Source organism: Corvus kubaryi, unplaced genomic scaffold (assembly GCF_017639235.1).
Source record: "Corvus kubaryi isolate FWS band 111438036 unplaced genomic scaffold, C.kubaryi_AGA036_p1.0 37391, whole genome shotgun sequence".
Lineage (NCBI taxonomy): Eukaryota > Metazoa > Chordata > Aves > Passeriformes > Corvidae > Corvus > Corvus kubaryi.
The window spans coordinates 9,315,003-9,387,091 of record NW_024581130.1 but is presented as its reverse complement, the minus strand read 5'-3'; the positions used below and the strand labels follow the sequence as shown (position 1 = coordinate 9,387,091).

Below are 72,089 nucleotides of genomic sequence, written 5' to 3'. Positions count from 1 at the left end.
AGATCTCACAGTGCTTGATTGGTTTCTCTGTTCTGTCCATGAGCTCCACACACACTTTTCTGATAATAGGATTGGTTTTAATGCAGTGCAGCACAGTCCCTTTTATCTGTTCCTTGCTGCCTTGGTATTTAGTTTTTCAGCCTCTCCTTTCCCAATTCTTTCCCAGTTCAGCACAGTTTACCTTTCAGTCCTTGATGAATTCCTGAGGGCTCTAACAGGTGGGGCTCCTGATGCAGGCAAGCAGCATCGAGATGATGGCAGCAACAAAACCCATCCAGTGCTCAGCAGCCAACTTAGTCCAGGAAATCCAAACAACAAAGGCCAGGGAGCAGAAATAAACCTGTCCCACCTCTCCCCCTGAACCTTCAGACTGGAGCTGAAACCCCTCTTGGGGCTGATGTGCTGCAGCTGAAGGTGGAAAGGCCAAGTGAAGCCAGTGAGGGTAATTCCAGCCTGGTCCCACTCTGAGGGCTCTGGTAAAAATACCCAAAAATGGTTTGTGTGGGGCACACTATCAAGGTTCAAATACTTTTCAACAGATTATATTCACTATTCAGCACACTTATAATACTGTGTTAAATAAATGGTAGAGAGAAAAATAATTCAATGGTCCAGTGACCTAAAACTGAAGTTCATACCCTTCTATGTTTGCAGACTTCATCTCTCCTTTGTAAAACACTACTTTGTCTATCCATGCTGCTATCTCTTCTCTAGATAACAGGGAACAACACTCCCTTTCCCACCTCAGGTATGTTGTAATGATAAAATTTTTTATAGCATGTGGTGTTGATTGTGATAGGAATTGATGAGTACAGGAGATCGATAGTTTATATGGAGATGGTGAGACAATGAGAAATGCAAAGAAAAAAAATAACATAGAAAAGGACACTTTAAGTTTGTTGAGTGAAAAATATGTTTGCCATTGGCTTAACCCAATACTAAAAGAGTCTTTTTTGGTGGAAAGAGTGGGACAAACTCTTTTTACCAGTTAAAGCAAACAACCAGATTATATCCCATTTGCTCCAGTACTTCCCATGAAAGTCCTAGTACTTCAGAGACTTCTTTCTCCAAATCAGAGATCCCTGCCAATAACAAGTATGAGAAAATATCTTTTGAGTGCATGATTACAGCCTCCTTCCCAGTATGACAAGATAAAAGGATATTCTCAGATATTATGATACATCTGAGGTGACAAATGTTTAATTCTGGGGAATTCCATCTTCTGTGAAGAATCATATGTGAAGAACTCTGGAAAATCTACTATGATAGATAGGGAAGATAGGGAAGGTCCTGCCAACATTAAATATTCCTTAGAGGCTAGTAAGGGACAGGAAGCCCAGAGTCCATGCAGACAAAATAATGCTTTGCAAGAGTCTCTGGCTATGTGACCCTATCCCTGGGAAAGCTGTAAAAAATGAGCCTCCTAATATACTTAGGCTATTGTTTTCAGACAGCTTTAAATGAATAATTGCCTCGTGACACAAACCTACTTAGCAAATTGTGCGGCATCCTGCGTATCTGTTCAGCGTGGGCCCCCTTGTGTGCTCAGCCTCATCAAGGACTCGCTCACCTTTCACCACAGTTGCTTTGGGATAATGAAAGAACATCATCAACACGGCTTCCTGGAGGCAGAGATAAGGATGCTGGAAAAGTGCTAACATGATGGATACAGAGTACATGAGATCCTGCTGGCGATTGTTTTGTTCAGAGGACAAAATACCACTCAGCAGCCAGACACCGGCTGAACTCTGACCTTAACATCTGACATTAGGGGGCTGGCAAGGCACACAGTGGGGCTGAAAGCATGAACATCAATGAACTCTATTTGCATTGTGGTTGAAAACTTGCAAAGTGGTCAAATGACGCAAAATCTGTGCCACGAGGATAAAAAAATATTTCCCTCAGGATGAGAAGAAAAAAGCTCAGAGGACAGTATTTGTGTTACAGGTTTTGCACTGGAGGTGCTGTTTTGTCAAGAACACAAGATACCAAAAATCAAAGTGTGTGATTATAAGACACCCTACACCCCACACCAAAGGTACTATAGAACAAACTCAGATGTAAACCACTAGGAAGTTTTACACATTTTGGCCACACACCTCATTTGTGAAATTTAGCACCAGCAAATGCAGGACTTGAGAGCAAACTCCACTGCTGGGCAGCATGAAATGGAAAAGCTGGATTTTTGGGGAATATTTGTTTTGAAAGATGAATTTTATCTCAGTATATAATACTTGATAAATTGCCTAAAAGAGAGAAGACTGGAAAGAAAAAAAGGCAGGCATTAACAGTGTTAATAAATTTTTCAAAATGAAATGCTACAGACCAAGATGTTCTAATCCAAGCCGAAATTTGGATTGAATAAGATGTATAACAGTTGTCCAGTAACGAAAATGAACAATATTTTCTACTTAGCTGGACAAGGAGTCGCCATGGTTTTGTCCACAAGCTGTAGATTTCCACCTTGTGGCATCCAGAGTAGGATGCCAGCCTGCAGAACGGGCATGGCACAGATCAAGACTCAGCTGTAATAAAAGTCAAGATATCTATTTTTCATTAGTGATGCCCTAGGTTATAATATGAAAAGGTAAAAACTGAAAATCTGCATGTTGTAGCCATGTGAAGTCCAGAATAACTCAGATACTTTGTTTCTTTTTCACCAATTTGCTGCCTTCTTTACAGTAATGACTTTGACACGCTCCACGCACAGTGAAAGAGCACCCTTGAAATCTGATGATGAATGTGCTATCTGTGTCTGGGATGAGAATTCCACTGGGCTGAGTGCATACCAAATTTCTGTGGAATGGTAACCCTGCTCCTTAAATTGCTGGTACACTCTGCTTCATACTCTGCCCCCACCCATCTTGTGTATTTAAACAGATTTAAATTGCTCCTTTATCTTCTCAGCCTACAGACAAAATAAATCTCATGTCTTGAGCATGATACCTTTGCATTCTACAGAGCTACAAACTGGGGGGAGTTACTTTTTTAGTACAACAGAAGGTTTTAGGAACTACTTTAGAGCTGCTGTCTGGGACTATAATTCTTCCCTTGACATCCTTTTGCCTCAGTAACCTTGTCTCTCTTAATCTCTGCATTCTTTAACTTGATATTCTCCTATTTATTTGTTTTCCAATTGACTCACTTTGTCTAGCAGAATAATCTCTAGCCCCACATAGTCTACAGAATTTAAGAGCCCGGGCAAAACGAATTGGAAAGATAATATAAACACTGCTCAGGAGGGGAGACATGACACATAAATTACCAGATGCCTGCGAGCTTGTGCCGCTCTCAGTCACTGCTTCTTTTTCCTCTCTGTAATCGCTACTGGGGAATGGATGTAAAGCTGGCAAGACAGAGGTAGTTTACAAATAACTGTGCATAAACATGGAAATCCTCTGATAGGAAAGACCACATGGTTTGTTGTTTAAATATTTTTCTGACAGTAATATTCCTGAACTTTTTTTTGTAAATACTGAAACCTTAAGCAGTTAGGGAATAAGCAACGATTCAGCTGAGAAGTTCTGTGTGAAGTGCTTTCCTGGTAGTGTCAGATGCCTTTCTATTAAAAGAAAAATCTTCATGGTTTTATTTGACAAAGGGGATTAAAACCATGTAAGATGGGCAGCCAGTATCCAGTGTAGCAAACTTAGCAAACATAATTTAATGCACCTTTGGCTTAGACTCTTTGCTAATAAAGGCTTTATAAGGGATTAAGAAATTATTAAAAACTGCTACAGACATGATGAACTTTGACTTGACTCTCAATATGATAACTTTTTTGCCCAATTGTCTGATAAATTATTAATAGAATCTTCAGTAAGAAATCAGGACTTATCCTGAGCAACAAAAATGGACTACATTTTTTAGCTACAAATATGAAAACTTGGGCAACTGGCTCATATTACTGTGAATTTTTTGTGGGCTTAAAGTGGATCTCACCCTCAAGTTGTCAATCTAATGAAAGAATTTAGTGGGCTCAGAAATTCTGTGGCGGAAAAGGGAAGCGTTAATTCATAAAGATCAGCAATTGCAAGTTCTTAGTTTGATCAGAGAGGGAGAATTAATTGTGAGTGAAAAGTCACCTCAGGTGCAGGGGAGGAAATTGCAGCTTGATTGGCTGTTTGGTCTTTATTTCTTGAAGGAAAGGTAAAATGGTAGAGAGGTGCTTTCTTCCCAAGAACCTTGAAAAATTGTTTCATTTTGGTCTCTACAGAGTAAGTGTCACTTTTTTACACCTTTGAAAGAATTCTTTCTTTAAAAAATATGTTGGTAGGAGGTTCCCTTTCCTGTTAAAAGAACAGAACTGCTATTCTGGGCAGATATTTTCATTTATTTGAATGAGATATGGCTTGGTCTGGTTCTGAATTCATGGAGCAGAAGGGTAACTTGAACAGGAGGTCCACGGGGAAAATGACTCCTTGCACTCTTGTAGTATTGAGGTAATGGGAAAAGGGAAAAATAGCCCCTGGTGTCTCACTGAAAAGCCAAGAGAAGCAAAGGAGGATGCAACAACTGTGTTTATTTGGCTGTCATGTTACTCAGGTTTTACTACTGATTCCTTAGATACTGCTAAAAATATCTAAGTTCAGACTACTTGTTACCTGTTAGTTGACTGCTAGAAGTGCTGTCACCAGTCAGAAACAGTGGTTATTTCATTATCTTGTGTTAAATTACTGCATTTGCAGCTAATAATGAAGTCTTATTGTCAACTGCAACTTGATTTATACGGTGTTAAACAAACCAGGCTAAGCCATCTGTAAACTGTTGGTTTTGCTAGGGTTTTTTTTTTGTGGTTTTGGACTTTTAAAAATTTTATTTATTTCATTGTTTTTCTCCCCTCTCTGTGCCTTCTATTGACACCATGAAAAGTCAGTGGGTATTCAGTGGTTTAGAGTATATCTGAAGTGGTGTCACCATGATGAAGTGGTGTCATCAGGCCAGGCTTCAGTTCTTTGTTTTGACAAACACTGTGAGATACTTCACTGAAAATAAGCAGTGAGCTGACATTTGCAAGTGGAAAACTACTTTCATTAAACCTTTTCTCTCCACTTTGAGACTCCCTCACTAATAAATGAAGGTGGCAGGAAATATCTCTGTATATTAGAGCACTATGAGGTGCAATTTGAAAGTGGCACAGATGAAAAATTGTTCCTGTAATAAACTATTGATTTTGTTCACGGTCAGGACCGAAAGAACAGGATATGTAAGAATAAGTGTCTCTGATTCTGAGCAACAGTAAACACAGGGTTTAGTGCTTCAGTAATTATATACATTAGAGAAGACGCAGAGAAGGTGATGGGTGAGGTAGGAAAAAATACAGATGGCTTTTGGAAGGCAAAAAAAATTGGAAGAATATCTTCCAGTCCTTGAAATATATTCACTCCTAGATTAGTAAACAGAGCTGAACATCTGCTACAAGCAAACCACCTCTGGAGCAATGAGGTGTTACTGTGACAAAAGCGCGTTTTCAAGGCGTTAGAATTAACCTGACTGAAGTAAATGGACCAACCGGTTTTAAATACTAGACAGTTTGTCGCAAAACATGTGAGATCTTGCTCATACAGCAATATTTTAAAACTGTATGGGCAGCAGTTCTTCAGCAAATAATGTGTTTTAGAAAAACATTGCTCAGACCCTCCATCAGGCCCTGTTTTGCTGAAATGTAAATAAATTCTCAATGGATACCTATTTATAAAGTTATTTTATCTGTGTTCCTAGAGGTTCTTAGAGCAAAACATTAAGAGGATTATCTCTTTTCCTTTAAATGAGCTTGCTATCTTAAGAGGGAAAATCAATAATTAGTTTACATGTTGTTCAGAGTCCCCACTCTTAAGCTTCCAATATCTGCTGAAATTCGAAATGTAACTTTTAAAGAGTGCTTTGACAAAAAGGCTTGTAACTTGAAAGTGCAAGACAGTTATTTGGAGTTTGGGGTTAATTTTCGCTTTTGTGTGTATCTGTGACCTTTACTGAATGGTATATGTTCAACATGTACACTTTAGGTTGTCCCCATGTCCCTTAACCTGAGTTCACCCTATCTCCACTCTCAAAAACTCGTCCCAAAGCACAGAAAAATTTAAATAAATTTAAAGTGGAGGAAAGTCACATACTCTCTACAGTCAGCTGTTTTTCTCCCACTACTGCCATTTATTTAAAATGAAAAGCTCAAAATCAGCAGCCTGTATCTTTCAGCTCATTCAGGTGCTACGTTGTATGTGGAAGCATAAAGTAAAAGACTGGGCAGGACAGAAGGGCAGAAAATTCTGGAGCAATGGCATTTTGGGTTGCACGTCTACCTTTGGAGCAAGGGAGTTGTGGTTGTCCCTGCCATAAAGGACTGACCATAAGTTAGACCTCTGCTTAGGGAGGTTTAACTTTTCATGACAGATCTGGTAGTGCTCCTAACACTGCATTTTCACCTTGATTTAACATTTGAGAAATGAAGTATTATGGAGAATGACTCTTTAAGTCAGAATAAAGAATAGGAACTCCTTTTAAATATTGAAGGAGCCAGGAATATAAATGGAGAGCTGAGGATTACTCCTTTCCATGAGGGACAACAGAATCCATCAGGAGCTAAAGTTGGGTGGTAACAAACCATTCAAAACCTGGGTTTCCCTGAGGAAGAGGAAGCGAGAACTGCTTAATAACTAAATAATGAAAATGTGCAGAAGTATAAAGCTTCACATCTGCTGAACTGTGCATCCCCTAGACTGATCCCACCTACAACTTCTTTATCCTCCTAGGACAAGGAAGGCAGATCCCTGACTCATTACAGGATCTCAGCTGAAGTTGTGTTTATACATGTGTTTTTGGAAGGAAGTGCCTAATGTATTCTAAGTGACAAAAATGTGGCCTGCACTTTGTTTTGTTTCACTTTTTCAGGGTTTCACTTTTTTTTAATACTTCTTTTTATTATCCTCCAGTTATGTGGTGTCTTGTGATACTTAAAACAATGCATCCCATGATTGTGAACAAGTGGAGGCTGAAAGTTTGGAAAAGTGTTCTAATCATCCAAAGAGTGAGTGAAAGCATGGATGTGTTTTCCAGGTGGGCAGTGGTGATGGGAAACAAAAGGTATTTAAGATAGCAGTTGATAGCCTGTAAGAGTAGTTTGTACAATAAATTAGGAGAGGTTTCAGAGACAAAGCTTGTCTTTGTCCAAAGGGCTGATATAGTTAAGGGGATCTGTTTCCTGGTGTTATAACTATATTCTGTTGATCCCCATGATTTATGTAAACAGAGAGTTTGTGTCATCCCTCCCTGCCCCTTGATGCATATTTTATCATTTCTTGTGTGTGTGATGCCTTGAGAGGCCGCCTAAAAGCAGAGACTAGACAGGGGCAAGGGAGTAAGGTAGGTATTTATTTGAAGGGCCTTCAAAGGTACCCCTGGGGAGCCAGAGGCCACTGCCCAGATGGACCCCAAGGTGGACGGCAGGGCACGAGTTCTTCACACTTTCATAGGTTTGGTTCATTTGCATAGCAGGGTTAACTCTCCAATTAAAACTTCAGTTTAATGATGTAATTCCCCTCAGCTTACCCCCCCTTTAGAGGCTTTTGGTTTATACTTTTTGGGCCTAGGAAGGTCTGAGTGTCCTTGAAGGACAAGCCTGGAGAGGCTTTGTTATGTCTGCCTGGCATGAGAGAGCAGCAGTGAACAGGCTACAAGAAACTTCAGCGTTACACACTAAGCAGTACAGGATTGGAAAAATATAAAAGTTAAAACCTAAGGCATCATTTCCCCCCTTCAGAGGCTTGACAAGGCCTGTACCTTGTCGAGACTCTAGTCTAAATATTCTAAATATCTACTAATAATGTGTGTCTAACAGCAGTATACATCTAGCAATAGTATATATATAAACAATAATTATAATTACAACAACTATGAACAATTCTTTAATCCAGGGTCAGTTTGGTAACTATGAATTTAGGGTGTGGAAGATATAATCAGAATTCAGTGTGTTATCTTTGAATGTTATCTAATGTAAGATCTGAGTTGGTTCTCAAATCGTTAAAAAATTTTGCTGATCTTTCCACTTGAGTTCACAAGACAACTGTTAGTTTTGTACCCAAATGAATGTCTTTGGATACACTTTGAGCTAGAATCATATGCAAATTTTGGTTCCAAACCTGAGTCAGGGTTACCAACTGTGTAGATAATAAGCACAGGAAAAGAATCCTTTAAACTACATCATCTTCATTTGTATCAGGCTCTGTTTTTTCAGCTGTTTCAGGAGCAGAAGCCTTCTTAACTCTGGAGTAGTGAATCCAGGGTGACTTTGACTGCGGTGAGGGTGGTCAGCAAAATCTGGAATGGTCCTCTCCACTTGGCCTGTAGAGGGTCACTGTCCCACCACTTAACATAGACCCAGTCTCCAGGCTGGAAGGGATGTGCAGGAATGTCCAGTCCTCTGGGTCTGGATAACATGATGTAATTCTGGAGCTTCTGCAAAGTGGAACCTAAAGCCATTAGATATCTCTGTGAACCAAGATTCCTCCTCATAGGAATTTCACCTGAAACATGTGGAATTTGATACGGCCTGCCATACAATATTTCATAGGGACTGATGTTATCCCTCACCTCGGTTATATGTGGATCCTCAGCAAAGCTATAGGCAAGGCCTGAACCCATGTCATGGATGTCTCTTGACAAATGTTGCTGATTTGTGCCTTAAGGGTCCCATTCATGTGTTCCACCTTACTGCTTGCTTGGGGTCTGTAAGGTGTGTGCAGATCCCAAGCAATTCCCAAAATCCAGCTAACTTCTTGAATCACATTTGCAACAAAATGGGGTCCCGTGTCTGAGGACATACCCAAAGGAACCCCAAACCTTGGTATTATATGATTAAGCAAAACTTTCACCACCTCCTTGGCTGTGTTAGTGTGACAGGGGTAAGCTTCAGGCCATCCACTGAAGGTGTCAACCAATACCAGTATGTACCTGTATCCTTCTTTGCATGGGAACTCAGCAAAGTCTATTTGTCAGTAATCTCCATGAAGATGCCCTGCCTTTGTTGCTCCCAACACAACTCTTCTCCTTGTATCAGGATTATTTTTACAGCGGATTTCACACTTGCTCAAAAAAAAGTTAAAACCTAAGGCATCATTTGTGGCTGTCACTTCTCTATGAATCTCTGGAAAAAGGCTGCACCTTAAGCAAAGCTGTTGTGGTATTAAGAGTGAAATTAAGTTCTCCTAGCTTTGATTTGTATAACATTGACATCCTGAAGATTACAAATTGACAACCAAGCATCAAGAGTGAACAGCCAAAAACCACCAGAAAACACATGGAAAAAACTTAAATGAACACCTATGAATGAGGATCTCCGTGGTATTAGCTCCAAAAACTGTGGCATATTGAGGATACTTCACATCTGCCTTGGACATGACAGTTCATGCTAAAGAAGAGGAGAAGAGGGCCCTTCATTCATGGTGTCCAGAAATTTGGGGGAAAAAAAACAAACCAGGGTTTGCTTATTTTGAGTTCAGCACTGGAAGTACAAAAGATTGAGCTGGATAGTCAGAGTAGCTCTTAATGCTGGAATTTAACATTTTGCTCAGTTTTTCTTTTCTTCGCCTTTCTTCCTTCAAAAGCCAGAGGCTTCAGGTCTCAGGTCACAGAAACAAAATCTAGATCAGAATTTGGGAGCCTGAATTTGACAGATGTAGATACACCTGCAGGCTTGTAAGGTTTTTCAATAAGCTCTTCTGTCACAAAATAGTTTCAGTTTACCAAAATGCACATTGCCAAAGTCTTCTGGTTTGCTGGGGATTTTGTTTGCTTAATGGACTTTCCTGTAATTCAGTCTTTCCCTTCTGTAAGGAACGGATCACTGCCCTTTTAGCACAATTTGAAAAGAAATAGAAATTGTGTATGAGACAACCTTTGCTTTGTCTTCAAGTGACTCAAAAGAGTGCAAGCTTTAATTCTAATATATATTTTGAGAACTGAATAAATGCGGATTCCAGATCCCTTGGAGAATGTGCTGTGAGTTTGTCAAAGCCTGCAATGCTGGAGATAGTGTTAATAGAGAACATTTGGAACAGGGAGGGAAAAAAGGAAGCATAGGGCTGGGGTGATAATAGCAGATGTCAAAATGGGCTAAGAAGGGAGGAGTAGCTATTTTATGAGGGATGGTCTACATAATCATGATTTGGGAGCTTTAACAGGGTATCAGGAATATGTTAGGAAGGAAATGTAACTTGAATTAGGCTACCCGGAAGAAGTATGTCTCATATTTAGGAATTAAACTGCCAAAGGTAATTAGGTGACTTAGTTTCCACCGAGTAGGTCCTGTTAAAAATGTGAAACAAGCTGACTCTTGACTTTCTTGGGGATAGATGTTGTTTAGTAGCTTATGGCTAGACCAGAGAAATATTTATGGCACAATGGAGTAATAAACTCTGTTTGACTAGAATACCTGTTTACCTAAATAAATAAACAAATAAATAAATATAAAAGTACTCTGGAAATTACTTGAGACTGTGTTTCATGATGAGCACGTCCAGGACTAGTTTCTCTGACAAGTGTGAAAGAAGTTGTTTGTGAGCTTGTTTGCCAGGTAGTTCTGCCAGTAAGATGGGAAATGAACCAAGCTTGGCTTCTACAACTTGCAATTGTACGGGGCGGGACAGGTGGGTGGATGTTTTTTATTTTAATTCAATTATGGTTTACTGATGTCTGTTCTCAAAAAAACAAAACCAAACCCATCATGAAGGTTTTGCATTGTTAATGCAAAACAAAATGCAGCATTAATGAATAACAACTGCCTGAACCAATCCCGTTCTTTGTAAATACTTATCCAGCTTCTCAGTTCATCTCTTTGCCAAAGTCACATGTAAAACCATTTTTAAAAAGGTTTTGGTAGGAATTGCTGTTTTCAACTTTATATATTCCATATAGTTCAGGAAAAAAAAATGAAAGGAATATGGCAAAGAGAACTGTTTGCATAATTTCAATTTAATTTTCAGTGTAGTTTTTGAATTTGCACTGCCTACTGCAAGTAATAACCGTAAAGAAATTGGAGTGATCAACGGATGATCAAGGGAAGGGAGTCAAATAATTATGGCTGATGACTTACTTGATGGGTGTTGAGCCACTTTGCCTTGGCAGCCCTGTTTGTACTTCAGTAGCCAGCTTTGATATCTACTTACTGTAAATAAATCCTCTCACTTATTCCATTCCAAGTGAAAAGGGGATCTGTACATATCTGCAAAGTTTGAAAGAATGACTAGAAATGAATTAATTAGTATATACCTAGCCAGAAATCCAGGTTTCATGGTGAAGGATCTCTTGAAAAAGAATCAGGGCAGAATGAATGTCTAATCTTGTAAGCAATTGCCAAAGGGTACTGGATTTTCTGCTCATAGTCTTTCATGGTAGAAATGGTCCATCTAACATAAGGCTGCGACTTGTTAAGGAAAAGTCTGAAGAAGTGCTCCTGCTGGGGTCTATCTTGCATTGATTTCTGACCCTCTCAGAGATAAATAACAACATTCCAGCACTTATTCAAGCACCTCCATGAAAACAGCTTGTTTTGCCTATCACTTGGTTCTTTCAAACTTGATTCCCTTACTGTCTACAGCAAGTCCTGTACTGCTGCAATAACATTTCAAATGGATGTCTTTGCTTTCTAGGTAACTCTTAGCAGTGGTAATCCATATTTCAGAACGCTGCCATTTTTGCTCAAAGAAATCTTTTACGTACGTACCTGTCTCTGTAAGGGATCAAGTAATTTCACAGAATCATAGAATGGGTTGGGTTGGAAGGTACTTTAAAGATCATTTCATTCCAACCCCTCTGCCACGGGCAGGGAACCTCCCACTAGACCAGGTTACCCATCTGGCCAGGTCTTTCAGGGATGCAGAGTCCACAATATCTCAGGGAAACTTGTTCCAGTGCCTCACCATCCATAGAGTAAAGAATTTCCTCCTAATTTCTAATGTAAACATGTCATCCTTCAGCTTAAGGCCATTCCCCTTTGTCCAGTCACTCCACGCCCCTGTGAAAAGTCTCTGTCCAGCTCTCTCGCAGCCCCCTTTAGGCACTGGAATGTTGCTATAAGGTGTCCCCAGAGCCTTTTCTTCTTGGACTGAACAACTCTCTCAGCCTGTCTTCATAGGTGTTTCAGCCCTGTGATCAATTTAGTGACTCTCCTCTGGATTCATTCCACCAGATGATTGTTCTCTTTCAGGTGATTGCTTTGTTTAATCTATCTGGTTGTTACCAGATGTTGATGGTAGAAACGAACAAAAGTTCTGCTCTTTGGAAATATTAATTTCTAACACAAAGAAATGCCCACAGTTAAGAAATAGTATAAAAGCTGCTTTAAAATCTCATTGGTTTGGCCTTTGCTATTGATTTTTTTCCCCCAAATCTCTTCACTGTGTTCCAATTTGGGGTACTTTGCATGATAGGGAGGGAAAGTTTATATGACTGATTTTTGAGGGTAAGATTTAGCCCTACCCTGTTTGGAAAAGAATTGCATCCCACGTATATTTTTTGCTTTGATTTGATGTCAATATAAATTTTCTTCTGATTTGAAAACTTTGAAATTACTGCTTATTGTTTCTACTGTTACCTCCACCATTTAACAGACTTATTTGCTTATCTCTTCTTATTGCATCGTTTTAGTGCCAATTGCACAAAATACGATCCATATGTGGATTGGGGTTCACATTTGTGAACTATGTAAACACTGTCAAGCCTTATGAGTTTAAACAGCAGAGTTTACTTCTGCTAAGAAGTATTCTTAAGTCCATTATAAACAACACAGATGTAGAATGATAGTGATTTGTGCAGACAAAATTTAAAAAAAAAACCTTAAAGATATTATTTCAAAGTGCAATTGATAGAACGTACAGAAATAGAAACACAGTTTTTTGGCTTTGGGATGTGAAGTAAATTTTGAAAAAGAACAACACTTAAGCCTATAAGGAGGCTTTAAATCTGCAGAAGATGTTGAGTGGAATTATGTCGATTCAAGTCGTGCAGTTTCACATTGAGCACAGCTATTTCCTTAGAAGTGTGCTGCGCAGCATGTCAGGACCTGGAAATATGTTGCCTGTGTAATGTCAGGACCTGACTCAATCAGCAGTTTATCTCTTGGCCAAGAACAGTAGGATCAAAACATCAGGGTAGTGTGCCCTGGCACCTTTAGGAGGTTTCAAAGCAAGCTGCTATTGAATAAGTTAAATCTCCTGTGCCCTTCTTTCTCCTGGCCACAGACCACAGCCTGACATGGCAGTTCCATGGGATCTGGATGCATCCACCTCCGCCTATCTCTTTAATACCATGGGAGGATGTAGTGGGAGAATCAGCACAATTTGTCCCCACCTTGTATTAAGCTGTCAGTGGATATCTAAATCACTTCCTTTTCTGTCACTTCATCCCTTGACTACATCCTTCGAGACACAACACCATTCAGCAAGAATCACCAGAAATACCCTCTAAAATGATATGCAAATCCGGCAATTCATCATGCTCTGTGTAGTACAGGTTTAATTCTTCCTGCTAGGCCTCAATCTGCTGAAACATTACTCTGATATACAGTACAAAAGCAGTAACAAAGATGTTCATATCAGCCTATTGTGAGCTGATGGCAGGGAGAGAAATCAATGAAGCCATGGGGACAATGGCTGGGTTTTAAACAGGCTGCAGAAATTTGCTAAGGCGCGGACAAAAGCCCAGGCGCTGAAAAGAGGGCTGCCCAGGAATTCCTCAGGCTCCATTATACCGCCAAACAATCCTCACTCAGAGAGTGGATTTGCATCTCTAATAGGGTTCAGGGTCTGTTTGTGAAGGGCTTTCGCTGGGGCTGACCCCATCTCTCAAGATCGCATTGATACCCGGCGCCTCGCCCTGCCCCGGCCCGCTCCGGGCAGGGCAGTATCATGGGAAAATGCACCCGCTTAAAAGGAAGCGGAGGAAGGCAAAAAAAATTAAAGGCTTGAGGCAGTTTTGGTGGTACTTAGCAGGGAAAATTACTTTGGCAAATAATAGAACCTACTGCTGGTAATTACTGCTAACAAGCTTCCCCCAACCCAAATGTGACACTTGGACTGATGTGAGAAAAGCTGATATAGGCCAAGCTTATTAAGCCTGAAAGAAAGGAGGCTCTTCCCTATGAAAATACAGCACTTGGAACCTGCAAATCCTGTAATCTAGTGTTACCAATTATCCATTAAAATAGAAAATAGAGCTGTAATATTTTAGGTCCTTTCTAGTGTATGTAGTGCCAGATGCTCTAATCTGAAGTGATTTTAAATGGAAAAATATTTTGCATCATTCGTGTGCTCTGTTTAAACCCAGCCTGGCTTTACTTACTCCGTCTTCTTCTGGAGATAAGTGACAATCTGCCTTTTAATACTGCTATGGTAATTTTATTGTTCCAAGTTTTCTGAAAACACAACTGTCTTTACTCTTTGAAAAAATACTTTGAGTCAGTTGAAACCCTCTTCAAACCTTCCTGGGTGTAGGTTCCATATGTGGATCTCCCTGTTCTCGTCAAGTGCATTTATTTGTTTACGTAAAATAATTTCTCTTGCAAAACTAAAATTAAAAAAAACTAGGACCACACAAATATCCTCTGCAATTTATCTAGAGTATTTAAAATAATTTTCCCAAATTCAAGGGAAATGTTTCCAGGCTGGCTATGTATTTAAAGCAGACTATCTAGAAATAGGACTTAATTTCCACTTAACCTCAGTATCCCTCATTTCTTAACAGCAATGGGTTATGAGTACTTTTCCCCCTGCTCTAGGCACAAGCATCTTTGCACTAAGGTCAGCTCATCTGCATTATGTCTGTTTTTTCTAGAGGTCCCCTTCCACTGTGGTGCTTACACTGAGTGAGGTTCAGTTAATTTCAGCAACAGTTTAAAAAAATACTGTAGTAAAGGAGGTGATGTATGAGGTGCAAGGCAAGACTACAAGGAACAAGTTACAGACTGCCACAAGGGAAACTCCAGCTGAAAAAAGGGAGAAAATTCTTTGCTATGAGCAAGGTGAAGCCCTGAAACAAGCTCAAAGAAGCTGAAGAATCTCCATCCTTGTAGAATTCAATAGCTTGGTTACATCGGACACTGATCTTCCCAACCTAAGTTTGAAGTTGGTTCTGCTTGAGCAGGAGGTGGGAGGTACGAGTCCTCCAGAGGTCCTTTCCAACCTAATGTTTCTGTATGCCTGTGAGGTTTATCTTTTTAATTTGCTCATTATTCCCAGCTTCTCTCCTGTTGTGACAATCTCCGATCAGGGAGGAAACATCTTTGAATATCTGTTACATCTTCGGGTAGCACAAAACAGAATCTATAACCGAGAACTCACAGTGTGAAAATTCACAGCTAAAAATTGCTGAAAACAACCTTTAGTGTGCACTGAATAAGGTATCTTGTTGCTACCAAAAAAATACCAATTGGTTTCAGAATGGGTGTGTTTGTTTCCTTGTTTGTTTTTTAAGAAGATTGTTTGTAGTCTTGAATTTCAGAAACTTTGAGACTCCAGCATCATAGGGTTGTACTTATAGACTCTTTCTGGACTAAAGTGAGCAAGTGGAATCTTTAGGAATTTTTTTGTTTTGCTGAAAAACCATATGGAAACTTTCAGTCCATGTAGTCTTTGTGAATTTGTGAAGCTACACTCATTTCATCAGCAAGCAGCTTGGATGAATTCAGGCACACTGGTGCATCTTTATGAAGTTTGACATTGATTAAGGAAAGAAAATTGTAGATTGCAGGGTCTTCACTTACATAAAAAGGCAAATTATCCTCTGTTAGAGGATTGCAACAAAATAATTGGTGTCTGAATTATTAGCATGCAGAATAAATAGAATATTTGTATTTATATAGCATTTGGTTAGGTTTCTAAATCTTATGGTACATATAGCAACATTAACTGTTATTTTGTAGAATGTTTTCTTTTAAGGATTAGATTTGCAGATCTGCTCTTTGCCTTTGTGTTTGGGGAAGCTATTATATCTACAAGATGGAATCTAATTACTGTGTATAATTGTAATTATGTAAATCAGGTTATTTCTGCCTGTCTTATGTTTAAAAAGCCACAGGAAACTGTCGATGATATAGTTAGTGTGATACATTCAAAGTGAGTGCGAATACAGCTGCTGAACTTTTCCATAACATTTCTAAAAACCTCCCTTTTCTAAAAGTGTGACTAAAGCTCATCCTGACCAGCTGCTATTTTTGAATTTATTCACCTCCAACTTTAGGAGAAGAGGAATCGGTTTTGTCATCTAATTAAATTTAAATTTAAAGTCTGTAAATTTAGTTGCTTCTGTGAGGAAATTTCATTCCAGCTGAGTTGTGTCACCTGGGTACAGACGTTAAATTGGTTTCCAATAATGCCTTGATCTCCCAGTACTTTGTGGAGTCGGCATTGTTGTTTGCTTATGCAGATGAGGAGCCAGATGCACAGAGAGGAGAATTCACTTCTCAAGGTCATTTGAATGAAGCTGTGGTTGGGTTTGGGTATAAACTCTTATCTTCTAACTCTTAATTCAATATCTATCTCTCCATTCATATTGCTATTTTATTTGTGTCCCTGCCCAAGAAGTTAACAAGGTTCTTGTACTTTCTCCTGTGGCCCTACAACCACAAAACTGTTTTCCTTAGCATTTCACATGGAAAAAAAAGTAAATCAAGTTTTCTTGAACTAAAGCTACATTTTCCCTGGTGCTAGTTGAAGGGAGAAGTAACATGACTGCAGCTTGTATTTGGTACAGCAGTTATCCTTGCTGAAGTCTCAAGTCCAGGGAATGCCTGTGTGTTCACTGTGGGCATGTGCAGCGTGCTGAGCTGGAGTTTGACACTTGTATTTATGCTCTGAGTTAACTTTGCACAGAGCTAACCCTGGGACAAGTCACACATTTTTAAAAAAACCCCTTTCTTTTGTGTCCTACTGGAGTATATATTGTGATTCATTCTATCCGGATCCCTTTTCAGAGCCTTCCTACCCTCACACAGATCAACACACCCACCACTTGGTGTCATCTGTGAATTTACTGAGGTCACACTCGATCCCCTCACCCAAATCATCAATACTAAGCAGGACTGGCCCAAATCCTCTGAGCCCTGGGGAACCCCACCAGTGACCAGCTGCCAACCATATTTGGCTCCATTTACAACCACTCTCTGGGCCTGGCCATCCAGCCAGTTTTTCACCCAGCAAAATGTACATCTGTCCAAGCCATGAGCAGCCAGTTGCTCTAGGAGAACACGAGAGATGTGTCAAAAGATTTACTGAAGTCCATCTAGACAGTATTCATGGCCATTCCCTCTTTTGTTTTCTCCATGCAAAAGCTAATTAATTTCCTTTCCACCCATATACCCTAATGTGCAAGTTTACAATAGCTGGTCACTAGTTGAATACATGAATTTTCATTTTTTGATGAAGCTTTGGAGTTGTCCAGGACAACATAAATTTGAATGGCCTAGAGTCAATGTAGAACTGCCTGGCAACACCAATTGGTATTTATTTCCACAGTGGAGGTTGTTACTTAACCTTCATTCTAACACAGAGATATTTCTGCCATAGATAAATGTATTATTCAGATGCCCCTTAAATTAATTCAGTGAAGCCTCATGTGTCCTTAGGAACAAGCTAAGGGTGAAAGAATTATCTCTTGGAACTTTCCCCACATGAGCCCCTTGAAGTAAAAATTGTGCTCAAATATTATTCTAGCTAAGGGTTCTCTTTTTTTGTGGGTTTGGCTTTATTTTTCATGAAAGGTATTAAGCTGTGGAGGTAGCCAGTGGAGTAACCATTTCCTATTCTAGGAGAGTTGACCAGTGTAACATGACCAAAGAGAGAGTGAAGCACAAACTTGGTGGGTAGTTGCTGGTTGGGGCCCATCTTCTGAGTGACAGCTTGGATTTAACTTCTCTGGCGGACATTGACGTCTGAGATGGGGGCTTTTCTGAGAAGTCTGAACTTGTGTAAAGTGTCTTGTTTTCATCCTCTGCAGTGCTTTCATTCTTCAGTGTGTTAACTGTGCTTGGATTGTCTTGTCTGTACCAAGGCTTTTTCATAATCATGGTATGAACACCAACTGGTGATGACTCCTAGAGGTACAGCTAAAAGTTTTGTTCTCATAAATGGAAACAAATATATAATGATTTACTTTAATCATTCCTGGCTATGAAGCATGCTAATCTCGTTAGTGAAGAAGTAACATAAAAGATGTGCACTGTAGGGTTGGGGGTGGTTCACAAACTTTGTGGTGGAGCTGGTTTACAGCAAATGGTCTAATTATCCGTCAATAAAGTTACCTACAAAGTTAGTCTTCAGCAAAACTATAGCTTTGGTGACAGAGAATGAAAATGAGTGTTTTGATGAAGTATTATTACTATTTATTTTACATTAGTATTTAATGTATAATGTGACTAATGTATACTGTCCCTAACTGGTACCTATGACTTCTAGATCCATAAGTGAGTTATAGAATTTGAAGACTTAAAACAAAAGGAAAGAAACTGTCTTCTGAAGGTGAGATCTCTCGCATCTGTGTCTTCCTCTTGTTTTTATTAAGTTGCTGTGAAAGATTGCAAAACACCAAACTAGAGAAAGTATATTTTGGCTTTGGGTGCTGTGATTGATGGCCCACCCTGAAAAGGAGCCCTGTGAAACTGCTGAATTAAGGATAACTCTGTGCTCTTTCTCTTCAAATTGGAAAATATTGAAATGACTGAGCTCAAACAGCTCCTGTGTTTCTGAATTTGACTCAGTTCTTGAGCTTGCAGTCTCTTTGCAGGTTCTGAATTCACAGCATACTTTATGCTAATTATATTAGCTCAGGCATACACAGGAGTGCTGCCCGCACTCACTGGAGCTCTGGCAAGGAAAGAGCTTCATCAGAAAAGGCATGTTTGGGTTTAGATTAGTTGTGTGTAAAAATTATTTTGACAGGAAGCTGAATACAGCAGGTAAAACTATTTTTGAGAGGTCTTTTGCCTAACTGGCAATCCTGTGATGTTTATTGAGTATTGCCAGTTTCAAAGGAGGTTCTCCTCTCTTCTGGCATCTGTGGCACAATGCATTCCCAGTCAAGTCACCCTGAGCCCACACTTCTTCTGCCTTGTGTCAGCAAAGCAACCCTCAGCCATCAGCTGAGGAGAGCTGTGGGGACGCGAGGGATTCCACCTTTCAGCTGGTGTATGTGACAGCAACCTGGAACTCAATGTGTAACCCTGCTTTAGCAGCCTTGGGCTTTTTTGCATTCATAGGAGTAAAAAGTAAAACCTTCAGCTAAGCAGACTTCTAGAGCTGTTTTCCTGGTCTTGGTGAGGTAAAAGCTCACTTATTAGTTGCTGACCCTAAGTACCTGTTGTTAAAACTTGAGCAGGGGCAGGCTATGTAATTTCTAAAGTGGTTTTCTGGCTCAGAATTGTTTAGGAATGGAAGTTTTGATCTTCATAGCGAAAATGGGCTTGTCTTGGCTACCAAAAAGACTTGTCTTGTTACATTGAATCAGTACAGGTAACATTATGCAGAGGGAATGAAAAGAGCATTTCCTTTTGTGCTTATCATCTCTAGTGATGCTTGGAGATATGGTTATCAGTAATCAATACTGGGGTTTCACCACTTCAAGGAATATATTGTTGGGATGGGTAATATTGAGTAGATGACAGGTTACTACTCCATGACATGCTCTTAGCCCACCTCCTGGATTCCTCTTCCTCCAGCTCTTGTCCCTTTGCCCTTTTTAGTTCATCTTGTCAGAAATGAGAAATGGCTGCGCTTGGTTTACTTTGTGGCAAACAAGAAAGGCAGTCTACATCTGAGCTTGAATTTTAGGTCATAATAACATTTTTTCACTTTGAGGATTTTCTGTTTTACACACTGGACACCTTTGTTGAAGGAAATAAAGGGAGAGGGCTTCACACCGAGAAGGGATTGATATCATTGGAGAACAATGCTCTCTACAAACCACATATTGTACAGGCAGGCACAAAATGAGCTTTCATGCAGGGTTCTGTCAGTGTCACTCAGCCCTGCCTGAATGGACAGTGCTCTTGTGATTTATCTTCCATTCATCAGTCAATACCCAGCACTTTTTCAGCAGTGATGGATAAGATCTCTTGCTAAATATACTGCTGCTGCCTGCTGAGCACTGTTGAGCCTGAGAACTGAACGGGAAGGCGAAGCTTAATGTATCTCACACATGAAGCTGCAGGTTAGGAAAGTTACAGGAGGTTTCTGAGCAGCTTAGAAAAGCACCTGATTAATTTTAGATTCTGCAGGTGGGGGAATATGACTATTTTATTCTGTTTGTATTATATACTTCTGTTTTAGCTGGTGTCTGTGTAAGAAGGATGTATCTAGGCTTCAAAACTGCTCTGATTTCCTAAACCCTTCCAAAGCTGCTGTATTTGCAGGACATTCAACCTACACAGGGTAGCCCACTGTATTTTCATCTTTCAAGATACTAAGATATTTAAAAATGTTTTATATACTTTTATGTGTAAACAGAGACAGACTGATGTACTTTATAGCAGAGCCCATTCCCACAGCACAGGGATGCTCAGCAAACCACTCAGGCCTCACTCCTTCACATCACTTGGCTTCTGAAATACAGCATCCTGTGCTTTTTAAACTCAATCCCCAAAACAAAGGCCTCCACCTTTTCAGAGCAACCAATTTATCTCACATACTTGTGGCCTCTGGAGTGCAATAGAGGGAAAGCGGAAATACCTGTGGACAGAAACTTTTCTCTCTCCTTTTAAAGGAGGCTCTATACTCATATTTTTGGGGAGACAGTAGGATTATGATCAAACCAAGAATGTTCTGACCAAAACAAATGACTTTTTAGATGTATGGCAGAGCATGCAAATGGAAACATAAGTGCCAGAGGGTTGAAGCAAATGCACAAAAAATACTTTCTAGCTCAACTCTGGTGCCTCTTATTTGCATCTTGAGCAATAGCAACTCTTTTAATTATTTAAATAGAGGGAATAATCTTTCTGTGGAGGAAAATAGCAGTCGAGTTTGAAAAAATAAGGAATTTAATAGGTGTATCCTCTGTTGAGGGACGTGATAGCCTCAGGATACTGAGAATGGTGAGAAGGGAAAGAAGCATCCCTACAGAAACTTCACTTTGACTTGATTGTCAGTGCCCCTGAAAGGTCATCTTTCCCAAAAAACCAAGGCTTTTATTCCTTAACTGTGTGCCTAAGTTGATTCATGAATAATGCCAACATTCAATCACAGCCCCACCACCAAAAGCTGTGGACAGAAGCTGGTGAATTTAGAGATGGCTGCTTGTTCCACATCAGTTAATATATTTAAGAACAAAAGCATGTGCAGAAAAAAAACCCAGTCAGTGTTGGTAAGGACATCAAGCTGAGTTCTGGGTGAACCTCTCCCTTGCCTTTTTTTTTTTCCCTTTCCAGGAAACTTGAACAACAGTGTCAGCAGTCTGCTAAGAATTTCAAGGTAGTCAGTAGAATGTGCTTTGAACACAATTTTTTAAGGTACATAAATGATCTGAGAAACTCAGATTCATGGGCTATAGGTATTTATTGCCAGTTTTAAGAGTTCATTTCCAGCATTTTATCACAGGACATAGGACACTGAAGTAACTCTAATAACCTCTCGAAAGGAAAAGAAGGGAGAAAGGTTTAAGAAATTTCTGCTGACAGTAATGTCTATTTCAGATACTTAAATATAATGATGCCAGTAGGTGCTGCTTTAATATTGCTAGCTATAGTCATTTGGGAAGATGTTCTTTTGTTTCAGGAAGATCATAAGTATGGTGACATGTGATATATTTAGTGCAAATGAGTACTTAAAGAAGCAGCTGTTAAAAGATTAAACAGTCACATAAAAACTTCTTAGGGTTTTATAGAAATTAAAGCTGTCTCCAGGTAATCTAATTTTATATGCACTTCTTCAATTTTTTTTAGAATTTTTTTTCCCTTGGAAAATCAGCCAGAAATGTTTAATGGTAAAAAAGAGGTTTCTTGCCAGAATAGTAAGATTTTCTGCTTCAAGTCTTTTCTTGTCACTGACTAGGTGGAAGACAGCCAGAAAAACACGTTCTGTTTGGTCTTTCTCCTGGGCTTAGGGTAGATTGTGATCTCTTCATCAGCTGTTTATGTGGACTAAAGGGAGGCTTCAGATAGGAGGGGGCCACTGGTGGCACTGGAAGGATTTTTTTTTAATACAAGTTGTTGTCTAAGTTGTGTTGTAGAGAAATGCCACATGTAATAATCTTCTGCTCCAGCCAACTTAACTTCAGGGAGCCTGTCTGATAAGGAGTTAAATAGCCTGAGTTTTCTAAGTCTGAACATCTTGGGGTGAACTTCCAGTACCATCCTCCCAGACAAAAATTCCCCAAGTCTTTCTGAATTTCTACCATTTGTCAGGGCCTCCACAGCATGGGGCTTTCCAGGTGGGCATGAGGGACTTTTCAGTGCTTTCAGGGTTTACTGATTATTCATAATCACCATCTTGAGACTAAATTTCATTTGGAAAATTCAGAATTTTGAATCCGTATTGAAAGTGGACAATATTTATTAGTTAGGCATATCACGGTGCCCAAATGGAATTTTAAGTTATTGGATGTGTTTCAATATTTTGTTTTGAACTGGCGAGCCACATATTTCTAAACCAACAAAATAGAACAAACAACAAAAAAAAGAGGATGTATATTTTTAGCTGCTTCCTCAAGGGATAACACCTTTGTAAATCTGCATGGGACATTTCAGTGGAAGAGGGGCTATCACCAACATCCCCTCCTATGCAGGGCACTTTAGTGGACATCTGACTTTCATGGGCTTAATATCTGAATCTAAAAGGTGCTTTGTACATTACCTATTTATGCTTTTCCTTCATGGATGCAGCAAAGGGGTTCTAGATGTTTTCTGGTTGTGGGTTTGGGTTTTTTTTTTTCCACTCTGGATTATCTATCTGCTTAATTCGATGAGGATTGTGCATGTTGTTTCAGTGAGTTAATTTCTGGAGCATGAATTATTTGATAAGCTCTAATGAGGATTTAGGCTTTAAGACTCCCATAAATTTGAATGTTAAAAGTTTAATAAAATAAATCCAAAAAAGTTAGCTTTTCTTTTTTTTTTTTGACAGCTTTGGCAAGAAGGTGGGTAATTAAGAGGAAAGCACTCCATGCCATTTGCATGAGAATAGAGTAGACAGAAAAAAAGATGACATATTTGTCCTCTGCCTTCAGAAATTAAAATTTCAGGGGAGGGAGATTGCATGGCTATTGAAGCTACCTCTTGGATCTGATTTCCCATATTACCCCAGCGTAAATGAGAGGACAAAACTGCTCTAATTTCCCAGGCCTCTTGAGTGTTGCCTACACCATCTTTTGAATTGCTCCAATTCCAGCCATATTCCTGGCAGGCTTGTGCTGAGGCTGGCCAGAAACCTGCACAGGGCTAAATAAATAGCCATGTCCCAACTGATTTCAGAGTGTTTCAAGATGAATATCTGCACCTTTATTTTTTGTGGCCTTGGTCCTGCTGGAATCCTTGTCAGGATTTCCACGAATGTATTTTAAACTGAGAAAATAAAGACTTGGGTAGGAGATTTATTCCCTTTAGGTCTCCTGGAGGCAGAAGTTTGCAGACCGTTTGCAATCATTTCCCTTTGAAGTTCTGGGCTCTTTTTGCTGAAATGGGGAGAAACAACAATCACAGGACTGCACGTTGCTGTAATGAACACTGCCAAATACTCCAGAGAAATTGTGCCAAAACCTGAAAGTTTAAGGAGGGTTCAGTTTTGCAGCAGTGTGAGTTTGTAAATAAAGTTTTATTTCATGGTGTTTTCCTGTTTAGATAAGTGTTAACAGTTTCAAGACTCCTTGGAATGAACAGCTGTGTTGGAGCCATTCCAGCAATTAAGCTCTTCAGAGTAGCTCCTGTGCCTTGGTACTGAAATGGTTTTATTTTGAATATGGCACAAGACTGGTATTATTTAGTCACACAGAAGTTCCATGCTTTAATTTGAAGTAAATACCTGCCATTCAGATGGTACATTCTCAGCTATAATTATTAATGAATTAACACAGTGTTCTAGATTTCTTCATATTCGTTTTACTGTGTTGTATTTTCACATGGATCACCATCCCAATTAACTATAGAGTTGCTCTGAAGAAATAGGTGATATCACTGAATCTTTGCAGGTGGGCACAGCCGATGAGTTGCCTGATTTATTTCTCTTTCCTGGCAATTGATGATAACTTTACAAATCCAGACCACTGCAGTATTAATTACAAAGGTACTACCGTGGTTTTTTCAAAAAAGAAGTTTATAGAGCCATGTTTTACTGTCCATGTTAATTCTTCATTTATTTTAGTTGGTCTTATACACTTAATGTTTGGTGCACAAGATGATTTACAAGGTGTACTGGTTTATCTTTAATCATCCAACCTCTCATAAATGGGTCATATAGAAATGAAGGAATTCTTTCTTCTTGAGGCATAGGTTGTCGTTGCACTGCTTTTATATTTTTGTGTGGTAGAAACTTGAATTTGGGCTTAAATAAAATAGTTGTCCTATAAGTACTACTAGTTTTGGATATGACCTTACAGATTAAAATTAGGACTGTCTCTTGGTGTAATTACTTTTCAGCTATTCTGTTGGTTTTAATTTTTCTCTCTTCTGAGTTTCTATTTGATCCAAAGAAGGCACTAAAATTAGATTATGAAGTAGATAGTGTTTACAAATCCCTTACATTATAGAAATGACTGTCATGAACTGGTCATGCCAAGTGGTAATGAAAGAGTTACTCTATGCCTTTTCCAATGCAAATGCTAAAACTTTGAGTATTCTAACTTAACAAATGAACTTTCATGAGGATTTTTGCTAGTACAAGAACAATGCAGATTTACTTCTGTCTAAAGATGATTGTGAAAAGATTAATTACAGAAAAGCCCAGGACATCCTTTCAGAGGATGTGCAGTTGCTGACCTGATTTCTCTTGCTGTTCTGGCTGTATGGTTTGGAAGAGATGATCACAGACACATGGAAAATGAACTTGACATGCCAGTGTCTCCAATGTTTATTGGGCATATCTGTTTATAATCTTTTCACTTTTAAGGTTTATGTTGCTCAAGAAAAAAAACACAATCAGGTCAATAGCAATTGTACATTTGGAGCACTGCACAACTCTGCTTTTAATCATGAAGTAATTGCAAGAAATAAACATTTATAAGTAAGCTTGAAGTGATTTCTCTATCATTGATATGCATTTTGATGTATCTGACCTCCCTTATGAAGAAAATATCAGAGTCCCCCTTGTTATGTTCCATCTATTATGACTAATTTCTGCTGTTTGAGTTCATCCTCCTCACTGCTTATTCAAAAGCTTTGGTGTTTTGGCAGCAAAATCTGAACTATCTTTGCAAGTTCAAATCTTGGCCACCAACCCAGCAGCCCAAACTCTATGGGATTCTGTGCAATGTTAAATTTTCAAAAGGCACAACACTGCAAAAGGACTCAGTTTTTCTTCCCCTCACAGCTTTTCGGAGGATCTGATAACCACTTCTCAAATTTCAGGCCTTGGTTTAAACTTGTCTCCAGCTGCTGTTCTTGTGAAACAGTGCAAGTTAGGAGAATACTGTGAAATTTTATTTAGAACATAATCTTTCAATACTCAGGTGCTTGTACACACCATATCAACCTCTACTCATTTAGGTTTTTGCAAAGACTAATCTTTCTAATCTTTCTAATCAGTCTGTGGTTCCAGCTCATTGACACCTACTCTTGTTCCTTTATTTAAACATCATCTACTTATGTGACCACATATATTTTCCCATTCTGATAGAGATTATGATGCATGGAAGACAAAATCTCTTTTCAGTGTAAGAATTATGAGGCAGCCAAGAGTCTAACCCCCTCCTTATGTGCAGGGATTCTGAAGGGAGGAAAGTCTTGTTTTGAGGGAACATTATACTCAGTGGGCAAGATTTGGCTTTATCTGCTTGTGTAGCTTCATTACAAAATCAAAGGGCTATGCTTACCTTTTAAATGTTAATTTAAAACAGTAATAAGAGACTTCCATAAATATCACTTTTATTCCCTTGAAGCTCACCATCAAATATAAATATTTTTTGAAAAAAAAGTCCATGAAAATCAAGTTTCTACCACAGAAACATTTTTTTTTTAATATTAAACTTCAATTTTCTCCAATCAGATTTAATTTTAATAGTTATATTTGGATTGAGTGCATGGTGCTAGAATTCTGCAGAGACAGCTACTGGTTCACTACTTACTCTGATTTTCAGCAGGAATTTGATCCAAGTCATTCAAGGGTGTATTGTTTTCTCTGCTGTGCTCAGTTCTGAAAGTACAGTTTCCCTCACTCCATTGATAACAATGAAACACGTGAAAGGAAAGGCCTGTGGAGTAGAAAAGATTTCATTAATCATGAATCATTACATTTGTCAGTTGGCAGAGGGACACTTCCTCATTTACCCCTGGAATGAAATTAGGTCTGGCCTAGCCGCAGTTAGAAATTCTAAATTACCTTGGCATCTCTGTTGCTGTTTATATGTGCACCATAAAATGGCAGATGGCATTATATTAATAGCAGATGAGCTGAGCTTTTCAAGATACTTTTTTTCTGAGATTTGTTTTATTTGAATTTGAAATGACACCTACCTACATAATTTCGTGGTGCTTCTGTATCGCTTTCTTATTTTAAACAAAATAATAAATGCTTAATGTGGTTTTAACTGCACCTGCCACTCTCCTCCCACATCTGAGATTGCTAACAAAATACATCAAGATGAAAATTGAGGAATTAATAGTTTTTACGTCCTGCATACTTTCTTTTCTTTCTGGAGGTAGCTGAAAACAGGAAGAAACGGACTTGATACACGAATTCTGATTTTTCTCGTAGATCTAAGTTTAAACAGTGCCTTGGTCAAAGCATTGCAAAATATTGCTGATGTTTCCAGGTTGTTCTCTTTGGAAAACCTGAATGTCAACAAAAATAAACAGATGTGGGGAATCTTATATCCATAGTATTTGCTTTCTTCTTCTCTTTTTTTTTTTTTTTTTTTGTCATCTGTCTTGCTACATGTGCACACAGCAGACACTTCTAAAGGAACAGGCCATGCATACAAAAAACATACATTAGTTTTGAGTGACAACCACTTAGGATTTACTCACTGGAGAGACTACCACTAGTCATAAATAGTTATACCCTTTAGATCAAGTCAAACTTGTCCCTGTGATAGCCACATTGAATACTGCTGAAGACAAATGCCCACAGACAGGTTATTGACACTAGAAGTTGTTAACATCCATTTTTTCACAGCATATATTTGGAATTATGTTAATGGGAAATCTTATTGCTCCCTAGACTTACTCTAGATGTTCCTAATTCTACCCATACGTGGAAGGTCTCTGTGTTGCGTGAGTGAGAAAATTTTTTTTGTTGACTTTTTCAAATTTCCAGTTTCATACTGCTTTGAAAAGTGAAGAGGAAGTTCTGAAAATATCTTTTTATTTTCTCTTGCTATTCCTGTAGCAGCTCAGATAGAACTTGTCTGTTCCAGGATTCAAAAATCAGTAATTATCTCTCTTTGAGCTGAAGTGCTCTGTGCTGTTCAAAGTCCTGTAAGGCAAAAAACCCTAATACTTAAGAAAAATTTATGAAGAAATTATTGAAAGGGGGAGAACTTGAAAAGAAAAATAATTATAGTCTTTGGTTCAGCATATTAGAGCATATTTAGCGTGTGCTTATTAAGGCAGATGGAGTCAGGGCAAAATACATGTGGAAAACTTTGCTGTTGCATTTGATTGAGTCAAAATTGAGTCTGCAAAGTAACCAGGGCATATTGGAAAAGCTGTTTTCATTTTTGGTAGTATTTCCTAAAAATAGAAGACATGTAAAATCAGTGGATTCAAACACTACTAAGCCTTTATTGCTCTGGAGAAGAGCATACCACTTTTATTTATCATTAAACGGGAAAAAGATCCCAAACACTGATCACCTTTCAGAATGTTGCCATGAGATTAGTTCCATAAAATTCTTGTCTTCATTATCAGTATTGTTTTTCTAGCTTTTTCTACCACAGAAAGAGGGGGGCCAGCATCCTCTGGAAAGGTTTGGGTAATAAGACAAATTAAGTAACTATTTAGGGATTCGTATGAAATTTTCTTGTCTATTGGAAACCTTACACCAGTAGAGGAATAGCCTTGACTGTGCTGATCTTCGCTTCTACCATTGTTGATTAATTAGTGTTATATCATTGTTTTTCTTTTTTTATCATCATCATCATCTCATTTTCCTACTGTGGGTGCAATCTATTTGTATTAAGTGACCCATTCTTTTGAATTAATATTTTATTGTATACACACTGCTTTCACGGCTATCCACCAAAGCTATAAGGTACCATCCTATATCCTAAAGTGCTTTAAACCATTGATTTTTTCGGGTCATTAACAAACTAATAAGCAGACTATTTAACATTGATGCTAAATGTGAATTGTCAATGACAGCAGCCAGCGGTATCCTGCTGACAAGTGATAATGTCATTTCAACATGTCCTCAGAGCATGGTAATTACCGCTGTACTCATGAATGTATACGGCTTGATGTTTACCTGATTTGAATATGAAAGGCTTCCTGAAAACTTCATACGTGCTCTCTGCATGCTGAATGCACTGGATGAAACAGATTAGGCCTAACAGTCTGCAGGGAACAATTCATTCAGATCCCACCGACCTGAGGCCTTCCATTGTGTTCTCCATACAACATCAGCAAATCATGCAAGGCAGAATTGGTCTGCACTGTTAAAATGTTGCTCTGGATTCTCTGCCTCAAAGATTAAATTGATATTGAGCAGCAATGGCAAAAGAAATTAGACAGTACATAGATTGCAAAGTGACCAATAACCCTTTATGTTATTTCCCTCACACTCTACAGAAGCATGCTCCACATGACTGATGGTCAAAATTTTGTTGTTTTTAAAAATAATTTCAAAATATGCACATGAAAGTCAGCATTTCCCATTTTGGTGCCAGATAATTTCTAGTTCTGTACCAGTGTTGGTTCTATTGAAACAGAAAAAAATATTTCAAATGGTTTAAAAACAAAGACAGAAAAAACAGAGAGCTGGGAAATCTGGCATTCAGATATTTGCAGAGACAGGAATTGGGTGGACTCCGAGGCCTTGGGATCTGAAGGAATGAAGCATGGGCTGTAAGATTTTACTTTTTTATCATCCTGGATTTATTTTTGCATCATTCTGGAGTGCTGGAATTTCTTGTAGCCTCTGCATGGCAGCTATTAGAAATACTTCAAGCAGTACAAATGTACGCTCTATTTCTGATGAGGACCTGATGGAGATACAATCAAGACATTTCATCCAAAAGATATGTGACCGAGGTTACAATAAAAGCCCCAAAATACTCAAAGATTTTCCAATGCTGAAATAATCAGACCTTTCCTAAACAAACAAGGAAAAAGCAGAAATTAAATCAATTGCAGTCCGTATCCTATTTTTGCCTCACCAGGAAAAAACAAAAGGCCTGAGGAAGCAGATTAAAATCTAGTAAACATCAATTTATTTTTTAATTGCATTCAGAAAGGATGCCTTAGAAACAGATCTAATTTGCTTCCTTGGAAAGCTGTTCAAACCTCATTACCTAGTGGTTATATACCTTCTTTTAATTTCTGTTTTGAGTATGCTCATGACATCCTTTGTTCTTGTGTTGGCTTTGTCCTTTTACACCCTGGCTTTATGCTCCTTACTTTGCTCTTATTATATTTTGAGAAAGCAGTCCCATTTCCATTCACAAAGCTGAACAAACCAGTTCATTTCACCTCTTCACGTAAAAATTGCCATAGCCTTTTCCTTCAGCCTTTACCCTCCCTGTGCATGGCTGGCTGTGATTTATCTCTCACTGGGTCCTAGGCTTGCTTTCAATTCCTCCTCAGACATGTCACGCTCATGGTTCACAATGTCATGTGATTGAGGAGCGTGCACAGGCTTGTCTTCATTGTTTTGTGCCGATGGCCAAATTTGTTGGTCCCCAAAGGCACAACCCTTCACTTCGTTTTATGCAGTTTCTTTTATTCTCTTCCTTAAGACCATGCAGTGCTTCCTGCAGGCCCCTGGCAGATAGCATTTCCAAATGTGGGGATGCTGGCATGCCCTTGGTTAACGTGTTATTAATGATCTCAGCAAAATTTGTTCCCGGATTGCACCGTGAGGAGCTGCAGCACTCAGCTCCCTCCAACCAGTAGCTCTTCCCTTTAACGTTATGGGGGGCACAATCCTCTCCTGTTCTCTTAAATTTCAGCCCAACCAGTACCTTTGATGTGCCAATAAGTCAAGATGCTTTGCTAAATCCCAATAGAGGATCCCTTTGTTCTCTGTTCCTTCTAGGAAGCCAGGTATGCTATGAAAGAAAATATACAAGGTCAGTGAGGATCAAACTCTTCCTTTTAAATTTGGCTGTACTCTACCCTTTCTCCTTTAGGGCCTGAGCCAGAGTTTTATGTGTTATTAAAACTTCAATCATCAAAGCATTTCCTTTCCAAAGTTACTGCATTTGCAGATTTGTAATTACAGGCAACTCCATGCATTGTAATAGATTGCTTAAACATCCTTGCTACTGTACAAACAACTTCATATGCAGCTTGTTCCAATCTTCTGGACTGGATATTTTCCAGTCCCTCTGGCTCACATTGAGCAATGCTGTTACCAGTTTGTATCTCTGCAGCTCTGTTTCCTCTTCGTGTTCTACTTTATGCAGTCTGGCACTGATGCTGGCTCTTCTTGCTTTATTGCTACATGTCTTGATGTCCAAGGCAGCTTTGTTTGTCTGTGGAAATACTTTCTTCCATTCTGTGAAGGGTCTCAGTTTGTTCACACTGTTCTTGTCGAGATTTGCAATCTTTCCCATCTTTCCCCAGTCGTCACTTTACAAATTCCTCATAATTGCAGCATCTTTCCCTAAAGAGAACCAAATCCTCCCAGAGATTCATGTACCTCAACTGCTTCAGCTCGGATTCAGCTGAATTCAGAGCTTGGTTAATTTTTAGTCTTCTCTTTTCAAGACAAGGCCAGCAAAGCCTAATTCTGATCCTTTTTCGATTTAAGAGGAACTAATTTGTAATAGCTTCATTCAGGGTAATTCTATAAACACTTAGAGGAAGTGCTCATCTACTTATCAAGACAAGATGTCATCTCTTCACACTTCTTTTTGGCAGAATATTTCCCAGCTGAGCTCTGCCTTTGTGGGCATGCATCTGCAGGAGCTGAACATTTCCTTTTGTGAGGCAGAACTTGGTGCTGTTCCTCCCTGCCACAGCCTGTCCATATCCAAACCTGGCTCCAACACAATTTATTCCAGGTCTACCACAATGAAACCCCCATTATACAAATGTCCTTAATCTATATGGATGAGCTAAACAAGAATGAGCTTTATTTTAAATTTTTTTTTCCTTCTTATTTTTTTCTGGACCTCATTTTAATTTTTTATAATTCTATTTGACCTAATTGTGTGTGCCTTTCAGCAGTGTTCTGAATTCCAGGTGATATTTATCTCTTCTAGGTCACTGCCTCCTTCTCAGAAAAAGAAATGTTGTCATTTTCTTTTTAATTTTTTTCTCTTTTTAATTTCATACAATATTTGTTGTTGCTAAACCAAGATATTGTGAAAAGAGGAGTTACAATTTCTTTCCCCCCTCTTCCTCTTCCTCACTCAGCCCTCAAGTCTGGACTCTATGGAGAGAAAATGCTTCTTTTTACTCTGTTTTTAGGTGGATGTGTAGCCCATTATAATCTGATCCTGTATGATCAGCCCATCTTCTGAGATACTCTGTTTATTCCAGATGTCAGCTAATATTTTGTCCTGGCTCTTGCTTAAGTCATTCTTCCCAATATAACAAGCCCAATCACACATTTAAATACCAAATCTGCTGAGAGGAACATCTCCTGCAATGGGATGTGCTCGCACACTCCAATTATTTAAACAGAACTGTAAAGGCCTCTTTCCTCTCAAAAACTGTTTAGTGGATCCAGATAATTAGGGACTGATCTATTTTTTTATTAAGCAATGGAGAAAGTAGCACTGAAAAAGCCTGCAAGTTTAAGATGTGATTTCTGCAAGTGAGGAGAGAGATAGAGGGAATGGACAAAAAAACCAAAAAAACCAAAACAAAACAAACAAAAAAAAAAAAATTGAAGAACAGTGCACCAAAGTTTGTTCACGAACATTTGTTTAAACACTGAGAAATGCCTGAATTCCAGGCGTCATTATTACAGGCCCATTTTCCAGATACTGCTCTTACGAGCTGGAACTTACTTTTGGGGGCAGGAGGGGAAAAAAAAAATCTCCTAAGGTTCTATCTGGCAGAGAGTTTTATAATCCTGCTCCCGGTGAAGCACAGATGGCCTTTCAGCAGCAATCCAGATGCTCCTGCAGGAAGCTCGGGCTCTCTGTGGAGCCATTTGGAGGGCAGCCGTGGGTGCTGCTGGCTTGGAACAATGCAGCATTTCTTCTCTGAGACATGAGCTGAAAAAAGCAGGAATACATTCCTGTATCAATGGGGAATTAACTTCTGACATGGGAAATAAATTCTGTTAACACCTGGAGCGGTGGTTGGGTCCACCTATGCAAGAGCAGGATGATACACGTGGATTTTGGGATGAAACCTTTGGTGTTGCAGGCATTCAGCAGCCAAAATAGTGCATTAAATCGTGCTTTTAGCCTGATATTGTATCAGTTTGCATAGAATATGGAGCAAAATGCTGCACAAAAGGCATCAGTTTATACGAAATATAGTAAGTTACAGTCTATTGAAGAAAGCAGTGCTTAAATTTACAACATGGATAGCTCAAGGCATCTCTTGGAGAACACATGTAGAAAACATGCTCATTTTGCCCTGGATACTAAAAGACAGAAGGAAGTAAAAGGAGTAAAAGAGCAAAGTAGATAGATAATAGAATTCAGTATCATTGCTTCAATGAGACTACTAATAAGCATGAAATTGAACATCTGCTTAAGTGCATGTCTGGGTTATAGCATAAAGATAACTCTCATAATTGTACCCTGATATTTCCATAGCAGAGATTTGAGTGGATGATAACCAGCATAATGCAAATATAAATGTTATACTCTGGAAGAAGCTGTACAATTATTTTATCTGTGATTGATAGGAATGAAAAAGATAAAAAAACCCAAGGGTCCTGTAGTTTACTTTTTTGAAGAAAATTCTTTGAATATATGAAATATTTGGAGAAAATGCTATCATGAGCTGAACACTAAAAATTTGCTGCCAGAAAAATCTTTTCTTGTCCCATAGCAGCTTGTGGGTATTTTTTTTCCATGAAAGAAATCTTATGCTGCCAGTTTAGTGTCCATGCTGTAGAAAATGTCTTTTCTACAAAAAAGTAAAGAAATTATAATGATAACAGAACTAAATATTGTACCGGGTGACTGTTTTTACAAGCATAAATTAAGTAAACTTCCACAACGAGTCTTTCAGATGAGACAAGATGTCAGGTTAGATTCTGTTGCTCAGATGGGAAAGACCTGAATTGAAAACCAAAATGTTCTGGCAGAAAGAGATTTTGTGCATGGGAGAATGAAATGTCAGTGATGTAAAGCAGCTCTGTAGGTAGATTTAAATCATTTCTTCTATTCTGTGTGCTGGTTTTGTATTCATCTACAGAGATTATGATGCTTTATAACTTGAATTTCAGGTCCTGAGCTTCACATAAGTGAAACGTTCCTTACCTTTGTGGAACAACTTTGCTTGAAATCCCTTAGACTTTGTGACTACTCCCAGTAGATAATGCAAGATTGGGTCTTTTATTTGTTTTCTCCCAGTAGATTGCTGCTAAAAAGGGCTGTGTCTTTGTGAGACCTCATTGTCATTCTGCCATGTATTGCTTTGGGGCAGCTGCTCTATTATAAGCCCACATAGTTATGAGTGAGAGACAGAAAATTTATTCTTCTGAGGAAGATGCATTGCTTCTGACAGATACAATTAATAACTCTGGCTTTTAAGATGGGATTTTTTTATCTGTCTGGTTTTGGGGGTGTTTTTTGGGGAGCATTGTTTGTTTGTTTGTGGGGGTTTTTTGTTTCAGTTGAAAGGGTGTTAAGGCATATTAAAATACTGTGTATTTTTGAATGGAGGGTACATGAGTTTTACTGCAGCAGCCCTCAAACTTCTCAGAATGCTACGGATAAATGTAGGAGTGACACTTCAGTAAGAAAGTTTTTCTTAGTTAAAATAATCCAAATTAATCAAAATTAGTGGCCTGGCGTTGTTCTTAACAATAGACCATCTTCAATATACTTTTCTCCTCTAATTTTTGCTTGTGAATAAAATTATTCTAATATGTTATTTGATGGAGAGGTAATCATTGGACTCAATCAAAAAGAAAAGCTATACTGTACAAATTAATGGGCTCTGTTTGGGAAAGTAATGTCTGCTAAATAACTGTTCACAGGACACAATAGAAGTGAATATTTCATTCACTAAATGCAAATAGAATTTTAGTTTGCGTAGAAAAGTAACTTAATCTCCGTTTACCACAGATCTTGGTTATTAATACATGAAATGGATATTCAAAGTGATTCCAGGTAAAAACTTTTGTAAAAATCACAAGCTTGTATTTAAGAAAGAATTGCTTTGAAAACTGAGTTGTCTCATTTTTTGAGAGCAATAAACTCAAGAAATACAGGGTTAGGATCACCTGAGCTTATTGTAGCGTGGAAATAAACTCTTATATATTTTAATGCTATTTCCATCAAATTAATTTCTTTTGCTCTTCTCTGGATATTCCTGACCTTCATCCAAAACCCAATTGCTTCTTTATCTCCTCGTGGTGGAAATACCCTCAGGACATGGAACAAAATGTGTTAAATTTTATCCAGAGAGACTCTTTTCATGGTGGCCATCCTTTGTAAACTCAGCCTCTGATTTTATGATAGCAGTTAAAGGAGAACCTCAGATGCTCTCTGACCCTCTTAGGTGGCTTATGGGGTTTTAATAGGACAGCTGAGAATTAACTCCCCAGTAATCATCACAGGGACATTATGGAGTCAGAATCATGCAGGGTTAGACCTTAGGTCAGCTCACTATTGCTGATATTTTCCCTTAAGTGTCAGAGAAGTGATAGGAGTAACACTTGGGCATACGTCAGAGAGGGGGCTGCATCTGTCCTCAGAAAGCTCTTTGTCATCACTGTAATGAGCTCCAATAGCTGAATGTTCCTCCAAGCTGAACCCAGTTCTCCCCAGGACTGTGATTTATTTGAGTTTTATCCAGGTTAAATCTAGTTATTAGCTATCTGTGGCTTGTTGGCGCTGTCTGGTCACCAAGTGCCCACGAAAGCCACGCTATCACTTCCCTCCTCAGGCTGGACAGTGGGAGAAAATATCACAAAAGGCTTGTGGATCCTGTATAAGGACCGTGAGAGATCACTCACCAGCTGCCATTGTGGGCAAAACAGGCCTGATTTGCAGAAATGAGTTAATTTTTTACCAATCAAAGCAGAGTACGGTAACAAGAAACAAAATCTTATAAACATCTTCACTCCTCCCTCCTTCATGAGCTGAGGAGTGACAAATCTCACAAAGAAATCTTGATCTTCCCTTCACTGTGCTCATCAAATTTGCTTTTGTAGCTTTATAAATGGAAGAACATTCAAGTTTTCTCACAGCTGACTGAAATTCATGTGCAGAAATGGTGCTCTCTGATGCAGCTGAGCTGGTTTGCTTGATCTCTGCTTCTGTCCTGAAGTCACTGAGATTAGCGGTGTTTAGAAGAGATGTATGTTACAAATATATCTCACCACTATGACAACAGATTTTGGTGTGGCTTTAGAAAGCCAATTAAAGGATTTGCAAGTCCTTTTTGCATTCAAACTTGTCTTTGCCTTGGCTTTCAACTAGAAAAGCAGAGCAAATCATGTTCTGTTTTCCATAGTTCATTTACTTCTAGTTTAGACAGCCATGTAATTCAGTCTGTGTGGTTTACCTTGGAGTGCTCAAATGTCCTAAAAATTCCTAAAAGCAGCCATTTTTCAAGGGAGATGTATCAAATCCATATCAGCCTTGTGGTCCAAAAACTTCCTTGGATTGCTGGAGAGGGAAAGGGAGAAGGTGAAGAAGAAACAACTTCAGGGCCACTCTGAGCCTTCCTTAAGTGAAGCTCTGACTCTTCAGCCTCTCTACCTTTAGGGATTTGTATTGTGTGGAATTAACATTTCCTAAACTCAGTATTTACAAAGATCTCATGATCCTATTTGTTATAAATTACATTCCTCCTTCTTATTCCACCCCTCCCCATTCCAAGTATGAGTTGAAGTAAGGTTCAGTAATTCATGTTTAAAATAAAGAAGGAGTGCAATTGGGACTACAGACAGTGTCTTGACACTGCTCAGGTAAATCTGGGTGGTCTGGAGGTAGACTGAGGACTTTCTGATATAATTTGAAGCACGCAAGAAGGAGAATTCACAATCAGAAATGTCCTACTTCTGTTTTTGCCCTTTGGAAAAGGTCATTGATCTCACGATGGCCTAAAAGGCATTAAAATTATTCTATTCAGCAAAAATCCCCTTAAAATGCACCCTAACTCACACTTTCTCAAGTGTGTGGAATAGGGAATGGCATGGACAAAGCATGGCTAACCTTGCCCACATTTGGGCAAAGTGCATTTTTATCTCTCACTGAGAGTTTATCGGCCTTCAACAACAACACAACGTGTGTGGAGATTATTAATTTACTCTTTTTAAATGCTTTGGGTTTCTAAAAACTTTAAAAGTCTCCTCTAGCCACTGCATTACAACACCACCATTCCCACCTTGTCTTCTTTTCCCAACTAAATTTCTGCATGTCTTCTCAGGTAGTGTGCTTATTTAAATTCCCAGGGAAAATCTTGTGTTCATGGATGTGTGGAAAGCATACATTTATCACAATCAAAGGAGAGAGAGGAGGAAGGGAGGATATTGTCACGTTATTTTTTCTTCACCATTAACCTCTTAAGTCTTTAGTAAATTGGCTGTTCTTTAATCACGTCCTTAACAACCCCTGATGAACTATTAATTGTATGTGCACTTGATCACTTTCAAAATCCCCCCTGTACTCTTTTAGCTTCCCTTCTCTCAGATTATAGCAGCAAGAATTTATCTGGAAATACTTTATTTTTTTACTAGCTCTCATTAAGACTCCAAAGGTCATATCCCTAGACCAATATGAAGTCGATTTTTCCACTTAGTCAAGGTTACTTCACTTAATTTAGCACATGGGCTTCCAAAGATGACAATTTGTTCCATTTCCTTTTTGTTCTTTTTGTTCTCCACAAGTTTTTGTTTTTCTTCTGAAAACAGAAATAAATTAAGATAATGTCTGGCAAAGATTTATGGTTTTGTTCTTCTTCTTTCAATCTTCATATTCTATTAATGGAAAATTTTAGGTTTTTTTAGTAGGGTCCACTTTTTTAATTGCCAGTTTAATAATGCCCAGAGAAAAACTTTTATCAGTTTCCATGGTCAACCACTACCTCCATATTTAATTGCTATTTCCTCTTTTTACTTCCTCAGGCTGAGCTAAAGTGGAACAAATCCAGTTTGTTCCTTCTTTGAGCAGTTGCTGTACTGCATTTTCAGTGCTGTAGAAAACAATGCTTTTCTATTATTTTTATTTTTTAAAAATCTTCTGCTTTGCTAAATATATTACTTTAGCAAAGACTAAAGACTTTTTAGACTTTTATCTAGAATTAATTAATCCAGGGCTTTTTCAGTACAGAAAGTAGGTGTAAAAGGAGGTAGTATGTGTAAAAGGAGGTAGTATGTGTAAAAGGAGGCCTGCCTGTGGTGCTGGTAGTTTTGTTGTTCTATTTTCTAGATTGTCATGGAAAAATTACAGAAGAAGCAAAAGGAAAACCATGCTGATTTACTGAAAGACAGCCAGAAAAGGTTTGAGATGAAAATTCATTTGATCTGCATCAAAAACCTGTCTGGATGAAAAGGATGTACTTTGTACGCCGCCGAAAGTAAGTTCCTTGTAGGATGTATTATTGCCTGCTGTGCCCATCAAATTGAATTAACACTCAGTGATCTGGTGAAAAATGGGGCTTGGATCAATTGTTTTAGGGATGGCTGTAGGAAATTATGATGTACATTCCACCCACCTCCCAAAAAATCAATGAGACGTAGCTGACTCTGCATATGTGTTGTCATCAAAGCAGCTCAAATTCAGATTCATGTTTAGTGTGCACAGAGGAATCAGCACCTCCAGGACAGTAACAGCTATTTCTAGCCAAGATTAGTTGTTTGCATACCTGCTTCAGCCATGCAAACAGATCACCTGCTGCACAGTGTCCTCTCAAAAATAAGTTGATAAATAATTTGAAAATTTTAGTAATTAGGAGTTTGTGTGAGTGATATCCCATGAGTTTGGGCAGGAAGTCATTCTCACAAGTACCATTTGTCATACCCCAAGCTCTAAAATAGTCTTGAAACCTCTCAAGACATGAAAAAGGGAGAAATGAAGCAATACTATGAGACAAAATTTTCAAAGAAACAGCAAATGCTTAAAAATGGAAAGTCAGATATATCCATAACTTCAGTGAAATTCTCTATATCAACATTATTTAACATTGCAGCCTCAAATGCTAAATAACTGTTTACAAAACCTGGTGAAAAAACCCAAACCAAACCATCCCATCATCCTATATATGAGAAATGCTTTCTTCAAAATCTGTGCATAAAAAAGATATTTGCCATAATTTAGAGGAACTGAAAAAAAAGTATTCCAGAAAAAGTGATTCCTCTTAAAGTAAATTAGGCTGGGAATTTCCTAATTTTTTAATCTTCCTGTAAACTACAGAAATGAATATTCTCTCCCTGCATCAGGAAAGCTTTTCATGTTTTTCAGTTTTCTCAGCAAGGTCTTGTACGGAGACATCTTTTTGAAATGAAGTTGTACAATTAAATTTAAGGGGTAAGCGTTCAAAAATTTTGTATTATAGAAATCTGGGAACTGAAATCACTGGAGAAGACCTGGCATAATTTTAAAAGTAAAAGAGCTCCTGCAGCTCGGTTTTGTAGGTGGAATAATCTCTTATTAGCCAATTAAACAAACGACTGATATTGAGTGCACAAGGTACAAGCTCCTTTTTCACTGATGAGGGAAATACTTTATCACCCAATTGATTGTGACTGAATGGATGAGGTTGTGCATTGAGCAACTGCTAAAAGGAGGAAAGATGATTACACCACTTGAACCAGGCTCCATTTGCAAAAATCAATTCTACCACGAGAAAAAAATATTTGTAGCTTTTTTATCCTGGTGAAGGATTGATGCTTAATATTGCAGAAAGCATCCAGCCCCTGGCTGGCACTCAGAAAATATGCTACATTTGCTTAAGCTGTTGTGCCATTACAATATTGCATGTAAACAGAAACAAATTATGCACATTAATTTCTTAGAGGTGAGAAATTATAACACAGGATGATGATTACTCTGCTAATGTGTATTTTTTTATTAGCCATGTCAGAACATACTCACAAGTGATAGCAGCAGGTAAAAATATTTTGTGTACCTAAAATGCAAGGCTGCTAAAGGCAGTACATCTCCCTGTTTAAACTGGTTTTGGAGTCTACTATAAGAAAATTTTCCGGTTATACAATTTGCGGGCAGGAATTGTGGCCTTGCTTGGTAAGATTTCAGTGTTTTCTTTAGTGTTACACTCACTATTCAGTATTTTATCCTGCAGTAAATGCAAGATAAATATATTTTTGTTACAGTTAAGGGGTGGGGTGTTAAAATCATCTTGCATGGTGATTGAAAAGTCAGTTAATTAGGGTAGTCTGAACTCCTGTGCTTTGAAACCACTTGTTACTGACTAAATCAGCACTAAAGTGTAATCAAATCAAAATTTTCAAGCCCCAAGCTATTAAGTGAACAAACACTGCAAATAGTGCTGGACCCTGCACTGTGCTTTTGCTCATTCACCTGTCAGATAATCGGAAGAGTAATCACACCTTTTCAGTCTCTTCAAAACAAGCAAACAGAACTCTCTCAGGCAGCAAACATACAGAGCATTTCCCCTCCTTTCTGGCTGAACACTAAGCAGTATCTTCTTCACAGACTTCTTGAAACAGTAGGGGAGTTTCTGGTGTGTTAAAAGGCAGTAGCCAGCCTTGGACTGGCTCACCTTTTCCCCTTCCAAATAGTTTTGATCCACCTCTAACCCCACCCCAGCACTCAGGAGTGTGGATATCTCTAAGCTCTCCTCCTCCAGATGTAACAGCCAGACTGGGTTTTCCTTCCCTGCTTCCCCAAAAATAAAACCCAAGGTTGTTTCCTAAGTACCAGCAGGGATAACTCTCCCTTCTCCCACCTCTGGAGCTTAGAGCAACAAATAGAAGAGACAGAAAACCAAGTGGGATAAAGAGAAAGGCCAGGAATACCTGGGGTGAGAAGATTTTTTATTTCTTGTAGGGAAAAACTGCTAACACAGTCAACAAATGTAATAGTTGTTTTCTACTGTGGGCAAGTTAAATGTGTTTAACTCTGAAGCACTTTATAGTCATGTGTATTTAGTATATTTGAACTGGAAGGTGCTATTATACTTGGCCATAATACAAAAGTAAATTTGAACTTTTTTAATTCCGTAAAACAGCTTGAGCTATTAATACTGGTCTTTATGGACCCCAGCAGAGGTGTGGAAATCTCATCAGGAATGTAAATGTCAGGTAGGACACTTAAAAATCTCATTATGGAGAAGAACCCAAGTAGCAAAAGTGACATAAATTACTGCCCAACCCAAGTATTGCAGAAGAGAAATCCTGCAGAGCTTTATTATGTGGTTTGATTGGAAGGACAATTACTACCAGCTTTATCTTGATATAATGAAGATTAAATGCACATTTAACTAGATTTGTGCTTAAACTGACTGACTAAAAAGAAAGTAAGGTAGAGAAAGGTAATAAGTCTCTTTAAATATTGAATAAATCTCTTAGGGCAATAAAACACTTTGTAGGAGTTTTGTGTACTTTAATGGTTTACCTGTTAATGGTAATGCTTCAGATTGACGTATGGTATAAAATGACATAGATATGTCTATTTCAGATCTGAAATTTAGGTTACTCAGCAATAATACCTTTCCTAATATAAAGTTAGCCATTAATTCCATTGGTCTCCATATTTTTGGTTGTCCAATACTGCCTTTGACTTTGTGATGCAGAAGATGGGCTCTACCTGGCAAGAGCATGAACCAATGTCAGGTGAGAGTCACAATGTATTGTCACTGTGCAGAGAGTTGGGCTGGGACCATGGCCCATCTTTAAGTGATTTCAAAGCCAAATATGAAGAAATTAGATATTGGTGTTGGAAGATGAACACTCATGACCTGCTGCTGTAGTGATGGAGCTTGGATGGTTTGGCAGGAGGAAAGATAAAATTAGGAATTCACAGAGGGTATGAATTCAACACAGACAAAACTGCTTTTGACTGCTCTGTACCTTTCAGCTTTGTCCTTGCTCTGTCTTTCTCTCTTTTCACACCTTTCCCCATCACCATTTCCCCATTAAGGAATCTTTGGAGTACAGTAGGATTGGCCCTTTGCTTTGATGTAAACAAAATGAAACTGGACTGCTTGCAGGTGATCAGTTTTGATTATTTTGATTTCTCTTTATTTAAAACACATCCAGAACTCTGATCATGTCAGAGACTGATCAGAATAAGGGGCTTTATTTACCCCACCATATCAAGAGTAGCCACAAGGTGATAAGGAAGAACCTACCCAGATTCAAGATTTCTGCCTAATAGAGGCATAAATATCCAGGAAGAATCTTTGCACCTTCAGCAGCTGAGCTGCTCTGTACAATCAATGACATGTACTTATTTTTTTGATTTTAAGCCGGTGACAGAAAATCTGTCCAAACAAGGCATAATGGATATGTTTGGTGGAGGATTTTGTGTTTGGTTTTGTGTTTGTTTTTTTTTTTTTTTTGTGTGTGTGAGTGTGTGGTGTTGTTTTTGTGGGTTTTTTAGGAAAGAAAGCAGAACCAACCAGAGATGTAAGTAATGAAAGTACTGGGTTGAGTTTGTTATACCCGTAAAGCATAAATTAGTCTGGATTTAGCTTTAAATCTCCATTGGATTTGCTCATTCACTGCTGTCCATATAAACCCATCACATTGTTTAGCACAATTAGGCTTGATTGTTTAAACAGTCTGGACTGAAATAGCATTAATTAGCTATGTCATGCTATTATTCATTGTCCATAAACTCGCTGTTGCCATTCAGATCATGCTTGGATTTACTGGCAGAGCAGAACCTGGAAAAACATAGCAGACAGTAGACTTTATAAAGCTGTTTTATTTTTTTGCTTATTCTGTTTTCTGAGGGAGGACATATTGCAATGTTAGGAAAAGATCTTTAAACCTAAAATGGAGAGAGAATTGGAGATGGGACCTCGTTTTATCTATTTTTTGTTAATACGTAGCTTCACAATCAGGAAGCCTTCCTATTTTTCCTTGTTCAATAGTCCATATTAAAATTTCAAAACTGACTTTCTGGGTGCACAGAGTTGGCCTTTGCCTTTTCCAAAGATCCCAATCCAGCAATTTACAGACACAAGATTTATGTTCCTTCTCACAGATGTTTTGTTTGCCTTGCTTTTACATTAACTTTTTTTTTTTAGCACTTGTAATGAGCACATGTACTCAGGCAACACAAAATAAATTAAGATTTAACCAGTTCATTTGAAGCAACACAAAGTCAAGCACAGAGGAATAAGTACGCCATGCTTCAGGTTCCTTTAGAAAAACCAAAGCTGAACAAAACCACCAGCATTTATATTTGCTTACACACACAAGTGCCTGTTTGTTTACAGTATGCTTTATTTTTTTTTTTTTAAACTTAAATGAAAGGTGATTTTCTAGTAGTAAAACCCAAGCATTATCAGATCCCTACCCTCATCTAATGGCAATGTCTCTTTGTGGATGGAGCACCAGCTCGCTCCTTTGGTGTGAGCAATTACTGTCATAAGCCATAAATCTGCCTCAAGAAGTGACAGTTTAAGCTCAGGATCCTTAATGCTGGCTCTCTTAGAATAATGGTTGCTTAACATAACACTTGGAGCATTACCCATGTGGCTCAAAAAGAGGGTTTTGAGTGAAAAAAATTGTTCATCTTCCAGATGAGTCTTTGGCATTATGCTGCATATAAACTGCGTTTATTTCACTCAGTACTGAAACTTCAACTGAGCTCACATCAGGACTTCACTTAAAGACACCAAGAAGAAAGGAAAGAAGGAATGTCTGTAGTTTAAGACTGTCTTCTCCTCTCTCACAATGTTTTCATATAGAGAATCCCCAGCCAACAATGGAGAGGCATAATGGCAAAGAGTTAATTCCTCCTTTAAGGAATGAGCCTTCTGCATTTGCTGGGAAAGCCTTCTTGTGTTGATACACTTAAAGAATATGTTCATTTTTGCTGGAATTCTCTAATATTTCACTGTGGGGGGACAAAAATTCAAAAGACCCCAATCAAAAATTAGGCATTGTTGAGAAACTTCATCAGTCCTTATGCAGATGGTGCAGTGAGGGCGGATGGAGTGTTTACTGCTCTTTTTTTTTTTTGTCAGAACTCTGACATTATTGAATCCTGTGGAAATTTCCAGCTGACTGGTTGTCATAGTCCTCAAATTCTAGTCCCAGTTTATTTTTTGACTTTCTGATAAGCTTGGCAACCTTCACTGTCCTTCCCTAATCACATAGGAGAAATATTGGCCTCTTGAGTAGCTGGTAGAATTAATGCCTGATGATTTCACGATTAATGTAATCTTTATGCAGCAATTTCCACTGCTGTCCAATATCCACAATGAATCTCTTCACAGCAGCCATGAAATGTTTTAGAGAAATTGTAACTTAGTGGAGAACATGAGATACACATCTAATCAGAACTTTCTGAATGTAAATCATATTCATGCAACGGAGGGAGATTTTATTGGTAGGAGAAGTCAATAACACTAACGAGGGAAAATTCATTCTGTTGAATTTTAGTACTTTCAATGTGCCCAATTTTTGCTGGGTGCTCTTAGGCTGCCTTTTTAATTTAGATTTCCAGACACATCTAAACCACATCCTGGATGCAAAGCCTGCCACAGTATATATAATTTTAAATCAGAAAAATCCCTCACAACCATAAAGTGCTACATGGATATACTTTTTTAAATTTCCTTTCAATACTATTGACAACCAAGTAAGTCTCAGCAAATGTGGTTTAGTCAATAACTCCTACTGGCATTACTGGTATGATTTAGAAGAGAGAGTGAGTACCCTACCAGACATAATAACTGTGTTAGGAAGGATGCTATTTGTCACACTGGGCTTTGCCTGCCAGCACAGCAGGAGATGACAAGGCAGCTTGCCTGATTTGGGGATTTTTGATTTTTTTCTTTTTCTCTGATTTTTCTAAGTCTAGTTCTACTGAAGGCAGTGGAAACACTCTGCTCTTCACATAGTCTTCACTCATGTAACCTTGCACAATTGTCTGTTTTATTTCTGTATCTAGGACTTATTTTCATTCAAGAATCCCAGAAAATATTGTAAAATCCCTAGAATTTGAACTCATTTTTAAGGGAAACCCTCCAGCACCTCAAAATCCTTCAAAGCCTGTGATTAGTATTTGAATTACACGAAGCAACATCTCAGAAGGAGATTTTTGAAAATCTGGATGAGGACAAGGCTCAAAAATTGTAAGCTTGTGTTAAGGCTGATAACAAGAATGTGTTATTTTCTCCTCTCCACAGTCATCCCTGCTGGTTTGGTGTGGATTAGCTTCTCCAGGCTGGCATATAAATCCACAGCTTCATCTCATGGAGCGTTAATTTTTTTATATCTCTAGGATAATTTAAAATCAGAATCCTGAACTTTGTGCTCAAAGTCTTTTCTCGCATTTGTACTTTTACATTCCAAATCAACCACAAAAACATCACCACAAACTCTTGCTTTGGTGAATCATCTTTTATCACCTTGATGTTGGAATATAGGATGGGTGAGATATACAATGGATGAGCTGCCATCATTTCTACAGCTGAACGTCAGTAGGACGGAGAATTTCCGGCCTCAAGGTCTCAGCATAAGCTAAAAAAGAAATTTCCTTTAAAGTCACAGAAGAGTTGGAGCAGTATAAACAGTGAGGCTGCCAATTCATTGCTCTTGACTCCTGTCAGGAATCTGAGTGAGCTTGGTACTTGATTTTGACGTGGATGTTTATTTTACACCACAAGGTTTGCTTTTTCCAATCATACTTCTCCTCAGGGTTTATTTAGTTTTGCCAATACTAACAAAACTACTTGTGTGGTACCTGCTGAAATATTACTGAAGACATCTAGCAAGTCATTCTACACCCTCTTCTTAACGTATTTTTAACTCTACTGCATAAACAGTTAACTTATTCCTGAAGTAACTGCCTTCCAAATCCCAAGCCACTTAAGCATTCCCTGATTATGTATTTGCTGGATGTCACTTGTTAAATTCTGTTTTCTCAACATTATTAGAGCAAAAAGCTCTGGCTATCAGAACATAGTGGTGTTTCATGTACTGCAGTCATCCTACGCTTGTCTGGGCCTTTCATCCTTCTGGCACTGCTTTTCCTAGTCAAAATGTTGTTTGAAGGCAGTCATTTGCTAAATATTTCATCTGGTGATTGCTTTTTGGGGTGGGTGTGTGAGTGGATTGATAATTGGCCACTAACTTTAACATATTTGAGGACTCCTGAGATGGACAAGCTGAATGTTCTTTCAGTTTGATAAAGCAGAAAGACTAGCTCAGTGCCGAGCCTCTCTGCATGCTCTTTCTGCTTTAGGGTACTCTAAATTTACCAGATCTGCAAAGTAATCTCATTTTGAGCTTAATATTCTTAACAGTTTATATTCTCTCTTCTTTCTTTTCTTCTGGCTATCATTGATCAGTGCTGAAAATTCCTGCAGACCCTTGTGTGCTTCAGCGTTTTTCTGCCATGACTGTTATTATGCATTGTGTTTTCCAGGGACAGATTTCACATGGGTTTGGTGAATCAATGTTTTCTGCCAAATTTCATGAGTGTTTGGCAAAGTGACAGTATTAATTGAAAAAACCTGCTGGTAGTTCAAGCCTGTTTATGTAAACAGGGGGCACTTTTTGTTTCCAACCATATATTCCAGTCATTTCACTGTGGGATTTTAGCTCCTGGCCACTTGAAAGCTCTCATTCTGAATGTCAGGTAAGTCTTTCTTCAGGAAGAATATTATTCTCATTCCAGGTGAAATCGTTAACTTGAAACAGGCGAGCTGAAGTTATCCCCCTTCTCAAAAAGACTCCTTTTGATTCTTTTATTTGGAAGGAATCTCAGAGAAAGTATAGTAGGCAAGTTTTCCCTAGAGGTGGAATATCCCAGGAAAACGAAATAGGTGAGGAGATACATAATTTTTCATCACCAGTCTTATACAGGGTTTTCCAAATCTTTGTATTTGCATTCCTGGATCATCTGCTCAGAGGACAAATACAGGTCTATAAAATATTTTAGGCTTAAGTGATTTATGAGCTGTATGATACCAAATTGTGGGTGAAATTCACTTGAGTGAGTGAAAATGAAGTCTATCTTTAAGCTGATGAACAGAATTCTATTCTGCTGTAAAGCTGCGCTGTTTTTTTTCTTTTTTTCTAATGGATAAAATATTTAATTCAGGTTTGAAAACATCAGAAGGCTGTTTATTGTGAGGAGCCCTGATCTTCACACAAGAATATTTAACTGAGAGCCTGTGTAAGTACTGTTGTACCTCCTTTGCTGCAAGGGTGAATTCTCATCTGTTAGGATCTGATGTGTTTTTGGGGACAGATGTGCAGTTCCAATGTGGTTTCTCACAATCACAACCTGGATGAGCCCAGAACATCCTTTTTTACCTGCTTTGGCTCTGATGACCTCCAGGCCCTGATGCTTGGACTCTGCCCTCCAGCTGAGCTGACTTTCTTGCAGTGAGCTGCAACATTTAGCTCCAAGCCACCTGGTCAGAATATTTTAATTAGCACTGAAAAGCTATTTCTAGTTCAGGGCAGGCTTCTAATTTAAAGTAGGCCTGCTGGTTTCGATGGGACATGGAAAACACTGAAGTCCTGCATCAATCCAGTCAGTCCAGATATCAACAAGGAGGTTCCAGCCGGGACTCAGGATAATTAGGCCACATATTTATGTGGTGGTGGTTTGTTTTCTTTTCTTTTCTCTTGCCAATACTTGAGCTAGATGTCTTCAATTTATCCATGTGAGGACACATTTGCTGCACTCATGCTGCTGACTGTGGTATAGACGTAGCCCGTGTCTCGTTTTGCAAGGGAAATAGGCAAGTTTTCCTGGCATTAATGGGATAAAAAAGCTGATGGCTGCATCTACTGTTGTTCATTATTTTCATCATTTTGCTGCTGCTCTTAGGGAACATGTCAGCATTTCTTCATAAACATCTCTGTAAAAAATGTGTGCTGACAAACATCACGTTATACTGCAAGTACACATCAGATTTCTGAGTGGGTTTTTATGGTTTTGGGGTGGGTTGGGGGTTTGTTTTGGTTTTGTTTGTTTTTTGGGTTTTTTGTTTGTTTTTGTTTGCTTGGTTCTGGTTTGGTTTGGGTTTTTTGGGTTTTTGTTTTTTCCATGGCTGCAGGATTTTTTCTGAGTGACATTACTCGCTGATCTCTATCCTTGCTTTTTTCTAATTTTACTTGTTGGCCTTTGCTTTAGAAGTAAATCAATCTGCACAGATTTGTTTTGGATATAAATAGTGGGGGTTTCTGGTAAAAAACGCTACTGGTTGTGAACTCAGGTACTCAAAAGGAAAGAAACACAGAACTGGTATTTTGGCAATTTTATTTGATGGAACTAAATGTGAATACGAACTTTACTAAGACAAAAGCAAGACCACAAGGCTTGACTTGTTTGTATGAAATCCCTTTCTGTGGATAAATTCTCAAAAATTCGATCCTTTTTAATTAAGCTGCAACTTGGCAATTGAAAGGGGGAAAAAATGGTTTGGACTAAATTGATTAAAAACTTAGAAAGGGTTCTTATGGAATTTTCCATGAATTTAAACCTCTTGATGTATTTGCGTCAAGTCATTATGTGCCACATTGACAATTTATACCAGCTGACTTTAAGGGTACTTCATTAGTGTAATGCCAGTGAGAATTTTCCACTTACTGAAAACCTAATGAATGCAGGAGATTTAACAACCTTTGAATCCCCATTAATCTAAAACATGAAGAATCAAAAATAACAATGAAATTTTCACTTATAATGCAATTGATCATGTTAGTGATCCACATAGGCTAGAATCCTTATATCCTTTTTTGATATCTTAGAAACAGTTAATGAAGGAAATGCATATGCAATGTATTCCTTGCAGTTAGTAACTACTAGTTATGGCACATCTACTAAAATTAATCCTAAAAACAACAGCAAATTTATCTAAAATGAAATCTAGCTCTTCAGTACATCAGTCATTCAGATGAGTTTTACATGAGTCTGAATAAAATTTTGCTTTATAGAGGCCATGTGTCTTTTATGCAGTGCTAGTAGTAAGTTGTTTTTCCTGGAAAATGTGAATGGATTCAGAGTTTTTGTCTTATTGCTGCCTCTAGTAATGAATTGTTTGTTAATGGGAGCAGTTGGAAGACTTCTCAAACTGAAATTCTTAAGATGGAAGTTTCCTTGTAACATTTCTAGATAAATGATCTGATTCTGGTCTCATACTTTTTATCCTTGAGTGATTCCAATGCTGCTGCTTTGGTTTTTATGCCATCCAAAGTCATGACTTGGCTCATTGGGAAACCGAATACTTAAATATTCAGATAATTAGTACTAGCTGAACATTATTTGGGGGTAATATTCATAATTTTAATGTTTATATCCAATTAATTAAATTCTATTAAGAGTCATGATGACGGCAGGAGAAGTATTAGTCCTGTTACGTTAAGAATCTGCATCCAGCTTTAAAGCCAAGTTTGAAATTAATTCCTGTCTGCAACTTTTTGAGCAGTCAGACTGAGTTAAGATGGTTGAATAAACCCACAAATGTCAGTAAGCAATGATAGCTTACCATAATTTCTAAAAAGCCCCTAATATTGCCAAAAAGGAAAGTCATGTGCTGTGGTCACAGAAATCACAGAAATCAGTGCACTCTTCTAAAAGCCTCTAAAGTTTCTCTGCAGCTCTCACACTACAGCTCCATGAATATGTAATCAATTTTTCATTAACATAAATCTTTATGTATGATGATGTCAAATGAGTGAACGTTTCAGCACAAAAATTTTAAGCATTTTGGAAGGAGAGTGATTTTAAAAGGGATGGCAGAGACAGGAATCTCAGCCTCCACTCTATGCTCCATTAATCTTAGGCAGTAAAATAATATAAATATAGTGACAGGGAGAGCCAAATTTGGATTTCTGTTCCATGAAGGAATATTGAGAGGCTTCCATTGTTTTCTGTCATAAGCTAGGCTAAAATGTTGAAAATTTTGACTCTTAATTACGTTTCTAGGATATTGTATGGGCTTAAGATTTGTAGCACTACTGATTTATATATATATATATGTGTGTGTGTGTGTGCACACTTCTAAAAAATAATTAGACTTTTAAGGAGTGATTCAGCTGTCAAATCACACTGATCTGACATTTCTTTAGCAGCATTCAGGTGCTGCTCTGGAAGTGTGGGGGCCCTCAACCGTGTGTGCTGCCCCAATATACATCTTGGGATCATCTAAAATAGCATTAAATGCATCTATTTCGGCAGCTGAATGCCATTGTTGTAATCACATGCACAACACAGTTATCATTTCTATTGCTTTGCTTTTTTATCTTGTGGAAAGAATAAATTTTCAACTCGTAAAATTAATTCTATGAAGAGCTTAATGAAGTAGAGCATTTAATTATTTAACTCAGTTGCTTTCACTTAGTTTGCTACAGAAAATTTCTTAATTTTTAGTAGTTCTTTGTAGTGCTTTAGATACTTCCAGTGGCAGACAGGATACCAAGTTAGGTGGTTTAAATTGCTGGGAATGTTAATACAACCAGTAGTTCAAGAAATTAAGTTCAGCCACAACAAATTGAGGAAAACTCTTGCTTAATTGTTTTCAGATATAAATTTTAGTGCTGTAGAAATGATACTCTGCACTGAGCAGGTAAGACACACAGATGTTTAGCTCCAAATAAGCAGGAAAATGAGGATGTTTGTGAAGAAAACTAACACTGAAAATTAGTAAAATAACTAAAATGCAATATGTGAAAAAGATCTAGCAGAACTGTGGTCCTACAAAGAAGCAAGTGCAATAAACCATGAGGAAACCCAAGGAAGAAGAAAATTAAGGACTGGTTCTCCCCTGCAAGGAAGAGAAATGTTGACAGAAGGTGTGACAGCACAGGATGAGTCAGCAGTTATCAGTCATGAATCAAGGTTTTTTTCTAAAAGTTTGTGCACTGTTTTCCCCAATTTTCATAGTAAAAGCATTAAAATCAGAATGCAGTAAATGCAGAGCAAGTAAATATAGGGGTGTGTATATTTTCTCTCACATGGAGAACTCAAGAGGGGGAACAGAGTGTGAATATATTTTGTTGAGCATTACTGACAGAAGCTGAGCCAGCCAAAGCCAATAAATTTAACATGCAAATAGAGGCTCTCATGAATCAGCCCAGTGTCCTGTTTGCCAGTGTAGGGGAAATACAGTATGAGAGACATAGGAAATCAATTCAACTGGCACACCTTAAACACTCTGAGATTCTAAAGGTCAGACCAGTCTGGGTTTTCTGCATTCACTTCTGCTACAGTCCTCCCAGATGAGGTTGTCTTAAAAAAGGAGGAAATTCCTTAAGCTTTTACGATTTTAGTTTTGTAATTCTGCAAGTCATGGCAGCTCAACAAATAACTTTTTGTTCAGAAGGAAGTGATGCAATTATTTTTACAAAGAGGAATCTTAGTATGGGCAAAGGTATCTAGAAAGGAAAATTATGCTGTGCTAGAACAGAAAGCATAAGAAATATGATGTTAGCTTCCAGTTCACATATGAGACTGGTTCCATAATGGAAAATCCCAGAAACATTGAGTGGAAGGGACCTGTGCCAGTCCAGCCATATGCTTAGTTCAGGACTGTCACCAATGGGCAGACTAGCTCAGCTGTGGCTTTGTCTAGCTGAGCCTCAAAAACACCTGAGGAGGTTCCAACATCTTTCTGGACAGAAAAATGAAGAAAAAAGTTTGCCCATAAATCAAGCTGAAGGCAGGTGATGAGCTGCTCCTCATCAGCCATTTCTTTGTGTAGATCTGAGAGAACATGGACAGCTAAAAGTGATCATTTATTTATCCTGTTAAGTTTTCACAGATATGCAGATCCATATTATGTTGCTGAAGAGATGCATTATTTTGACACAACCCTGCCTCTTCACTGGGTGATTTATGCACAGCAGAAAAAGGCACTGTCAATAAGCCACAGGTACAATTTGGATGAGTAGGGGAAATTTTGGTAGAGAGTAATCCTTTATGCACTAAACTGCTATTTTTCAAAAGGGATTATTTTCATACATAGCTATGGGCTGCACAGAGTAGATGTCAATATACAGAAGAGAAATATGCCCATTTCCTTAAAAAATGTGACTTTACTTGTACCTTTCATCTGGACAACAGACCTGAAGGGGCCAAGTACAGCAGGGTATGTTCCATATTGCAGCGCTGCTGGATCACTTCCCTCTTTTTCAGTGGTGAAGTTATCTGGGTGACTGAACACGTGCTGAGAGTGTAGCACTAAGACTTTAGTGATTGATGCTGCTGGGAAAAAGCAAAATGTGTCAGTTTTTTCCACACCTGGTGCAAAATAGATGCAGCATGAGTGCCTCTACAGAAACTTCTTGAGGACTTTAAAAATGTGAGGGGTAGAATAGGAACATGGATGCTGCAGTGTAACATAGCAAATATTTTTCAATCATATGATTCCTTTTCTCTCTTGGCCTGAGTGCTTGTTTCTGTTTGCTGTTTCTGAATGCTGTGGGATTTTGTTGCAGAACAAGCAAGTTCATTTAAATGGTGGTTAATATTTCTAAATAGTTGACTACAGGTTTTAAGATCTACGTGGATGCTGATTTCGCATCATTCATATAAGATGTGTGCAGTAAAAATGTGAAGCAAAATGTTTCCATGAGAGTAAAGCAGAGCTGTCAGAGCAAATTGATAAAGTTGGGGTTTCCCGTTGTGTGCACTCTGCCCTGCTTTACTTTTGTAAACTTGTAAAAATACTTATTCAGGTGTGGATTCTGATGTTCACTAGAACAGAAACCATCTAATTTCCATAGGATTAGGATGATACACAAAGCAGAAAGAGACCAAATTATCACCAAGGAATTCAAATTCATGACTTGAGCCTTCTGTGCCATCACATCTTGCAAACACTACCAAGCAAACTACGGTAATATTTGGTAGCACGCACCCTAACCAGTCTTGTTAAGGTCTGGATAAAATAATCACCATAAAGTTATTTGTAAGTTTTCTCACATTTCTGAGTTTTTCAATACTCTCAAGACAGTTGTAGGAGGCCAGGAGAATTACTGAGTTATTAATGTTGTTAACAGCAACAGACACCACAATCAACAACAATAAAACCCCCTCATGTCCGTGGAGGATAGAAAATATTAATTCTGCTTTCTTGAGCATTTCTCTAATGTTTGTGAGTATCACAGGACATACAAAAATGGGAATGCTCTACATTCTCTTGCCTTGTATTAGTCAAGCCATCCTCAGCCTGGAGATCAAAACTGAGGTAAAGTACAGAAGCTGCTGTTTGAACTGTATTTGGGTGGGGGTTTTTTATAGCTATGTTTTCAAACATTCAAGTCATAAGTGTATTTTGGAATTCCATTTTCAGTGTTTCTGGAGTTCCCTGTTTACAGTCCAAGTTATCCCTTGGTGCTTGCAATAGGAAGGGAAATTTTGTAAATATGAGGGTATTCCCACATCCCTGACTGCTTGCTGACTGAAGTATTTTTTAAAAAAATCTATTTTATGCAGTTAAAACTGGTGTCATTTTTACAGAATTGCTACTCTAGACTAGTTTGAAAGTTGCAATCTATCACTGGAGTAATATTCCCAAGTTGCTTTGTATTTGTTAATAGGATTTTATAGAAGTGAATACTTAGAGCTCAGCTCTGTGTTTGCTTCAGGTTGGACTAAAAGTCTCACATGAAAGGAAATGGATCTTCTCATGTTTTTGGGGGAGAAAAAAATGCATGTTTTTGCTTCATCTGGTTGCACTTAAGTTCATTAAGCTGAAAAAGAAATCTGTCAAAGAGAGTCATGTGTAGCTTTGTTTGTTTATTTGTCTTTTTCCCAAAGATGCCTGTAGCAGGAGTTTGTGTTCATCTGCAACTCTCTCCAAACTGGGGTCTCTCTAAAAAAGTGTGCAGAAGTTTTGTTATTTCTTTCTTGGTTTTAGTTCTTAAGGTTTTGCAACGTTATTTCTGTTTGAATAGCTGAATAGCAAAGCAGAAAGTCAGCCCTTTACAGCATGTAATCAAGCTTTTTATTAGCTGAGCATTTTTCATTAGTATAGGGAAAAAATTTGCTTCTTTTGTGTGATGTTTTGAGAGTAAATACAGTGAATACATTTCTTTCATTATTCCAGGTAGATTTTTGAGGAACCAACACTTTAAGCAGAGATTTGCCTTTCTTTGGGAAGGGTATGGATGATGTATAACAGAAAATTAGAGGTGATCTCTAATGCAAGGGACATAACCAAAATCACATTTTCATTGCACATCCCTGCAGAAGTCTGTGTGTGACAATTTCTGACAATCAGTGCAAATCAAGCACCGTGCACCACGCTGAGCCTGGAATCAGCATTCACCACACAACCCTCAGGAGAGAAATAGGTGGTGCTGGTGGGGATGGAAACTGATGTGGATGAAAACTCTGAAAAGTAGAAAAATAGATCCCCTGACGACAAAATCACACCTGGTGTTAAAGCCTAGGCTCTCAATAAGTAATGATTATTGTCTGCTGTGTATAAAAATAGCCAACACAAATAGCAGAGCTTAGCAGTGCTAATTTAATAGCTGACTGTGCTTACGGGTGTTCAGTGGAGCAGAGAGAATAATCTGGCTAGAGTAGTGTATCGAGTTATTTTAGTCCCTCTTTTCTACTTCTGCAATCACCACAAACAGATCACAATTTCCTGGAGTTCATCTCTTCAAATATCTTTTATTAACAGCTTTTCCCAGATACAATTGGCTGGGTTGATTGATCATGAATATTCTCAATTCGAACCGCCGTGCATACTTGTGGTTAATCAGATAACTCACATTTTATCATTTTTGTTGACTGGCTGGGTAAATTCACAACAGCTCTTGGGGAGCTGAACCCAGCCATATGTAAAAGGAAGCAAATGTACAAAAACCCACGTGCATCTAAAGTATGGTATTTACCAAAACATATCTGTGTTATTTACTTTCAAATTAAAGAGAAAAGGGTCTTCATTAAGAGTGGAATGAGACTTGCAACTTCATGAAAAGTTTTATTTTGTTATTGCAGATGTACGTTCTAGTGGGTAGTGTGTATGGTGTGTTTCCTTCACAATTTAAGGTGAGATAAGACTCATCCACTGCCTTTTCAATGTTGGAAGGAAATGTCATACTGAAAAGGCATAGAAGATTTAAATATTGTACCTTTAAAATGTGAAATGGTAACCAGGTGATGCCTGGTTATAGCACACCAAAATATGACCTTACAGATCATTTTAATGCCCTCATATGTTTTATGTATGGTCTGTATCACAGAGGAGCAAGACTTTTATTTATATTTATTTTTTGCCAGGGCTTGGGCGCCAATGGGGAAGCCTGGGAGGTGTTATCCTGTTGCAGATCCAATGTACCTCAAGTGTCTTTAACTTGCATAAAATTACTGCTGAATTTTGTCTCTTGAAGCTGCTACTTCAAAACTCATCAGATTCTATGATTCTACAGGTTATCCCATGGTCATGCTTTCATTTGTGGCTGCTGGAAGAAAATAAAGATGAAATAAGAAGTGAAAATAATATTGGAACATAGCTGGTATTTATTGCCTCATTTAAAGTTTTTCCAAATCTTTCTACATCTGGAACTTGCTGGTGATTTATGCTTACAAAAAACAGGAGTCAAATTAACAATGGTTTGGAAATAATAAATGAAAAGGATGCTTGAAAGAAGAAACGATCAGGATTTAAATACTAATTTATAAAACTGGAAATACTCACTCTGAAATGAAGCTAAACATCTTTTTCAGGGAGTAATTTTTTTATTGATGGTCTTTACTTATGCTTTTCTCCCTTTACTTTCCCCTCCTCCTTTTAAAAACAACAAAAAAACCCAACCCAACAAAATATAACAAAAGAGCAGATGCATTTGCTGATCCAATTTGCTGAGGAGGTAACTGTCAGCCCAGCAGGAAAGAACAAGCAGGAGAGAATTCCTCTGCTGGCTTAAAGTTGTTCATGAGCCTTTCTCCCAGATCCATGGAACCACAGCTCTACCCCTCTGACATGAGGTAGCATAAGAAAGAGCACCATCAAATGAGTAATTGGGACAAAAACTGAATTTTTATACCCAGAGGTGCTAAGCATTTTCATCATTTAGTTATTCACTGACAAATACCTGTATTCCATGCTGCCTAATCCCAGGCTGCTTTTATTTGCATGTTTAAACTTGAACATAACATTTACTTTGCTGCAGAGATAAAAATTTACCCCAAAATAGATCTTCAGTTCCAATTATGGCAAGTGTGTCTTGAAAACCCATCTAATCAGGGCCTTCACTGCTTGGAGATGTAGTACTTCAACTTTATCTTGTTTATATGGAAAATGGTTTTCAAAATCTGGGTAACAAGGCACAGACACAGCTGACTTTGTTGTAACAGAAATGAAATGAAGGAGTCTCCAGATTTTTTTCTCTGTACCAAAGGTACTGTTTGACATAAATAATAAAATCCTGAGTTAAATAACAACAGAATTATTGCATGGTCTCAAATATAACCAGAGGTGTAGGAAAGCCTCTGTCCCAGTGAGCTCAGTTATATTCATGCATCATCTTTTTTTTCAGGTGTCCTCCAGTCTGTAGTTCCAGCTGGGTCTCCTTCAGCCAAATCTGCTGGGACCTTGAGGAGTGAACTGAAAAATGCTCTCTCCATTCCTATCCATCTCAACTGGAAATGCTTAAAACCTGTTTTATTCAGCAAAACTTGCTCTCTCTTTCACCCCTAGGAGGAGCATGTTTTCTAAGGATGGGTCTTTGATGATATAACTTATCTCCTGGGTTTGGAGAGACTTTTACTTTATTTACATAGCTTTCCTCGAAAGCAGAAACACATCCAGGGCTAGGTAGGTGCCTTTCTAAGTGAGTTCTGCAGAGGTAGATATTTGGTACAACTGGTCCTGGCTGGGTTTTTTTCTCCCTCAATCTTCTTTCCTTCTCCTTTACACACTTCTAAAATGTCCTCTACTTCACAGGTACTAAATAACTTTAACTTTACTCAGCAAAGTCCCAGCTTGTATCTCTCAGCTTTGTCTTGGCTCCTTCGACTCACATTTACCTCTGAATCTGTTGTGTTTATTAAAGACCAGAACCAACCTGCCTGATTTTCTGAACTGCACCTGTTGGCTTTATAAACATTTTACTTCTATCTTCGAATGTGTTGAAGCAGTGAATTTATCCAGCAGAATTTGTGTCTGATTCATGTACTCTTCTTCTTCAGGAAGATAACATCAAGGTTAAAGACACATCTTTAAAACTTAATTACAAGTATCAGGAGGAAGACAGAGCGATCCTGTCTTTCATCTTGCCGAGCCATAGGTAAGATGTGATATATGACAAATATTGAAGCCAGAGCCACAGTTCACAGAGGAAGATTTAAACACTGTAGGGTGATGTATATACGAATGACTGTTTTCTAGAACCACAGGGGTGATTTATGAGGTCTATGATTTCTAAAATAAGAAATGAGAATGTTTCGTGGAAAGCTGTCTTCACTCCTCTAAATGAGTGACAAATGGAATAAGCCAGAGAGGTCCCCTGTCATCGCAGGTATGGGCTTGCCTGAACTTTTGCTCTGTGGACATTCAAAAAAATTCCCAAACCCCTTCAATATTCTCTTAGAGTGCTTTATGTTACACTAGTTACATCACTACTGTTTAATTTTCCTGAGTTGAGAGCTTGTTGGTGAAGTCCTAAACCAGTGTTTCATTATATTTTCTAATTATCTATGTAGATAGCGGTTATTTGGCTAAAAAAAATAATTTCGGTGTATGTGGAGGAATAACATTAATAGCAAAAAAAATAACTGCTTTTTAGAAAAAGTTAGTAAATTTCCAGATTGGCTTAAGTGAATTAGGAAAAAAAATCTGAAAATAGAGCTTTGACTTGTTTTGCTTGATCTGAAATGATCAGTTCATCCAGCTTCATAGACTTTTTATAATTTGACCTTGAGGGAAAGAGCTTTCATTCCTGATAGAAACTAATTGTATATGTGGTGTTCAAACCATAGTGTTGAAATTAAATTAGTACAGCACAGGAGGGGATCATGCAAGGAAAAACACACTGTCTTAATGGGCTATAAACCTGAGTGAAGCACTGTTTTCAAACCAATGAAATAGCTATAAAGTCATCTTTGCTCTTTATGATTCAAATATACCCCTGAAAGTTATAATTTATACCTTAAATAGAAAACCCATAGAGACTGAAAAACTGCATGGTTCAGTAACATGACAATAAGCCCTCAGTTGAGTTAAGCTTTTTACCAAATATTTATGCTGAGAGTTGACATGAAAAGTTTTCTGTATGTTCTTTGAAGGAAAGTCAGGTTTCATTATATTAGCACGAGTCTCTGAACTGTGCTTCTCTTTCTTGGGAGCACGTGTTTTAAATTGATGCAGTTTCCATCTCCCTTTTTTTGCAGCACGCTTCTTCACTTTCTCAGTGTACACAGAGATCTGATCTCAGCTTGTTTGCTCTGAAGATAATGTAAGTTTTGCCAATGACTTTGACAAAGAAAAGCACTTTGCCCAGTAATTGCTTGTAATATGCAGATATAACTATCTCTAATAATACGTGCTGCATTGCAAAAATGGAAGGAACGAGAAGTGTAAAGCAAAAATGCTGAAGAACTCTGGGGCCTCACTACACCTCCCTTTTATACCAGTGAGCTCTAGCAATGTAAAGCACTCTTGAAATGGTGTCATTATGAATTTGGGTCACTTCAAGGTTGCTTTACACAATGTAAAGAAGCCTTTGTGTATCAGGGGAGTGGTGTTTGGCTATTGTCTTTGAACCCTCTTCTGTAAAGAGCAATGTGGTATTGAAGAGTGCTCCAGAGAAAGAAACCCAACACAGAAGCCCTTGTGACTGTGAATCTGTTCTGTACTCTTACATGTGGCTGGGATAGTCTGTGGTAGGGTGCAGTGAGCACCATCACCACATCCCACTGTATTTGAGCTGGATATCATCCTGGACAGTGCTCAAAGTCAGCTGAAAATAAGCACTGGCTGAGATGTTCATAAACCACTGGCAAGAGTTTGTAAACTGAAATTATTTTTTGTTAAAACCCATCAACGAGTATGAAAGCCTTCACTAGTTTAGGTGTGGGAGTAAGAACCTAAACTGATATGCCCTTTTTGCATTTTCCTTCCTTTGTTTTGGAAATATTACTCAGCAGACTGAAAGATGGTGAAGCTTTAAATGTTTCTGAAAACAAATTTACCTGTGCAGGGTGAATGTAGCTTTCTAGAAATGCTGAAATATCAGTTCTGATACCCTGCCTTCGAAGACATTTAGAAAGACACAAGAATTACCCCTGCTGCCACTACTGGGATACACATTTAGTGAGAATTCACACCTCACACAGCCATTTAAAGCCACATTTCTGAGTCTACTTGTTAAGTGGAAAAGTCTCAGCTTTTACTTAACCAAACTTCTGTCTGCAGAGGTAGAATTGTAAGTGTTAAATCAAACTGAAGGCAAGGAAAACAAACTTCTTGTCTTGGCTTTTGTGTAGTTTAGTGAAGAAGGGAATTTGCTCACCACTGAAATGTTTGGATGCCCTGTTTTACTTAGGTAACATGGATTTGTTTTCTGAGAGTAAGAAAGCACAAAAAGTAAAAGAAAGAGCTTAAGGCATGACTTTAGATATCCACATTCACTCACAGCCACTTTTTAAAATAAATAAATCAAATCAGGATCCTCTTCTGCCCTGTAGTGAAATTCTGATGTTGCAAATGTATTTAAGAAAGAGATTTGAATAAGCTTTGCTTATCAAAAAAGCCCTGATCCTGCAAATTCTTGTGAATGGACAATCACCTGATCCTCTTGGGTTTCTTATAGCTGAATAAACTGAGTAAAAAAGGCTTAAAAAATGTAGTTTTTTAACTGTATACATTTCCATTCCTTTGGTTTTTGTAGCTGAGGGGATTTGTACAGAGATTTTGATGAAAACTGTAAAATATTTACTATTAACATACAATTTCTAACAGAAAAAATGTTACTGAAGTAAGAACTGTACCGGCTCACACCTCTGGATTCTCATTTCTAGTTTATTTCATGTCAACAGCACAAAATGGATTTGGCAGCTTTGTTTAACGTTCACACCTCTGGAACTGCTGCTGTGGCTCTTTCCAGCAGGCTCTGGAGTTACGCTCCAGTGGAATTAAAGGAATTTCATTTGCTTCTATCTTTGGCAACTGAACAAGGGAGTTGATTAGAGAAACTCTCTCCCAATTGTCTCCCAGCTCAGTAGTGATACAGGACAGTGTCTGTGAGGCGCTTCTGTGAATCAGGAAATGATTGAATAGATTATACTTGCCTGCATTAGAGAAAAATTAAACAACTGCATTAAAAAAAAATTCATAGAATTATACAGGATCTACTGGACAAAAATTCAATTCCATTTATGTGTTGTAATTGTCAGTTTACAGTGGAAGGACTGCTTGTTAGCAGTGACTAATAACTATACAAAAGAAATTTGGCAAATACAATGACATTTACTTTCTCTGTATTCAGTTGCTACTTCTCTAAAATCAAGGATTATTTTTTGGTTTACAGATGGAAAAGCATTGTTGTCAGTAACCAAATCATAAACATCAAATGTCACATTTTGAAAAGCCAGAAAAATCATGCATTCTTTGTTTCAAACTGAAGGTTTTCTTAACTTTCACACTGCTGCAAACTGTTGTTAACTCCAGTGGGATCTGAACGTATATTTTTGCTGTTGGTTCCTGTTTCAGAGTGTTTGAAGTGAACTGTGATCAGTGTTCGTGTTGAGAGGAAAGTTGGCTGGAAGTGAGGATGTGACTGAACCACTGCATTTTCAGACCAAGTTGGGGGTTTTTCCATGGAAAGTACTGGAAGTCTGTAATATTTAATTACATGTAAGAAATATTTTCACTTTTTCATCAGATAAGGACTACTGTGAAACCATTTAGGGGCTTGAAAACTAAGATTGGCATTTTACAAAAAAATATCTTTTAAGAAACATTTGGCAAACCCCCAGTCCTATTCCTTAAAAAACAAATGAACTACAAATATTGGGTTTGATGCAAATTGACAAATCACTTCAGCTGATCTGAGCATGAATATTGGTGTGGACAAACAGCTTGGCTGGATAAAAATAAAAATGTGCATATTTTCAATTTAAAATGAGATCTAGAGAATACAGATACCCTCCAGACTGAAGTGCACTAGCTGAAATTTGAAACACATTTATGGAAAAATGCAAATATTTTGCGCATGAATTATAATGTGGCTGCAACCCTGTTGTTTATAGCTGAGAAGGAAGATACACGATATACCCAAAGTGAAAACACTTGTGAGTTAACAGCAAATTTTTCTTCATTCTGCAAAAATATTACATAGATCCTGACAGTCCTTGAGTTTCCAATCCATGCCCAGAGCCCTTGGTCCAATTCAGGTTTCACTGGTCTGTTTTACCATGAGCAAGGGCCATGCAAAACATCCCTTCCAACAAAGATTTCCATTGTATGGCTTCAGCCCAAGGGTAATAAATTGCAGCACCAAAAGCATGACCATGATTGGTGATGATTTTAGGAGGATCAAGTCAATAGTACTTGAATTTAAAGGTGGGTTTGATATAGCAGAGAATTCGAGCCCTGTTATTTTACACAGTTAATTTTGAATTAGTTGAAGCCTTAGGGTGGTAGCACTTTGTTGGAGACCCACAAATTGCAATGCACAAAGAGTGGTTTTCTCCTTTTAGTTCAAACGCTGCTCTTGGCTAGAAATCTTAAAAAGAACAGCTCTACACTTTTAACACTGTATTTTGATTTTTTTTTTTTGGTTATGATCTGAGGGTAATCTGACATCTAGATTGGCTTCACACTTTTCTACAGGCAATCTCTGACAAGAGAGGAAACTGAGGAGATGGGAGCATTATCTAAATGATATGAGGAGAAGCAGCAAGACATCCTAATAAACCACATTTATCCATGTCAGAGCAGTAGCATTTACAATTGGCACAATGTTAACTCAGTCTCAGAGTGTAACTCAGCACATATTTTGCCTCTTTTCTAGAAGGAACAGAAAATCCTCACCAGCATTAATTTAGTTACAGCACTTTATGAACTTTTAGGCAGGGAGACATGTCCAGAACTTGGTGAGAGTCCTCAAAAGGGAAGTATTCATGGCAGTTGCAATTCTTTTTATATAATCCCATTATTTGAGAGGTTGCTGGAAACGTTTTCCCTTAAAGAGGAAAAACTGTAGTCACTTTCCCTTGCAGATGGGAGGTATCAGGGAAGCAGCTTTACCCATGGAAAGGGAATAGTTTTGCTGCAAGGAGTAACATAAATCAGATGCATCTTCAAAATTAATTCCACTACAATTTTTTTTTTTTTTTTTGCCACTAGTTTCAGAATCTAGGGAAAACAACACATAAATAAATGAAAATGTGGCTGCTTTTTACCTTAGGGATATAGAATGGATTAATTTAATTTAATTAGATGAATGTGCTGCTTAAGTGGAAAACATTTCCTTGGTGGAGTAAACACACAACAAGGCTGAACTTCTGAAACTTTGTTAAAGTCCAAGTTAAGCTCCCTCAAATAAGTTTCCATATGATTCCTTTAGAAAGAAGAAGAGGAAAAAAACCCCAACAAAACATATTATTCCTGATCAGAAGTGAAGGGATTTTTCCTAATTGTATAGAGCTGTTAACCTGTCACATCTTTTTGTTTTCAAGTTCAGAATGTATTCAGTTTTAGAATTTACTTTTTTCCCCATCACAGTCATATCAACTGTTTACTGTCCTTCTTTCCAGTAAAGACATGCAAGATGGTGATGAGTGTCAATATTTACCATGACTTCAAGTTTTTCAGACAGGAGAAAATGCTATCACAATATCTGTTATGCCCAGTTCATAAAAGTAGTCGTTTTTCACGAAAGCATATGGGAAAAAATGTGAATATAACAACAAAGACATTGCTTTCAGTATGTATGGGACCTTCCTCTTTGCAAAACCTAATTATTTCTTATTTCTGAAGTTAAGGCTTCAGAACAAGAGTCCCAGATTGGCTGTAACTGTGTGTAATTGTGATTTAAAGTTTCGAGTTCTTTTAGTACTAATGAAAAACAAATGACAAAAGAAGTTGTGTTCTCCCACACACACACATAAAGATTTTATCTCTGCAAGAAGCATTAGGGTGATTTTTCATTCTCTTACCTACTTTACATGTTTGATTTGTTTATGTAGTTGATTCTGGCTGCTTGAAACCAGCTCTAAAAGAAACTCACTGTGTTCTACCTTCCCTGTTAAATCTGGCACGGGGGATGGAATCAGTGCTGGGAAAGATTATTTCTTGCAGGAATAATGAAGCAATAGGAACATTGCTGCCGCTTTTTTTTCCTCACTTAAAGTGGATTTGGATATACCCAGTGGTTTGAAAAAATCATACTCTGAAATGTCCCATGAGGAATTACATGCTTATTCTTGGATTTATTTGAAAATACAAGCTCAAGTTCATAAATTCAGTCTGTGGATAAGAAATCTCATCAAAAGGGGAGTAATTCCACTCAGGGCAGCAGGAACTGTCCACCCCTGACTCACTGCAGGTAACAGGAGTTACAAAAGAGAAAGGACAGAGAGAGATTCAAACGTACAATTTAGGGGTATTGATGGTACTGCCTGCTCAGGAAGAAGTTTTGAAACCTTTCTCTGAGAATCATTTCAGGTGTAATATTTCTTGATAGATTATTCACTGTATTAGTCACAGTCTCACTCCTGTTCCTGTGCCCATTATTTAATTTCTCTTGCCCCTTTTTTTTTTCTTTGGTTCTCTGAACAGGTTTCTCTTGGACTTCACTGTTCTAGTCAGAGACCATTTATGTTCAGAATAATTATATTATTCTATAAATTTATTTTAAATCACACCTGCCAAATCCCTGCCAGCTGGGTTTCAGGGTTTATAGTTAGTTACCTGAATCCACCTGAGGCTTTGCAGACCTTCCTCTAAGACCTTATTGTGTTACTAAAAGTTACTTTTAAATTGATTATCACAGAATAATTAGCACTGCCACTGTGGGAATGCGCATCTCATCTGTACTTCTGGCCAAAATGTCTTGACATAGCCACAAGTTTTAAATCTGAAATCAGTTATTGACCAGCTCTGTGTGACTTAAACTTGCTGCCCTGTGAACCCCTCACCAGTGTTGTTAGTTCATCATTATTCTAAGCTGCATGACTTGTGTGTGATAGGATTGGCCTGTGGTATCAGAAATAGCAACTAAACAACATTGTGATAACCTTTTCAAATGGGCTCATTTGGATTCACAGAGGAAAGAGCACCACTGCAGACACACTGCATCTCACATGGCTGGTGCTTTTCTGGCTGAGCCAAACAAATTATCAAAATAAACCATTTATCATACTTTCCTCAAAAATTCCAAGTGTTTTTTTGTATTTTTTCAAGTTCAACTTCTTGAAGTAAATTTATATTTAAAAAAAATTGTTGCTGGAAAAAAGTCTGGAAAATCATGTTCATATTTCCAGAGGTTACAAAACCCAGAGAGACGTGTTGTAAGCTTCCACTTTTATTTATGAAAATTTAAAAATTAGCTAAGGAGAATGTAGAACTTTTGGAAGGTGTCACTGTGGTTTAGGGAGGAACAAACCTCACAGTTGCCCAAAGCAGACAAGAAATTTTGCAAATTTGCTTCAAAAAAAAGTGGAATAGTAACACATAAAAGGTGTTTGACTTCTCTGTCTCAGAACAAACTGACATTTTCATCCTTCACAGTCTTCCTTGTTGGTATTATTTGGGTTAAGGCTATTTTAGGACAAGGAAGTTCCTTAACTACTCTCTTCCCTCTCCACATGGTGTGAAGATGTCAGAGCTAGTAAAAAATGTGGTGGCTCTCTGGCAGGCTCTAGGTGTAACATGTAAAATATGTGACATAATTATCTATATATAGTATCTCCTAAGTGTATCTGCTTTCTAATTTCTCTCTTGGCAGTTCCTGATGTAATTTTGAGCAGTGGTGTAAGGAGTATAATCACCTTGGGGTCAGGGAAAATGTGCATTTGAGTGACTAAATGCCCCAATTGGACCAGGACTTTATTTGGCTTCCCTGTCTGATCTATCCCGCGGTACACAAAGGCAAATGAGGGTCATTTGGTCACTCAGGGATCTTCAGTCCTGGTGGGAGGTGCTTGGCAGGAGCCCTAAGGGCGTATTTGGCTTCACTGGCATGGCCAAAAGGGTGGTGGCTTCCCTGTGAATCAGCCTGGTTTCACAGGTACTCTGTCCATCTGTGTGAAGCAGGAAACAAAGCACTCTGCTTCCCAGTGTTCTGGACACAACAACAAACTCAGCTTTAAACAGACAAAAATTCAATCAACGTGTTTATGAAAAGACTGAAACAGCCATGATTAGAATTTAGAAGGTTAAAAAGGGTTTAGCCTCTGTTTAATCAGAAATGTATTTACCAATTTCTCTGCAAAGCAGTATGCAATCAAAATATTTCATCATTCTTGTCAGCTTGATGGGTTCTGTCATGTTGCTGATGAACAGTGACAAAACAAACCTCAGCTCCCTTAGAGACTCGGTGCATTTGAGCTTTTGCCTGCTTGAAAGGGCTAGGAGGACAAATCATATGGATCTTCTTCTAAACCTGGTTGCTGTGTCTCATAAAAAATGTCTGTATCCTAATATACAAATGCGATAACTTGAGTTGCAGCTGATGGGAATTGCCACAGATGCACTGGCAAAGACAGCTGTGGGCCCAAGGCTTCAATTTTAACAGTGGATCCTGCCTTCATTGAACATAAAGTAACATATCTCTAGTTATCATTACATCTGCATCCAGACAGAAGATGCCCAGCTTTATGGCCACGTTTCAGAACATGAGAATTCCTTATTTCCCTTGGGGGCGTTGCAGAGGAAAGAGGAGACCCCAGACCAGGTGCTGCCTTGGAATAGGCCTGGCAGAGCATGCCAGGTTCCTATAGAAGGGTGCGAGTCAGCCTCGATCACCTGGCTGCTCACAGCCACATCCTCTAAAGCTGCAGCAGCCTCTGCAAAGCTTGGCAAGCAGCTCCTGCTTTTTTTGATGCTCTGGAGAAGCTGGGAGCCCTGATGGCCTCATGCAGCTGGGCTTCCCGAGAAAACCTGGGATCTGTGGAAGGTGAGCTGTGCAGCTCTGTCACCTCACTGTGCTGTCCTCTGTGTGAGTCAGTTCTATCTCCATGTAAACACCTTTTCACCTCATGCCCTGCCAAGGAGATGGACGTTGCAGTAACAGTGAATTGGGACTGCCAAGCTCTGTCACTTGCTTAAGGCAGGCAACTCCTTCGCCTAACAAAGCTTTCTACTGCAATCAAATGAAACAGGGAATTAAATGGCCAAGCAGTTTGTTAGCAAGTCAGGAGCAAACATGACATCTCTGCTTTATTCTAGAGAAGTTAATCCTGCTCAGAACTGCTGTTCTACTGAGAAGCAGATCAGAAGAATAAGTGCAGCTGGTGGTTTGTTACCTGCCTGCGTTCTCTGGGAAATGTCACAGACACAAAGAAACAGGAGAGGGACATTGCAGGAGCATGAAGGAGAGGGAGAAGAAGCAGAGGACCTGATAACTGGAAACTAAAGAGCCTGGCAACTGCAGATAAGCAGATGCTTATTACTTAATCTGGTAAGAAGTATCATGAAACAGGTAGTGGGGCTGACATGCTACAGAATGTATTTAATGTGTCCTTTTTTGGTTTTCTTCTCATTCCTCTTTGGAGCTTGGAGTTATGTTTTTCCTGTTGGTATGGGAATGCAGTGGCTTAAGTGCACTGGTCCTACAAAGCTTCCAGGCTTTGCAGTTAGTGGGTTCTGTAACATCTGCAAATGAAACTGAAGGCACAAATGTTGTTTTTTCGGATGCAGAGGTATATGCTGAGCTACGACTTTTCAGTCAAAAGAATGGTCCTTGTTGAACAGATCTCAAGGAAGAAATTCCACTAATTTCTACAAACCTGACTTTTTTCAGGACAGCTGCAATGAGAACTGAAAAAGAAATATTTGTGCCATAGAATATTTTAAAAAACGTCTCTTATATTTGCTGTCCTTTAATAAATATAGTGATAACAATAGAAAAGCTTGATGTAATTATACTTGATCCTGTTCACAGCTTCTTTCTGTTGACAGAAACATGAAGGACTTGGTAGCTATAAGAATGCAGAGGTTTAGAAGAGAAAGATTCTTTAAAAGACTCCAAAGGGGGAAAAATAAATGAATAAAAAGGAAGACACATTATGGATTTTAACCACAGAAGACACACTGGAGTATTCCGCCCCAGGAAATTCAAAGAAGGGGGGATTTACTGCAAATTTAAGAACAATGTGGTTACACTGTAATTTGTATCTTGTGGCATTCAAGAAACGTGGTTAGAAATTGTGTTTTCTGTGCTTAACGAGGAAAAAAGTTTTCTTTGTGCTTTGTAATGTTGAAAGCATTAAGATCCATAAACAACAGCATAGTTTAATCAAGTTTTACCATTAACTCCTAGAATTATTCCAGAAGTTCCCAGCATTCTGGCAGCGTTTCCCCTCTGTCATCTGCACCCACAATCCTCAATTCTCATCTGATGCTCACAAGGAGTCACCACAGAGGTTGCCATTTTCCTGATCACAGTTCTGCGCTGGTGAAACTGCTTTTCAGTATGAACCAGTTTTAGCTACAGACTTTTGATACCAACATCATCACTGCCCTAAAGTAGATCTGGGATGGTATCTTTTAAACTTCTTGCAATCTTAAAGTCGTCCGTGTTTCTGCCTTTTATGGTTTTACTGTAAAGCAAATTTATGTTTCATGTACAACACATTTTATTCCTAAACAGTGGGTTCTCAAACTATCCACATTCTGAGGTCTGTAGTTTAGTTTAGTGCTGCTTTCATTTGTTCAGTTGCCTTTGTCATGCAGCATCTCTAGTGAGCACCTCTTCTGGAACCTTCTCAGGTCACTTGGAAACTTTGTTTGCACCACTGTCAAAAGCTCTGAGATTAAAGAAATGTCATTTCACTGGTGAAGTGTTGAGAAGTGTCCAAGATGCTGATGATAGTCTGTATTTTACTCATTTTTCTTTTGGGAGAGAAATTTACATTTATAAGTAAGGAATAAGAATGCTGGGGAACTCACTTAAGGCTTTGACGTGCAGCATTTGTGGAACATCCCTGTTTCAAGGTTTGAAAAAAGTCCGCTCTGAATTCTTTATCAAAGTTCTGACAGTCCATGTAAAATGCTTTGCATCTCTTTCTTGGTCACATGATTGGGTATTTTACATTTACACGTAAAACACATTTTCACAAGTGTGAAACTTTCCTAAAGAATCTGTCTACCAAAACAAACATATTATAGGGAAAAAAATAAAAATTTTGTACTTCTAGTAGAAAGGGTTTCTTTTTCACCTCAGTGTTTGCTTTATTATATCTCTGGTCTGGAGCAGGTGTTCCAAGAGGGTTTAATTCTTTGCTAAATGAGAATAGTAGTTTTTATCTGTCCAACCATAGCTTTAATTTTGCTGTGAGCACTGTAGTTAAATGCTTCTTAAGTGTTTTCATTTAGAGAGCAATTTAAATATTATTGTTAGCAATTAGCAATTGCTTTTTGTTCTAAAAAGTATTATTCTTTGCATTCCTTTTTTTGAAGCAGTGAATACGAGATGATGATTTTGGACATGACCAAGAACTTGTATTTTATACTCAGGGTCAGAATAAGTTTGCTTTTGTGTTAATTCTGGGATAGTTTCTTGGCTGGAGATATGAAAATAAGTATGATATTGAGATATAGGAACAAAGGTTTCTAAATCAGATTACTTTAGCATATGTATTCTTTTAATATTAGATGGTAAATATTTGAAAACCTTATTATCCAAAATACACAGAGACAGTCTGGATGCCTTCATTGCATCAAGTCCTTATATCTATGTCAGTGCATCCAGGAACTCCTTCCTTCCCGAATCAGCTTTCCAGCATCAGAACAAAGCAGCAAATGCCTTCCCTCTCATCTTTGTTCTTGCCCCCACTGGTTTTAATAATGTCTGTCTGACATGCCAACAATCAGGCACATGCTCTGCCGCTGTTGTTGTCTCATCTCAGCTGCCTGAGAATGGCTTGAGAGGGATGAGGGGTGGAATTGCACATCAAGGGTCTCTTTTGTTGGTGGAGCAACCAGGAGAGCGTTTCCAATTTGCAGTTTGGCACTGGCACTTCAGAAGCACCACGGATGTTTGATACCCACTTGGTTGCCCGCCACTAAACTTGGGGATCAATCACTGTGTTGTGACAGGATGCAGAAGGGAAAAAAACCCACAAATCACACATGCACATAAAACAAACAAAAAAAAGGAAACGAAAAAAGCAGGAAAACCCTGATTTTATTTTGAAGATAGTAGGACATCTCACAGATTGAGAATTTTATTGCAAATGATGGAGGAGGAGCAAGTGTGCCTGTGAGTGTGAACATATACATCTGTATTTCTCTTTCATAATATCTCACAGACAAAATATTTCCTAATTTGATTCCACTGACAGTTTTTGAGTTAAACCAGGGATTGCACCGAGCCATTCTTAGGGAACTATTTCCAAGTTAGTCCAGGACTTCTTGTGGCAGGTCTGCATTCTTCTTAATCACTTGCAGTCAGTCAGATTGTAATTTGTCTTTGTCTTCAGCCCTGCAGAGTTTGGGCCTGAAATTTTTTCTGCTTCAAGGATCAAAGAGTGTTTTCCCTGTGTGTGTCAGGCACACTTATGGAATGCTCTCGTATGTTTATTTAGCTCCATAATTATTCCATATTAACAAAAGCAGATTGTTTCAGGAATGTTTTTCAGAAGAGCCTGTTTGAAATCAGGCTTTGTTGGAATTATGGCACCTCCAGTTCTGCAATTTTCCTTTGGAAATAGATTGTAGGAATTCACTAGAAAATCTATAACAACCCCATTCAGGGATGAATGGCTTATTCTGCTTCTTATCTTGTTAATCAATATTGTTAACTAGCTGTGATGGACATAATTAAGGGAATGACCCTAGCCCCTCCTAATTAGAGATAATTGCCTTGTTCAGTCACATTCACTCTCCAAAATATAAGCGTGTGAGCATAAATGTCATAATTTATTTTAGACTCTGCTGTGAGCATTATGCATTCTGTTTTCTTGTTAACAACTCATTTTAATTCTCGCTCACCCAGCAAAGTTGAAAGCCTTAAAGGGGCCCTCTTACCTCCCTGAGCTGGATGGCCAAATAACACATTATTATATTGCACACTTCCAGTCAGGGGGGTAAAATGAGGAGGGTAAAACCAGAATTCCACTACTTGGCTCTGGCTTCAATCCATTGCCCAACAGCTTCTCAAGATGTTGTCTGATGAGAAATGTCTGAGCTTGAAGTTAAATGGTGCTTGCATCAGAAAAAACCTGGATTTTGGTATGCATTTCATGTATCCTTTTATCAGCTTTATTATTTGTTATGCTTTTGCTGAGCTTCCTTGAAGAAGAACAAAAGGGTACACTTATTATGCAGCTATTTCATGAAAGCTATTTAAAATAACATTTGAGGAGGAAAAAACAAATCAAAATGAATAAAAGCCTGGCAAACATACGATGAAACGGAATGAATATCAGAGCTATTAAATTAATAAGCTTGCAAAGAATTATTTATGGTATCTCAATGGAACTTTAGAAATTGATAGTGACTTCTCCAAATTAATTGAGTACCTTTGTTGTATTTCAGGAATACAGACTCAAACTCGCTGTGCCTGTTCCTTGTGGGGAAAATTGTTCCACCTGCCAAGAACCTCAGGAGTTTCCTCTGATCTTCGTCTTCTCAAGGTAAACAGTGGAGGTGTTGACTCAGGATGGCATTCATTCAGCAAAGCTGTGCACTCTGGGATTGTCTGCAGACAGTTGTCCTTGCTGTCACAAGCTGCCATTAAAAGAGTGTTTGAAGCAATAGCCTGAAACAGATTTGACCTCTCCGTGGCCAAATCCATGGCCAAATCTGCAGAACTGCAGACTGAGGCTTTGGTTTTAAGGACTGACAAGCTTAGGATGGGCTCAAACCTCCTGCCAGCTCGAAGGCCAGAGGTGTTACTCCTGTGAGGAGCATCTCACGTGCTTGGGGCTGGGGGACATCCCTCAGCTGTGTCCCCAGAGCCCAGTGACTTGCAGAGAAGCACAGGATCAGGCACATCTGCACAGAAGCTGATAGGACTGGAGGGGCAGATGGAATGAATGGTCATGGAGCCTCCAGGCACAGATTTCTTGGATATTACCTTTGCTGTATTGACTAATAGTCACTCGTGCAAGTCAGATGGAGATACAGGGGTCCACTTCTCCAAAAAAAAGGGTGTCTTCAGATCAGAGCTGTCTCCTCAGAGTTAGCTGGCTGCTTCCTGGTGGCTTTGAGTTGTGGCGAGTGGCTGAAATTCCAGTCCTTTTTGCTATGGCTGGGACATCTCCCTGAGGGCCCACATTTCACCATTAAAAGTACATCTGCTAATTCTTCCAGGATAAACTATTTCTGTATGACACTAGTTTGCCCCAGATTTACTAAATTTGGTTATTTCTGTTATAGCTTCTTGTGCAGGAATGACAACTGGAGTGACTCACTGAGAAGTGAACAAGAAAGATAAAGGAGTACTGACAGAAACAATCCTACACCTGATGTTTCACTCTGCTACCCCATTTCTCTTCCCTCTTTCTTGCTTCTCCTTTTCCCTGATCAAGTTTCTCCTGGAGTTTAATTTTATTTCAGTGAGATCTCTTTTCTTCTCTTCAGAAAAATTCTCCTGTGTTACAAATTTTGTCCAAGCCATGTTTTCCAAGTCTCTAGCATCTGCACATCAAATTTTACAGTAAAATAAAAATCCCATGTATAGTCTGCTGAAGGTTTTAACTTTGTAGTAGTTCATTTTAAGGGTCCTTCTCTTGTAGTGTTCAGCTTGCAACTGGTGTAATTTTGCAGAGAACCAGGCTCCCCTAATGTGAACTTTAAACATGATATGGGATGAGAGCTCCTGATTTCCAGAAAACATTTAATGATATGTAAAAGAAGCAATAGATTGGACTGAATAATAGCACAGGAACAACCAGTTCTGCATCAAATCTTTCTTGCAAATCTACTTCTGCAAGTTGATGCTCTATTCTGCCATTTGCTGCAAATGTTGTTTGCCAGCACCCGGCATTAGCTCATGGTAAGCAGTAAAAATCTCTTGTTTATCAAGCTGGCTTTTTCCCCTCATTTTCCCACTTAGAACGATGATAGCTTAGCTAGAAATAGTAAAATTTCCAATCAGGATTTCAAAGTTTTGCTTCTTTGATTGGCAGTTGTCACCTGAAAGTTGTTTCCCACCACACAGTGAGCAGGGCCATCTCCCCATGTCCTTCCTGCTTAACTGCAGAACCTTGTGGAACCCTGCTAGAGATCACTATCATAGCTTTGGGCCTCGTTCCTTTCTTCTGAGGTATTACCAAAGCAGTATTTTCCCTTTTCATATTGTCTATGTTGGCATTTTTGTTTCCATTGAAATGTTCCTAACTTGAGCTTCTGAGAG

The 72,089-nt window shown here is 38.4% G+C and overlaps 1 long non-coding RNA gene across 1 annotated transcript; it reads left to right on the top strand.

Annotated features, from left to right (window-relative positions):
- The first annotated feature begins 37,863 nt into the window (after positions 1–37,863).
- Positions 37,864–55,103, top strand: LOC121669356. Its single transcript, XR_006017738.1, has 3 exons — positions 37,864–38,005; positions 46,696–46,770; positions 54,993–55,103. It is a non-coding gene; the product is annotated as an uncharacterized LOC121669356 (long non-coding RNA).
- Positions 55,104–72,089: the final 16,986 nt, after the last annotated feature.